Source organism: Pinus tabuliformis, chromosome 5_2 (assembly GCF_031772625.1).
Source record: "Pinus tabuliformis cultivar Carrire ecotype Pingquan chromosome 5_2, CPIR1, whole genome shotgun sequence".
NCBI lineage: Eukaryota > Viridiplantae > Streptophyta > Pinopsida > Pinales > Pinaceae > Pinus > Pinus tabuliformis.
The window spans coordinates 373773151-373845239 of NC_142306.1; the positions used below are offsets into that span (position 1 = coordinate 373773151).

General features: G+C 37.5%; 1 pseudogene; it reads left to right on the forward strand.

Moving 5' to 3' along the window:
* Positions 1–228: 228 nt before the first annotated feature.
* On the forward strand, positions 229–50983 carry LOC149159010 (uncharacterized; annotated as a pseudogene).
* The last annotated feature ends 21106 nt before the right edge of the window (positions 50984–72089 follow it).

Below are 72089 nucleotides of genomic sequence, written 5' to 3' on the forward strand. Positions count from 1 at the left end.
TCATTTACAAAAGGGTAATGTTTTGAAAAGAACAGTGATTTATTGTTGCAATGAAGATAGAGATTAAAAACAAGCCTGATTTTATTGTTTTGAAAGAGTATCAGGAGAAAGGTAAGCCCTAGTATTAATTGAATAAAAAAGATCTTTATGAATGAATGATTGTTATTTTCATTTTCAAAAATGAGGTTAATGACAGTAGAAGGGCATATCAATTGGTTTTCAGAAAACATGACCACCAGAATAGAACTGAAATTTCAGATTGAACAGTGGAAGAAGGAAACAATAGAAAAATTATATCAAGCAGAGCTTATAAGTTTTCTTCAAAGGTTTAATGGCTACAATGAGAGTATAACCAGGGAGTTTGTGAACAACTATACCCAAGATAAAACAATGGTAAGAAATTTAATCATTAGATTGGCTCTAGAATACATCTCCCAAGCTTTAGATCTTCCATTGATAGGAGAAAACTATCATAAAGGCTTACACTTCAAGGAGAAATCATGGGCTTTCTTCTTAGAGAAAAATAGGAAGGGAGTCTTTGACAGAACTAAAGGCATACCTAGGGAGTGGTTCAACGAACCATGGGGAGAGTTAGTTTTGATTATTCAAAAATTCTTCACATGTGATAGAGGACATAGTGTGGCACATTTGTATCATGTCAGGCTACTCCAACACATTAAGGGAGAAGTCAAAATAAACTTGCCATATTTCTTCTTCTGAAATCTCATCAAGATGATAGAGTTAGTGAGAAATGAGAAAAAAACAAGAGAAGCTCAAGTTTATCATGAGCGACTAATAAAAATTCTTCTAGAGCATCAAGTAAAAACTCAGGGTATAATCTAGAAAGAGATTTTAGTCCAAAACTAGTATGAAGAACAGATAATAGAAGAACAGTACAAAACAGATCACGAAACCAGGGGCATCATGAATTCACCACTTTATCCAAGAACCAGGTCTAAGAAGAAAAACAACATTGTTATGGTTGAAAATGAAACATCTTTCATATCTATTGCTAGGAGGCATAGAAGAAAGAGCCTAATAGAAACAAGCAACAAGGACCAAACAATACAGATTGTAGAAACATTTTCTATAGAGAAACATGTAGAAGACATAATTGAGAGATTGGAGAAAGATGCTTTAGAAAAAGATTCATATTTTGATAATATGGAAGTCACATCATTTGCAAAAGATACACAGGAACTAGAAAAATAGTTGCACTTGAGCAAAATCAAAGAATTGACAGGTCAGCTAGAAATAAACAAGATCCTCGAAAAGCACTTAAAGAAAGAAAATAAAACATGCAAGAAAAATAATGCCAAGTTAGTAAAGGAGAATGAAAAATTAAGTGAGGAGGTAGACAAACTAAAGAGAAAGAATGATATACTTTCCAAACAAACACTCAAGTGGCTTAAAGAGAAAAACATGTGGAAAAACAAATATGAGAAATAGAAGAACAAAGCTACTATTTACAAGGAATAACAGAGTATGGGGATAGATTATCTGTTAGAGGTAGCACAACAGAAAGCATCAGGGTTAAGCACAGGGGGAGATGTTGGCCCTTATTTTTGGTCTAGTTTTACTTAAGAAAACATACTTAATTCTTATATTTTCCATATATTTTCCATCACATCCATTTCATTTTTATGTATTTTATGCATATTCAGGTATTTAATTTTAATTTTGCAATTTCTAGAAGTTTTTATGAAAATTGAATTTCAAGTGCAATTTTTGGACATAATCAGAAATTCTCGTAATAGCTATATGGATGTCATATTTGCAAGACACCTGGGCACGAGATGGATACATTTATGGAAGGCTTGGGAACTAAGACTGAACTAAATCAAATTAAGGTCAAAGCAAGCTAAATAAGGCCCGATCAAAGCTAGTCAACCATGACCAATCACTTAGAAAATCCCTAGAGAATAGGGCAGTTTTATGATTCCATGGGATTTTCCATATTTTTAGTGATAGGGTGGATGAATTCGACTTGGATAGATGGATGTGGATAGATATACTTGTTATAGATACTTTATATCAGTTTGTTTCATCATCTTCTATTTAAGCCAAAACTTTGAAGGCTTATGCATGTAGAATTTGTATAATTTATGTGGAGACATTTGAATATTTAAAGTTCATTTGAAGAACCTGTTCTACTTTCATTTTGTTGTTCAATAGTGTGGATGATTGACTCAAGTTGCAGTAGTTTATAACCTCTTCAAGTGTGCAAAGCAAGGGTGGAGGGCTCCCACTCCAAGCTAAGTACACTTCATTATTAGACTAGCTTGATTTTCATGAATTAGTTGTTTCAGATTTGTTTACTTGTTTTTCTTCAGATTTTCTTACTTGAATTGATGTGTGATGAATTATGTTTGTTGATGAATCTTAGTTTATTTATCATTTTTATATGAAGGGACAACACAATGTTCAAGTTGAACCATCCTTTTATTGAATTAATGAATAGAAATTAGAGTTCATCTTTCTTGTTTTCAAGCAGTTTTATGCAATTCCATCTTTCTAACAATAACATAATGATGAATGAATTTGTAATGAGGAATATTAAGGATCTCCTAAGTTAGGAGCCTCTTTCATTATTTATTTATGCATCTTCAGTTGTTGTCAATTAATGGTTTTTTCATTTCTATTCATCAAGTAATATTGTAGAAGAAGGACACAAATGGATTTCTTAAGTTAAGAGCCACTTCATCTCACATATATTGTAGAAGTGAATTAGAAATTATTTGACTAGATTTATATTTGTAATATGTATTTCCTTAGTTCTTCATATTTTATCTTCTAAGCTTGACTACATTTGATATCCATACAATGTGAACATGCCTCCAAGTTTAACCAACTTGGATTGATAATGAAATACTGGTGTTAATTTGTGTTAATAAATTAGCCCAACAAGGCTCAATGCACCTTAGCTCATAAGAAGTATTATCTCCATATGCATCAACATAATAAATCAAAAGAGACTTTTTTGGAGGTTTAATATCTTGAGGAAAACTCTTCACAATATCATTAAATCTCTTACTAAATTCTTCCACTGTCCCATCCTCATTATTTTTAATATGGCTAATAGCATGGAGAAAATGTCTTTCTTTTCTTTTGTCTCCATACTTCTCATTAAAGGCATTAATGATAGACCTCAAAGAATCAAAAGTGTTAGCAAGAAACTTTGTGAACCAATCAAGAGCATCCTCATCTAAAGAGAAGACAAAAAGTCTCATCTTAACATCCTCATGGTTAGCATTATTGCACCACTTTCTCACACAAAGGTTGAAGTTCCTAAGGTGAGTTTTGGCACTAATGGCATTTCTACCTTGGAATGAAGGCAGCTTATTGATGGATTTTTCATATAGAATTCTAATAACCATTAATGTTAACAAAGTTACAAGGAGAAAACAAGTCAACGAAGGTGTCTTTCTCAACTTGACCTTGAAAAATAAAATGGATATCAGAAATAGCCTCCTACCCAAGACTAGCAAGAAGTCTACGAGAAGAGACCCCGTTTAATCTCAAGAATAAAATCTTTTCAGGATAAAGAGTGGGGCTAACCAAGCTACTTGGATTACTCCTAAGAGAAACTCTTGCAGAAAATTAATCAAGTGGAGTCTCCACTTGAAAAAGAATCTAACTCAAAAAGTCCAAATACAGAAACAAAATTTAGTCGTATTCTGGGTCAAAGAGGATGTAGTGACCTTCCCTATGACACTTACTTAAAAAAAGCATATAAATAATGAAATTAATTTGTGATACAACCATAAGTGGATAAATATTTTCAATTTACTAAACATTACCAACGAAATTCATACCACGATTACATAATACAATGCATAATGCATAAGTGTTCATAATTTACAATACATTCCACATATAATCTATTTTCACATTCCAGTAACTACAGATACAACAAAATCATGTAATACAACCTCATGAATACAACTTGTACCATTCATCTCGAAGTGGAGATTCAATCTTCATGGCCTTGCCACTACTTACACTCCTTTTCTCTCATCTGAATATAAGTGTGAATGTTGATGTGCTTTGACCAAATGTAGTAACCCATAAGTTGACCTCCTAGCCTACTCCTTGGGTACTCTTCTTCCCCGTGGAACCTCTAGAAGAAATGGGTTGTACAATAGAGGAAGTGTGCTAACTGATAAAGGTGAGCACTCATTGGCTTAAGAGTTCCCTCTCTAAAGACATCTACCTCACCAAACTCACTGTAGCTTGTAGCCACTCAGATTAACATAATCTCATCCATCCAACAATAGGGTAAACAAAAAGTCCCTCTCCCATGGTTTTCCCCTTCTATTATAGAGGGTTTCATAGGTGACACTTGGAACTTCATGCATGGTTAATTATTTTTATTAATCAAAAGTTTAATTATTCACCCACCCATGTGTCACCCTCTCCCAAAGTCTCTCCAAAATTATTTACTTAACTTTTAATTTCAAAAATAATATGCTTTCCTCGCCCCAATAAGACTCCCTAATTCTTCTCCTAGTTGTCTCTTAATCCCCATTTTCTACTCCTTAATTTATGTTCATTACTGATGCCAACTGACTTAGTTTCATATTTGTTCCCCTAACTACCTCCTAATTTAACTCAGCTTGCCTCTTAGATGGATAAGGTTATGTTGGATCTTGCCACATGGAGGTTATTTAAATTTCTCTAATTTAATTTTTTTAATATTTATGTTAATTCACCACACTCTTTTCTTAACGAAGTTTAACTATTTTAGGATTAATCTTTATAATTAACTTTATGTCGCTCTTCTCCCCTTTACCTATTAAAATATTTATGTACATTATTTACCTAATATTTTCCAACATGGGAAAGGTAGAGTTCTCAAGTTACGTAATTTTATTTCTTCTTATTCTCCCCTTACCCAAATTTTTATTCTTGATTTAATTGACTTAGCTCTAACCTCATTTACCACCTAATGTGAATGAGTAGGATTTTAATATCTTGATTATATTTAGTAGTTTTTTTGTATGCCAAGGGTGCCAAGTCAGTCCTGCCCTTCAATAAATGTCTTTTGAAGTTCCAAGGGTGCCATGTCTAACAATTTATTCTTGATGCCAAGAGCGCCAAGTTGGTCTTTCCCTTAAAGAACTTCCCTTGAAGTTCCTAAAGTCCTTAGAATAGGTAAGGAAAATGGTGACACATCTCCTCGATGTCCTCCCAAGTGGCTGAAATGAGACTATAATTGTCCCACTGTAGTTCGTTGGTCCAGTATGTGAATCAGTTCCACCATCAATGTGCCCTCGTCTGAAACCTGCAGATGAACCAAGTCAATAACATGCGAAGGATCTGGAATATAATGATACAAAATAGAAACATTGAACACATCATGCATTCATGCTAGTGATGGAGGTAAAACAATCCTATATTCCACCAACCCTTTTCTTTCTAAGATTTTAAAATGTCTCACAAACTGTGGAGACAATTTTTCTCCCCTCCAAATCTTACTGAGCTCTTTTAGGGCCTTACTCTCAAAAACACCTTATCTCACACTTCATAACTTTGATCTATCTGATAAGCATAAACATAGCTCCTTTTTCAATCTTATGCTTCTTTTAGCATCACCCTAATCACAAGCATTTGTTCTTCCATCTCTTGCACCTCTTTAGGTCCTATTAATACTCAGTCCTCTAGATAGTCCCAACTAAGAGGTGTTTTGCAAGGTCTCCCATACAAGAACTCAAATGGTGCCATAATGGAACTCTAATAACTGTCACTATAAGAAAATTATATTAGTGGTAAAAAAAATTCCCATCATTTTTGTTGGTCCATCACATACATTCGTAGCATGTCCTCAAGGATTTGATTATTCCTCTTTGTTTAACCATATATCTCAGGGTGATAAGTGGTGTTGAAGTTCAATTGGGTTCCAAATGCATCTTGGAAAATGGTCCAAAACCTTCTTGTAAGAACTTCTCCCTTATCTGATATGATCTTCCTTAGCACACCATGTAATCTCACAATCTCATCAATAAAAAGCCTAGCTATCTCTGATGCCTTATATGTAGTCTTAATTGGTATAAAATGGGCACTCTTGGTCAACGTGTAAACCACTAAAAATATGGCATCATGTCTTCTTGTTGTCATTGGTAGTCCCACAATGAAATCGATTGACATAATTTCCCATTTAGATTCTAATATCTCATGGGGTTGCAGTAACCCTATTGGAAGTTTGTATTCATCTTTTACTCGCTGACATTCTAAGCATCTCGCTAAAAAGTTTACAATCATTAGATAAATTTTATAGTCCAAAATGGGCCTCCTAAGGAATATTATAAAATATAGTGGAAATAATAAAATAATATTAGATTGCATCATCAATTTTGGAGGGAAAAAATAAAAAACTATTTTTTCAACTCATATTTTCAACTTATCTCCCTACGTTTTTACTCAAATTTCGAGTAGGAGCACTCGTTGGATGCGGAATTTAATTCCCCATCCAATAAGTACCCATGTTACATACTTTTGATGGACCTTTCTACATGAAAAATGAGAAATACATGAAATATTTGATTGCAATCACGTCTTTCGTGTGTTTCTCATTTTTCGTGTAGTCAAGTCCATCGAAAGTATGCAACATGGGTACTCCTTGGATAGGGAATTAAATTTTTCATCCAACAAGTGCTATTACTTGAAATTTTAGTAAAATGGTAGGGAGATAAGTTTAAAATACAAGTTTAAAAGGTAGTTTTTTTTATTATTTTTTTACTTTTTTACTCTAAAAATGGTGAATCATCTCCCATGGTTGACATCATCATCTTGAATCCTATTGGTTTTTATAAAGTCAATTTTGGTTGTAAATTTTGTTTTGAGGCCCATTTTAGACCTGAAAAATTCTCTAATGGTCCTTCTTCATCCCTTTCCAAAAGAAGAGTGGTTTCAGTTCTGCACCCATCTTCTAACACTCGGGTGTGCCATGTATAGTGCTCAATGTGGTTAGCTCAAGATTAATTAGCATATATCTTCATTTGGTGCCACATATATCCTCCCCTAAAATCGTAGTAGTCCATAACTATCAAGGAAGTATGCTTCATACTTCGGGATCATCATTTTTTCTTCCCTCAATCTCTTGCTAACCTCCTAGTACTAGGTGTCCTCAAATTGTAAGTCAAGCAACTTCTCCCTCAAAACAAAAATATTCGAGGTATCCTACTTAAAGAATCAACCACCCTATTTACCATTCTCTTTATGTAAGTAATATCAAAATCATATTCATTGATTAGCTCAAACCACCATATTTGTCTTGCATTTAAATGGTCTTGAGTGAATATGTGTTGTAGCCCACAATGGTCAGTCCTAAGTTCAAACTTCCTTCCTAGAAGGTAGTGTCTCCAAATTTTTAGGGCGTAAACAATTATTGCCATTTCTAGATTATGGGTTGCGTAGTTCTCTTTGTGGGTTATAAGTTTTCTTGATGCGTATGTTATTACTCTTCCTTCTTACATCAATACTGATCCAGGAGGATCTTGTCAGTCCACCATGAGCGGAATCTTCAGTGGTTCAGCATCGAAGTGATCATCAAATGATCATGGTCAATGAGGTCTTAAGCTTTATCAACTTCTCCAGTTTCGTCATTAGCATTCAGTGTCCAGTATCTTCAGCTTCAAGGGTGATGTTATGGTTGTCCGGTAATATCAATGGTTGATATGGTTTTCATGATATTCGAAGGATATGGTTTTGTACTTGGTTTTTGACATCTGTTTTGTTGTCAGTTCCGCTAGGGTATGGTTGTCAATGTCTTCATCATCGGTTCCGCTAGGGTTGGTTATCGAAAAGGATTCAAGTATTGTCATGTGATGTTACATCATATAGTGACAATTGTTGAAAAAGGGTTGTTTTAAATCTAAACATCTAAAACCTAATACACCTAACACATTGACCTTAACCTAAGTCCTAAAACCTAATACATCATGTAGTAAAATGTCATAACCCTAACCCATACCTAAAACCTAATGCAAACATTAAATCCTAAGTCTAAAGACCTCTTAGACCATAAAACATTACAAAACATATGTAACATTATAAACCATATTAAAACAAAACAATACATAAACCACAGTCCCTAACCATAGCGGGACCACAACAATGAGGCATGTGAGCAGACAAGGTATAACCGTCGAGGTCTTCAGAATCACAGAGTTAACGGAGTTAATTGTAACTCCGTCAGGAGATAAACTCAGCATGTGAACATAGTTTCGACGACCGGACAGTCAGGGGTATATCCATGCCGTTTAGTGGCAGTTGCGATTAGGCAGGAAACCACGACATGTGAGCGTTGGTTAGCCAACTGTCAACCATCGTGGCCAACGGTCAGCATAACTGTCGACATTCAAATTGCGAGCTCAATCACTTGCTCACATGATCTGTCAGCACCTTCGTGCAGTTAACTTGAATACTAGCAGATTAATTTATCCAACGTCTAAAAGTGGGTTTTCATTGCAGTTTTGGTGCTATTTTAATGCAACCACCTTGTAACCATTACCTAAGGTGTCTCTTGGTCATAAGACCAAACCAAATCAAATACATTCATTCCAATCTTGGTTTGTGAGGTTTCGAATGTACCTGCAACCTTATAAGAACATTATTTTTCTCATGTAAAAGGGATCAGAGTGGTTTTAGAGTTTTGTATGCAGATTTTGGAGGATATAGGTTGATTTTTTCAGTGTAACAAGAGCATCAAGAGTCAGAATTGGGAACCGTGACAGGCATTGGAAAGCTAATTAAGAGAGATTTCTTGTGATAGTGACCAGAAGTGCCTGCGTGCATAATCAGTCTAGTTAATTTTCCGTGTAATCGACCTCTTGAGATTCAATCCTAATAAAGTGTACGCCCATATTGAAAGGAGACCCAGAGACATAGTCCATTAGGGACGAACTTCATAATCAATATTGATGTCTGGCATCGCTGTGTTTTTTCTGCTTTTCACTTCTATTTACATATTACTTATGTTTCAATTTTGTCATCAATTCATTCCTTTTCAACCATTTCTCACGGTTAAAGCACTTTAATTTAACATTCGGTTCACTAATGGAATTAATCAATTCTACTTCAGTTTAACATATGATCATTTCAGATCAAATACGCAACCTAACCCTTCCTTGGAGGCATCAATGAAAACCAAAAATTCTTGCTCCATATCTCGTACCTTTAAAATTCACGTCATTGTTAATAATACCTTTAACCTTTGGAACACCTCTTCACATTTTTCAGTCAAAATGGACTTCTTGTTCTTTCTTTGGAGCTCGGTAATGGGCCTTATTATCTTTGAAACTCCTCTGACAAATTTATGATAATACCCTGCCATTCCCATCAAACTTCATATTTCATGAAAATTGTTGGTGTTTTCCATTCCATGATGGCCTTAATATTCGCTAGGTCCACTATGATAGTCTCCCTATAGATAATGCCCAAGATAATGTATCTTGGATTGGTAAAAGGAACACTTTGACAACTTCTCATACAATTATTTCTCTCTAAGACATTGTAGAACTAGCCTCAAGTGTTCGTCATGCTCTTATGGGGTATTTGAGTAGGCAAAAATGTCATCAATAAAGACTTGTAAAAACTTGTCTAAGTAATCCTAAAATATTCCATTCATTAAAATCATGAAAACACTTGGGGAATTTGTCATTCTAAAGGGTAACCTACAAATTCATAATGCCCAAATATTTTCTTAAAGGTTGTCTTCATGATATCATCTTCCTTGATTGTCAACTAATGATATCCTGACCTCATATCGATCTTTGAAAACATCGTTTCTCCCCTCATTTGCTAAAACATGTCATCTATCCTTTCTAGAGGATATTGATTTTTTATCGTTACCTTGTTCAACTGGCGGTAGTGAACGCACAATCACTAAGACCCATCCTTCTTCTTAACAAAAATTACAGGGGCTCCCCATGGAGATAAGTTGGGTCGTATGAATCCCAAGTCCAATTATTCGTTTAATTCGATTTGTAATTCCATTAGCTCTGAATTTGACATGTGATAGGGTGCATTTGTGATAGGATCATTTCCTAGTTTAAGGTCGATGGTGAAATCAATTTCCCTTTTAGGGGGTTTCCCAGGTAGTTCTTCAAGAAATACATCCTTAAATTCAGCAAGAATTACATGTTTATTTAGGTTTTCAGAATCACCCTTATCATTTAGAGCCACCGTCGTGAACATTTCAGATCCCTTTCATCTATATTTCATCAGTTGCATTAAGGATATGAACCTTAGGGACAACCCCTCGGTTCTTTCCCCTCATGGATTTTATTTGGTTGTCATTATCTTTGAAATGCAGTATATTGTGTTTGTAGTGTAAAATTGTCTCATGTCATTCCAACCAATCCATTCCTATGACCATATCAAAGGTTCCTAAGATCGTAGAGTACAAGGATACTTTAGTCTTACATACTCCGAGATCCACCTCACAATCCCTGACCATCCTTCCTAGATTTCTTTTTATACCACATGCCGTTTCTACATGTCTAAAATCATGTTGTGAAATTGCTTCATGTTAAATATTTGATAATGTGTTCAGAGAAATGAAAGAATTAGTAGCTCCTAGATCTATTAAAATGACAAAAATCATACCATCAATATTACCTCGTGTTTCCAACACAATGGACTAGTGTTCTACCTGATAATTGTTCACCGCTGCATGGATGCGATGAGCTTTCCCCAGATCCCCCACCGTAGCTACCTTTTGAGTTGAGTTGGTATTGCCTGTATTTTGAGGGAAATCCCTCACATAGTGTGGAACTCCACAAGTTCAACACCCCCTCTTAGGAGCTTGGCTCCTACTATCAACGGGACCGAGAGTTGCCCTGAAACTCTACTCATAAGAGCCAACCTCTTATGATTGGTGTTGAAGTGGTGTGGCTTGGCATTGTTACATAGGAAAATGTTGTTGTGGTTGACAAGTTTGCTGAGGTACCCTCTGAGTTTGTTGAGTTGGACACATATATGGTGTTCTTTGATTCCGTATTAACAACTTTTGATGATTGAGCAGTGGCCCCCTTCGAAAATTTTGGTGTTTCATATTGTTTCCATTGGACACTCTTGATCCTACATGCTTTATTGTCCTACTAGGTTTGATGTTCATGATCTCCTCCTCTGTGCTGATCTCCCACTACACTGCCTCATGCAAGGTGCGAGGCATTAAGATCCTAATCTTGGCCTAGACGTTAAAATTTAACCCATACAAAAAATTGTTCAATCCGAGCTTCTTTGTGTTTAAGTGAGGGGCATAGTGAAGTAGTTCCATGAAAAGAGCCTCAAAATCTAGCACTAAGTGACTCCCCTACTTTAGTGAATTGAATTCATTCAATTGTCTTTCAAGGAACTCCTCTGATAGGTAGCATTCTCTAAACTTTTATTCAAATAATTCCCAAGTTACTTTTGAGATAAACATCCCCAACTGGGGTAATAATGTCTTCCACAAAAGTAGTATGTCTTCCTTTAGATAAAATATACCCATCTTGGCCTTTAGGTTTGAGGTGTAATCTCTCAGGGTAAAGCACATACCCATGTTTTCTAACCATGCCTCTGCAGTTTAACCATCTGTGGACCCCCAAAACTTTGGAAATTTTACCTTTTACAAATCTCAACGTGTTAGAGTCGGTCTAGTAGCCCTCCACCAGAGATCAAAGCTCTTCGCATTTCATGATTAGGTGTCCCATCAGTGTGATCATGTTGCATTCCGTTAGGCATGCCATAATCTTGGTGGAAGGAGTTTATGTCGTTATTCCCCTCTTGTTTGGCACTGATGGTTCAGGTTTGTTCAAATAAATAAAGTCCTCAAAGGGTCATTCATTTTGCTTTAAGTTTTAAGGTCTTAGTTCTAGGGTTGAGTCTAATTTTGTCTTGAGAGGTCATCAAGGACCAACAGGCCAGAGGGATGTCCTTCATTAAACATTTCTTATCATTGTACAACTAAAATTTTGCCTTGTTCTCAAAAAACTCTGTTTTTGAAAACAAGGTCATTATCTCATTTTTGTAAAAATTCTCAAAATTTCAAATTCTTCAAATGTCGAGGTGCAGCCTTGGTCTCCTTTTCCAAAGCATCCCAGAAGCTATCCCTGCAAAAATTTTCAGAAGAAATCATCATTTCAACCAATTTTTCAAAGAAATGAAATTAAAGGTCAGAGCCAATTAAAAGCAAAAAGTGTCAACATTCAAAACATTACAAAGTGGGTTTTGGGCAAGTAAAAATTAAAAGGAAGCCTATAAAAGCATGCCATTCCTCATTGGTAACTCATTTGCCTCTCAACACTTCAAGAGAATACTTGTCAAGTCGATTTCAAGGTTCATTGGGCGAATTGGGCAGTTGCAGCAGCGCGCTACGCATCAGAGGAGGCGCGCTACGCGTTGGGGGCGCACTACGCATCAACGCGCATTTTCCAGTTCAATTTAACTCAGGCGCTACGCGTTGGAGGCGCGCTACGCATCAGGCTGGGCGCGCTACGCGTTGGGTTTCTTGCCCAGGAAATCGCCAGCAAGCCACCAAACCTGCTTCTCTCTCCAAATCTTTTCAGGTAGGCCTCTAATCCATGGTGGTTTCTGTTTGGCTAAGATGAATGAGCAATGAACATGCAAAAATGCCATGCTAATATGGAGTAAAACCCTACCTTGCTGTATCAAATTTAAAAAATGTAAGTGTGCTAGGGTTTCATTGAAATTTGTTGCCCAAGGTTACCCATTTTCCATTCCTCTTTCCCCATATTTTCCTCACCATTTTCCTTGACATTTTTCCATGCAAATCATATAATTTCCCTATTAAAAATCATTAAAATCCCTAAACCCTACTAATTCCTAAAACCCTATGTAAATTTCCTAAACCCCACTTCCCATTAAAATCCCACAAATTATGATTGTATATGTTCCATGTTCCTTTCCTAAAATTTCCTTTCACATTTGTTTTCCCTAATCCCCTCAATGTTCCCTTTTCCCTAACATTTCCCATGTGTGTTTGTCCCCTTGGTAACAGCATCTAAACAAGTCAAAACAGCAGTTCATTGGGTGCACAGTTAGCATTATTTTTCAGTCACTAGCCTTCAAAACCATGTCAGAAATCGAAACAGATTATGAGCAAAGTGATGATCGTGAATCAACACCAGAGGTAGAGGTGCCAAGGAGGCATCACAGGGGTGGTAAAGGTGGTCAACATGTCAGGGAGGAGCCCACCTCTTTGGCTTATCTACAAGCTTGTCCACTTGCAGTGTCATGTTTCCGATATCAATCATGCTATGAATATTGTGAGAGAATCTCCCAAATTCAACACCACAAGGAATTGGCCCTCTTGTTTGTCCTACATTTGCACAATGGGCATGTGAATCTTGCAGGAGTGGACTTCACATTATCACCTGAGATTGTTGCTCAAGCAACAGGGATACCCAATATTGGAGAAGAGTGGAACAAGCGCCAACAGTTGGACAGATTTCATTATGAGCCATATATCAAACCTGTATATATGAGGCACCTAACTGGTGTTTTTCCCTTTAGATTCTTAAGATACGAGTATGCACCTTTGATGAGGATCATCATTCACTATTTCACTTGTGAGGGCATATTTTCACGTTTGTATTCGTACCATATCCGTTTGTTGATGCATTTCACACGGGTACGAATGATGAACATTCCATTCTTCATGTGCCGAAATATAGAGAGGATGGTGCCCTTGGTGCAAAGAAAGATCCCAGCACAGCAACACAAGAGCATTTATCATTATGCACTGATCAAGATTGTGGTCATGCATCAGTTGGCACAACAGGGTATTCCATGGGAGGATTTCATTTCTCGTGACTTGTTCACAGTGCCACAGCCACCTCCTGAGGTTGTCCGTGATGAGGGAGGGCCTTCACAACAGTTTGACATTCCAGATCCCGAGCATGTCAGCTCCCCTCCATTTGTCACATATCAGAGAGGCCACAGGGCCTTATTTGCATCTGCACGGCGAGTATTATCTCCACATCAGGTGGAAGGGGTCTCGCCTTCTTCATCAGCACAGCGAGTGTTATATCCACCTCAGGTGGAAGGGGCCTCGCTTTCGACAGCAGCACAGGTACTAGAGAGAGGCAAGCAGCCCAAGATTGATGAGGGGCCATCAGGTGTTCCAGGCATAGATGTTGTTGACCTTGATATCATTTCTCCGAGCCTAGAGTCAGAGGAGATCATCCAGCAACTAAGGGCTGAAAATGACTTGTTGCAGCAAAATTTGGAGATGGAAAATTGGACAATTACTTATTTAGAGCAGCACAACAAGCAATTAGAGGATGAACACTCTCTTGATGAGTTGTGGAGGATCCGAGAAGATCGGAACTTGGCTCGCAAGAGACCCGGTGATTTGACACCTAAGGAGCAAAGCTCTATGCTCATTCAGGTGAACACACATCTAGAGAGGTTGATAGCAAAGGAAAACAGGGACAAAGACATGCTCCGACACATGAAGAATCACTATTGGGCTCGAATGCATGTGTGTAAAGCAAGAATGAAGGTGCTCAAAGGACGGTTGGCCAAGGCACTAAAACAGAAGAAACGGTCCGATCCCTTTCATATTTTGGCTGAAGCTACCTTGAAGGAGCATGGTGCTCAATGATGCACTTCCATCTCAAATTTCAGGAAATTTTGAGCAATTTTGGTCAATTTTGACTTTTTTGTGCCACACACAGGTTTTTGCTCTCAACGCGTAGCGCACCGCGCGCTACCCTGAAGATGGGCAAGTCCATTCCTCAAAAACTCAGCATTTTTGGATTTTTCATGACAAATTACACTTGCTCAGCAATTGCCAAGACATTTCATCAGATTTTGAGCCCTCAGAAGGTCAAAAAACATGCAAACAATGACTTTTTGCCACTTTTTGGACACACAGGGAGCAGTCTTGGGAGATTGCAATTTTGGAGGGGCAAATGACCACCAAATTGAGAAATTCCACTTGGGCTGGAAAGTAGACATCCAGAAATTTCCAACAAACCTACTTTGGCCTCATTTGGATGCCTAGAAGTGCCTCAAAATATGGCTCAAAGGCGCGCTACGCGTTGAGAATTGGGGCGCTACGCATCAGGGAAATTTGCCAGATTTTCACCTACAGCTCAGCAAAACGCAGATTTGACTAGTTTTGACATTTTGGAGTGATTTTTCATCCTCCTTGATGTAATTGATGTAATTTTATGATGTCATGGAACTTATTTATCTCTTCTAGAATATTCATTCATAAAAAGTCAAAAATTTAATGAATGAATTGGTTTCCTAGCTTATAGAGGCAAGTTGTTTTGACTGCCTAGATTTTAGTGCTCAATTTAGAATTGGTTGAAACAGCTCCTAGGATGATGAGCTCGACCCCTAGAGGCAAGGGAATGTGTTAGCTTGCCTATATTATGTATTTTCTTAGTCATTTTCATGGTTGGACTCTTGAGGGATAAGCTTCTATTGTATTACATTTTGTATCTCTGCAATTTTGGCAAAGGAAAGACCAGGGTTTTGCAGCACTATTTGGGATTCTTGTGGTTATTTGTGTTGATGGTGTGCTTCTCTCATGTACTCATAAGTGTGTTATGTGTATCATTTTCCCACTTTTCTTTTCTACACATTAAGTAAATGAAGTGTTAAGGTAGAATTCATAATTTATATGCTCTGCCTTTAAGTTTGCTTAATATCTATGTTTTCCTCTGTCTAAAGAGAACTCTCGAAAGTTTCTTGCTCTCTTTAGCTCCTCACCGGTCATTCCTATCCATTCATTTAAATCAAAGGCATCAAGACAATCTCCTACCTTGCCCCAAAAAGACCTCTGCAAAAGCTGTGTCCCATCCCCGCACCAAAATTTCTCTTCCCCTGTTTTCCACCAAAACCCTAAAAATCTGAAATCAAACCTTCTAAATCAGTTTACTAGCCTAAAATCAGTGTTCTTTATTGGTCATCTCCGCCCTTTGAAGACCTTTTGCCGAGATAGACCCGGAGAGAGCCCTCTCCTGCCCCGTAGGGCTAGCTACGAGGCTAAGTAGTTTGATGTTGCCTTGGATTTTGTCTTTTTCAGCCTGAGGCCAAATTCAAGCGTTAACATATTGGCGACCATACTGGGGAGAACACACTTGTTTGTCGATTGATGTGTTGGTTTCATAAGTCTTAGACGGAGCCTGAAGTTATGCCAGGTAGCCTTCGAAACGCTTTTGCTTTGCATAAGCGGAAGTAGATAAACGCCGATTCCGTCAATCTCCGTGAGCTTGTGAATACGGCCACTTCGATTGCATTTTACCCCAGTTCATTTGTAAACTCTGAACTTTTGGATGATTAGTTAAGAGTTTTCACAGGATGATTGGTTATTATTTGTTCCTCGATATCCAAACTGGCTTCAGATTCTAATCACATATTCAAATCTCATTCATGTCCAGTTGTTTTTGAGTATCTTGAAGACATTGATTTTGACGAGAGTTTTGAGTTGTCCCTGTTCAAAACCAAATCTGAAAGTGCACTTGATTCTCTAGTTCCCAACCCTGATTTTGCTGCTGCTCTTGAGATCGAGAGACATAATAAATTGGTTGAAAATTTCATCCTAAGACATCTTCAGACAGATATCCAAGTCACTAATCTTGCTGATTTCCTCGAAACTATATCTAGCAATATTGGATCTACTATCACGGCTTCAGCTCCGCACGAACAAACCAATCCTCCTTTTATTTCTATATCCCCTATAGTCACACATCCGGAATCAACAGTCAATTCTCCTTCCTTGTCACCTTCCGCTTCTCCTCTACCTACACCTCCCTATACCCCTCATACTACAGCTACACCTACTCCACCTGCTACTCCTATACCCAATCTACCTAAAGCAATGGTTGTCCGGTTTGCTCCACTTGCTCTTCCTCAAAATCTGCATGATATGCCAGCTGATTATCAGAGTAAAATTTCCATGTTTGATGGCACTCCTCAGGGTGTTTCCGCTCAGCAGCATATAGACAAGATGACAACTTTCTTTGATCTATATGAGATAGATGAAGAGGATGTAACTATGCGTTTGTTTGTACAAACATTCGATGGAGAAGTAAGAAAATGGTTCAGAGGTTTGATAGCTAGAAGCATACCCACATTGGAAGAACTTCAGAAGCAGTTTCTAGATCGATGGGAAATCAGAAAGGATCCACTTCAGATCAATGCTGAGTACAAAAATCTCAAACGTAATCTTGGTGAGTCGGTCCAAGATTACATTATCAGATTTAACACAGTTTACAATGCTATTCCAGATGATTTAAGGCCATCTAGAAAATCAGCACTTCTCAAATTCCCGGATGGCTTTGATCCGGAGATGGCTTATTCATTGCGAGATAGAGATCTGCCTACCTTGGAGGATATGCAGAAAATCGTTGTTAGTGTTGAAGTGAATTTGAATGATAAGAGAGCAAGGATGAAAGCCGAAAAGCGAGTGACAATCAAAGAAGAAGCTTCTACATTAGATCAGCTCCTTCGCAAGGTAGCTACGTTGCTTGAAAATACTCATCTCAGCAAGCCGGAACCGCAGATCCATAATCCTAATTTCCGAGTTCCACAGCAGCCACAATACAGAATCAAGCAGCGTGAAACAAGGGCACAAGAAACAGCAGTTCAGCAGCAAGTAAAACCTCCGCTTCAGCAGAATTTTGTTAGCCAAGAGTCCGAGGATGAAGGTGATACTATAGGAGAGGAAAATCACTTTTTCACTCCTGATGATCTGCCTACCTATATTACAGAAGAAGAATTTGTGAGAAATTCCATCATACATCAAGATGAGAATTATATCTTATCAAATGAGACAGTACTTGAGGAAGAATCGGAGGAATACCAAAGAGGATATCTCAATGCTTTGTCCGCTCAGCAGAGACAATTAAGAAACCGAGCTGTTCCCATAAATCCCATTTAGAAAAGGAAAGATACTTCAGCAAAAAATGATTCAGCTTCCCCACAGACAAAAGGAAAAGACATAATCGATCCCTCAGCAAGTCAATCATCTTCAGCGGATAAGATAAATCAACCAACAAGCATAATGAAGGATAAAGTCGAAAGAAGAGAAGTTCTGGCCAAAGAAGGTGAAAAAGTTTCAGCATTTAGTTTGGAGAATGAAATTTCAAAGCTGAAAGTGTCTATTCCATTGACTGAAATCATGAAGAACACCACCTACCGAGGTCAAATTTCCAAAATTCTGAATATCGATCCAATGCTTGACACGGTAAATGTAGAAGATGACCAGCCGGAATTAATTTTTGGGCCTGCTTTGAATGGTGAGTCTCCTGAAAATGATGTTCCTCCTTTCTATATCAGTTTGAGGTTGCACGAGTATATTTTACATAATGCTATGTTTGACTCGGGCGCTTCGCACAATTTGATGCCGAAAGCAATCATGGAAAGGTTGGGATTGGATATCACAAGAAAATATCATGATTTGTATTCATTTGATTCCAGCCGGGTAAAGTGTATCGGATTGATCAAAGACTTGGTGGTAAGCCTAGATCAAATTCCAGCTAAAAATGTTTTGATGGATGTGGTTGTGGCGGATATTCCTCCGCGGTTTGGTATGTTGCTTTCAAGATCTTGGGGAGCTAAGTTGAAAGGTACACTTCAGCTAGATTTTTCCTATGCTACAATTCCAGTCTTTGGTCAAATGAGAAAGTTGTATCGGGATCAAAAGATGAAATACATGATAACTAGCAAAGAAAAGCCAATAAATCATCCTGTAAATTATGTACATACAGATTTGGAGTCATTTCTTTTGTTTGCTGATAATTTTAATGAGGTAGATAGTCAGTTAGTTCAGGCAGAAGATATACCAGAGATTACTGAAAATTTTAGAGAAATTCTACAAAAGGAAAGAGAAGAAAAGTCAGCTGTCATGAGGCAAACAGATGAAGCTAAGGGGCAGCAAACAGAAAAAACAGAGGCAACACAGTTTCAGCAGTTGGAGGAAGATGAAGATGGTCTTTGGACCATGGATTTCGATGGCACTGTGGGCAGCGATGGTGCTGGTATCGGTGTGTGGATTCGAAGTCCCTTTTCTGCCCAAGACAAAGTTCCAAGCAAGGTGAGAGTATGTTCTTATAAACTAGCATTCGATTGTTCAAATAATGAGGCGGAATATGAGGCTCTCATTGCTGGCCTTAAAATTCTTCGAAAGCTGAAAGCAAAGAAGATTGCAGTCTATGGCGACTCCAAGTTGGTAATAAAGCAAGTGAAAGGTGAGTTTCAGGCCAAGCATCCTCGTATGAGAGCATATCGGAATGCTGTCCTAGATATTTTGAAACTGTTTTCTGAACATACTTTGACATGTGTGCCCCGCATACAAAATGGTGTTGCTGATGCATTGGCTAAGGCAGCAAGTAACTTAAAAATTCCCATGAATTTCAGTAACAAATTTGAGATTTATGTGAAGCACCGTCCTACAGTTCCGGATAATCAAAGATGTTGGCAAGTCTTCCAGGATGATGAAGAAATTAAAGATTTTCTTCAAGTTGAAGGTGAGTTTAAAGACATCTCCATAGATACAGAAGTGAATCAAATGGATGTGCTGCAACTTAAGGATAATTTTATTCCTAAAGGATTGATTCCTTTGGAAGAGTTGTTTGATCAAGATGATGTGGCCCGCAAGCCGACATTAAGACCAATCGAAGAAGGTGTTGAGGAGGTAAACATTGGAGCATCTGAGAATCCTAAGATGGTGAAATTGTCTAAGTCATTGTCACCAAAGGTAAAGAAGGAGTATGTCAGATTGTTGTCTTCGTTTTCTAATGTCTTTGCATGGGACTATTCAGATCTGAAAACATATGATGCTAATATCATTCAGCATACTATTCCTATAAAGCCAAATCAAAAGCATTTCCGCCAAAAGTTGAGGAGAATCAATCCTAAATTGCTGCCATTGATAGAAAAAGAAGTGAATAGGTTGTACAAGTATGGAATCATAGTACCTATCAGATTTTCCGATTGGATATCAAATTTGGTGCCCGTAAGAAAGAAGACCGGTGAGATCCGTTTATGCATTGACTTCAGAAATTTGAATAATGTGTCTTCAAAGGACAATTATCCGTTGCCCAAAATGGATCATATATTGCAGCGAGTAGTTGGAGCATCAAGGATGTCGCTACTCGATGGCTATTCCGGGTACAATCAGATTTTGGTGCATGAGGATGATCGTGATAAAACTGCATTCACTACTCCATGGGGTACATTTCATTATGCAAAAATGCCATTTGGTTTGAAAAATGCAGGTGCCACTTTTCAGCGTGCGATGGACATGGCCTTTGCCAATGAGAAAGATGTCTTTTTAGTTGTTTACCTTGATGATTTGACTGTATTTTCAAAATCCGATGAAGAACATTTATATCACTTGCAAATTGTTTTTCAAAAGTGCAGAAAATATGGTATTTCGCTGAATCCAAAGAAAAGTCTTTTCGCCATGAGTGAAGGCAAGCTCTTGGGTCACATTATTTCCAAAGATGGCATCCGTATAGATCCTGCACATGTGGAAGCTATTCAGCAACTTGAGCAGCCCCGGAACAAAAAAGAAATACAGTCCTTTAATGGTAAGTTGAATTTTCTGCGTCGCTTCATTCCTAATCTTGCCGAGCATCTTAGAGAAATTACAAACATGCTGAAAAAGGACAGCCAGCTAAAGTGGACTGAAGAGGCAGTAAAATCTTTCAATTTGGTAAAGTTGGTTTTATCTTCAGCCCCTAATCTAATCAGTCCAGATTACACACAAGATTTTATTTTGTTTTCATTTGCTTCTGAGCACACATTGGTAGCTGTACTAATGCAAAAGAGAGATGGAGTTGAGAAGCCTATTGCTTTTTTCAACCGTATTATCAGAGATGGAGCATTAAAGTATAACATCATTGAAAAACAAGCACTTGCACTTGTGAAGGCCTTGAAGGATTTCCGTGTGTATGTATTGCATTCCCACATTATAGCTTATGTTCCTAATGCGACAGTAAAGGATGTGTTGGTACAGACAGAACCGGAAGGAAGGCGGGGAAAGTGGATTGCTGCATTATTAGAGTATGATGTGGAGATTAAACCTACTAAGTTGATCAAAGGGCAAGGTCTTGCCAAGTTGATGGCTGAAACAAATCTACATGTCCTAGACATCAATTTGATGGCTGCCATGTCCGATGAAGATGGGGAGAATTCAGCACAACAGGTATCTGACATCTTTATTTCTTCTCCTTGGTATGCTGATATTGTATATGTACTTCAAAATTTGTCTTCACCTCCCGGGATGCCTCTAAATAAAAGTAGGACATTGAAGTTGAAAGCAGCCAAGTTTTTCATCCTTAAATCTGCATTATATTGGAAAGACCCCGGTGGAATATTGCTGAATTGTTTGGTTGAGGAGGAAGCCAACATAGTGGTGGAAGATTTTCATAAAGGTGACTGTGGGGGTCATTTGTTTTGGAAGACTACAGCAAATAAGATCCTAAGAGCAGGTTTTTACTGGCCTTCATTGTTTTCAGATGTATATAAAGCTGTTAAGAGTTGCCATGAGTGCCAAATTTTTCAAGGAAAACATAAATTACAGCCATTGCCTCTCAAACCAATTGAAGTCAGCGCACCATTTCAGCAGTGGGGCTTGGATTTTATCGGTGAGATTCATTCGGCATCGTCAGGACAGCATAGATGGATATTGACAGCCACAGATTACTTCACAAAATGGATTGAAGCCATTCCCACTCGGCAGGCCACATATGCGGTAATTATTTCTTTCCTTGAAAATAATATACTGTCACGTTTTGGTTGTCCAAGTAAGTTAATTACAGATAATGCAACAACATTTAAATCAAAGAGAATGGTTGATTTTTGCTACAAGTATAATATTAGCTTGGGGCATTCTACTGCCTACCATCCACAAGAAAATGGGCTGGCAGAATCTTCAAATAAGTCCTTGGTAAATATCATTAAAAAGTTGCTGGAAATCAATAAGAAGAGCTGGCATAAAAAGTTAGTGAATGCACTGTGGGCTGATAGGGTAAGTCATAAAAAGTCAATTGGCATGTCTCCTTTTGATCTGGTGTACGAGGTAGATGCAGTGTTTCCTACTTCGCTTGCTATTCCGATGGTCAAATTGCTTCAAGAAATTGATAGTGAGGAAGATCCCATGCAGAGGCGGATTAATCAAATGATTCATTTACAGCAGACACGGGAGGAGGTTCTTCACAATACTCTCAAGTTGCAAGAGCACATAAAAAAGATTTATGATAGGAAAGCAAAATCAGATGACTTTCAAATAGATGATGTGGTTTTGAAGTGGGATGCTCGGAATGAAGACAAAGGGAAGCACGGCAAATTTGATAATTTATGGAAGGGTCCCTATAAGATCGCAGCATATCGTGGCCAAAATGCTTTTCTTCTCAAGGAAATGAACGGAGATGATTATCCCGGAGGGTCGATCAATGGTCGACTGCTGAAGAGGTACCATGTCTGAGCATTTTTGTTCTTCTCACCATCATTGTATATACCATTTTACTTCTGTTTTATCGCATGTGTGTGCTGATCTTTCATCCTCAGTCTGGGGCCCGTGGTGAAGGCTATAATTCTGAAGATGAAGATTAGTTGGTGTGAGGTTTGTCATGTTGTTTTTATCAGTCCATTTTCTGTCTAAAGTTGAGTTAGTTTGGGTCAAAGTTGTGTCCAATTTGTAGTCAAATGTCCAGTCAATAAAGCTGTCCAAGCTTAGGTCAAATATGTAAATAATGACTCCATCGCCCAATGGTTGAAAGCACTGGTCTGCTCTCCCAGAGGTCTGCGGTTCTTGGCACCTCCAAGGAGCTACCATCCCCATTGGAGCCAATGTTAGAGTCGGTCTAGTAGCCCTCCACCAGAGATCAAAGCTCTTTGCATTTCATGATTAGGTGTCCCATCAGTGTGATCATGTTGCATTCCGTTAGGCATGCCATAATCTTGGTGGAAGGAGTTTATGTCGTTATTCCCCTCTTGTTTGGCACTGCTGGTTCAGGTTTGTTCAAATAAATAAAGTCCTCAAAGGGTCATTCATTTTGCTTTAAGTTTTAAGGTCTTAGGTCTAGGGTTGAGTCTAATTTTGTCTTGAGAGGTCATCAAGGACCAGCAGGCCAGAGGGATGTCCTTCATTAAACATTTCTTATCATTGTACAGCTAAATTTTTGCCTTGTTCTCAAAAAACTCTGTTTTTGAAAACAAGGTCATTATCTCATTTTTGTAAAAATTCTCAAAATTTCAAATTCTTAAAATGTTGAAGTGCAGCCTTGGTCTCCTTTGCCAAAGCATCCCAGAAGCTATCCCTGCAAAAATTTTCAGAAGAAATCATCATTTCAACCAATTTTTCAAAGAAATGAAATTAAAGGTCAGAGCCAATTAAAAGCAAAAAGTGTCAACATTCAAAAAATTACAAAGTGAGTTTTGGGCAAGTAAAAATTAAAAGGAAGCCTATAAAAGCATGCCATTCCTCATTGGTAACTCATTTGCCTCTCAACACTTCAAGAGAATACTTGTCAAGTCGATTTCAAGGTTCATTGGGCGAATTGGGCAGTTGCAGTAGCGCACTACGCATCAGAGGAGGCGCGCTACGCATTGGGGGCGCGCTACGCATCAGTGCGCATTTTCCAGTTCAATTTAACTCAGGCGCTATGTGTTGGAGGCGCTCTACGCATCAGGCTAGGTGCGCTACGCGTTGGGTTTCTTGCTCAGGAAATCGCCAGCAAGCCACCAAACCTGCTTCTCTCTCCAAATCTTTTCAGGTAGGCCTCTAATCCATGGTGGTTTTGGTTTGGCTAAGATGAATGAGCAATGAACATGCAAAAATGCCATGCTAATATGGAGTAAAACCCTACCTTGCTGTATCAAATTTAAAAAATGTAAGTGTGCTAGGGTTTCATTGAAATTTGCTGCCCAAGGTTACCCATTTTCCATTCCTCTTTCCCCATATTTTCCTCACCATTTTCCTGGACATTTTTCCATGCAAATCATATAATTTCCCTATTAAAAATCATTAAAATCCCTAAACCTTACTAATTCCTAAAATCCTATGTAAATTTCCTAAACCCCACTTCCCATTAAAATCCCACAAATTATGATTGTATATGTTCCATGTTCCTTTCCTAAAATTTCCTTTCACATTTGTTTTCCCTAATCCCCTCAATGTTCCCTTTTCCCTAACATTTCCCATGTGTGTTTGTCCCCTTGGTAACAACATCTAAACAAGTCAAAACAGCAGTTCATTGGGTGCACAGTCAGCATTATTTTTCAGTCACTAGCCTCCAAAACCATGTCAGAAACCGAAACAGATTATGAGCAAAGTGATGACCGTGAATCAACACCAGAGGTAGAGGTGCCAAGGAGGCATCACAGGGGTGGTAAAGGTGGTCAGCATGTCAGGGAGGAGCCCACCTCTTTGGCTTATCTACAAGCTTGTCCACTTGCAGTGTCATGTTTCCAATCTCAATCATGCTATGAATATTGTGAGAGAATCTCCCAAATTCAACACCACAAGGAATTGGCCTGTTTGTTTGTCCTACATTTGCACAATGGGCATGTGAATCTTGCAGGAGTGGACTTCACATTGTCACCCGAGATTGTTGCTCAAGCAACAGGGATACCCAATATTGGAGAAGAGTGGAACAAGCGCCAACAGTTGGAGAGATTTCATTATGAGCCATATATCAAACCTGTATATATGAGGCACCTAACTGGTGTTTTTCCCTTCAGATTCTTAAGAGACGAGTATGCACCTTTGATGAGGATCATCATTCGCTATTTCACTTGTGAGGGAAGATTTTCACGTTTGTATTCGTACCATATCCATTTGTTGATGCATTTCACACGGGTACGAATGATGAACATTCCATTCTTCATGTGCCGGAATATAGAGAGGATGGTGCCCTTGGTGCAAAGAAAGAGCCCAACACAGCAACACAAGAGCATTTATCATTATGCACTGATCAAGATTGTGGTCATGCATCAATTGGCACAACAGGGTATTCCATGGGAGGATTTCATTTCTCGTGACTTGTTCACAGTGCCACAACCACCTCCTGAGGTTGTCTGTGATGAGGGAGGGCCTTCACATCAGTTTGACATTCCAGAGCCCGAGCATGTCAGCTCCCCTCCATTTGTCACATATCAGAGAGGCCACAGGGCCTTATTTGCATCTGCACGGCAAGTATTATCTCCACATCAGGTGGAAGGGGTCTCGCCTTCTTCATCAGCACAGCGAGTGTTATCTCCACCTCAGGTGGAAGGGGCCTCGCTTTCGACAGCAGCACAGGTAGTAGAGAGAGGCAAGCAACCCAAGATTGATGAGGGTCCATCAGGTGTTCCAGGCATTGATGTTGTTGACCTTGATATCATTTCTCCTAGCCTAGAGTCAGAGGAGATCATCCAGCAACTAAGGGCTGAAAATAAATTGTTGCAGCAAAAGTTGGAGATGGCAAATTGGACAATTACTTATTTAGAGCAGCGCAACAAGCAATTAGAGGATGAACACTCTCTTGATGAGTTGCGGAGGATCCGAGAATACCGGAACTTGGCTCGCAAGATACTCGGTGATTTGACACCTAAGGAGCAAAGCTCTATGCTCATTCAGGTGAACACACATCTAGAGAGGTTGATAGCAAAGGCAAACAGGGACAAAGACATGCTCCGACACATGAAGAATCACTATTGGGCTGGAATGCATGTGTGTAAAGCAAGAATGAAGGTGCTCAAAGGACGGTTGGCCAAGGCACTAAAACGGAAGAAACGGTCCGATCCCCTTCATATTTTGGCTGAAGCTACCTTGGAGGAGCATGGTGCTCAATGATGCACTTCCAGCTCAAATTTCAGGAAATTTTGAGCAATTTTGGTCAATTTTGACTTTTTTGTGCCACACACAGGTTTTTGCTCTCAACGCGTAGCGCGCCGCGCGCTACCCTGAAGATGGGCAAGTCCATTCCTCAAAAACTCAGCATTTTTGGATTTTTCATAACAAATTACACTTGCTCAGCAATTTCCAAGACATTTCATCAGATTTTGAGCCCTCAGAAGGTCAAAAAACATGCAAAAAATGACTTTCTGCCACTTTTTGGACACACAGGGAGCAGTCTTGGGAGATTGCAATTTTGGAGCAGCAAATGACCACCCAATTGAGAAATTCCACTTGGGCTGGAAAGTAGACATCCAGACCTTTCCAACAAGCCTACTTTTGCCTCATTTGGATGCCGGGAAGTGCCTCAAAAGATGGCTCAAAAGCGCGCTACGCGTTGAGAATTGGGGCGCTACGCATCAGGGAAATTTGCCAGATTTTCACCTACAGCTCAGCAAAACGCAGATTTGACTAGTTTTGACTTTTTGGAGTGATTTTTCATCCTCGATGTAATTGATGTAATTTTATGATGTCATGGAACTTATTTATCTCTTCTAGAAGATTCATTCATAAAAAGTCAAAAATTTAATGAATGAATTGGTTTCCTAGCTTATAGAGGCAAGTTGTTTTGACTGCCTAGATTTTAGTGCTCAGTTTAGAATTGGTTGAAACAGCTCCTAGGATGATGAGCTCGACCCCTAGAGGCAAGGGAATGTGTTAGCTTGCCTATATTATGTATTTTCTTAGTCATTTTCATGGTTGGACTCTTGAGGGATAAGCTTCTATTGTATTACACTTTGTATCTCTGCAATTTTGGCAAAGGAAAGACCAGGGTTTTGCAGCACTATTTGGGATTCTTGTGGTTATTTGTGTTGATGGTGTGCTTCTCTCATGTACTCGTAAGTGTGTTATGTGTATCATTTTCCCACTTTTCTTTTCTGCACATTAAGTAAATGAAGTGTTAAGGTAGAATTCATAATTTATATGCTCTGCCTTTAAGTTTGCTTAATATCTATGTTTTCCTCTGTCTAAAGAGAACTCTCGAAAGTTTATTGCTCTCTTTAGCTCCTCACCGGTCATTCCTATCCATTCATTTAAATCAAAGGCATCAAGACAATCTCCTACCTTGCCCCAAAAAGACCTCTGCAAAAGCTGTGTCCCATCCCCGCACCAAAATTGCTCTTCCCCTGTTTTCCACCAAAACCCTAAAAATCTGAAATCAAACCTTCTCAATCAGTTTACTAGCCTAAAATCAGTGTTCTTTATTGGTCATCTCCGCCCTTTGAAGACCTTTTTCCAAGATAGACCCGGAGAGAGCCCTCTCCTGCCCCGTAGGGCTAGCTACGAGGCTAAGTGGTTTGATGTTGCCTTGGATTTTGTCTTTTTCAGCATGAGGCCAAATTCAAGCGCTAACACAACGTACATAATTTCTTGCGGTGTTTTGGGGTGCTTCATTTTGTATGACAAGTCTTGCATGCGCCCATTCCAAATAGTTCATTAATGCCTCAGACATATGCTTGAATGACCTCCTTAAGTTTAATACTTCTCTGGTAGGAATATGATCTTGTGTTGCAATGTATTCCCCATCATCGGGTGACATGACAGGAGTTGGTTGCTTTGGTGGCACTATGTTTTGTGCTCTAGTAGCCCTACTCTTCCTGACTCCTCTTCTAGTCATGGCACCCTTTTGGAATTAGCATCAAGTTTCCTTCATTTAATAGGAAAGAGACAATAGCTTTAATTTTTACAAAAACACAAGCAAGAACCTAAAATCCTATCTAAACTGGGAAACATTGCTCTCCACCATACATTAATTCCAACATGCAATCAGACACACCTACTTATAACTATACTAAATTTATGAAGAATTGATGAGAAATCATCATGGGGTGTTGTACCCCAAATTTTCATTTATTCAAGGGCTTATAACGTGAAATGAGAAAAATCAATTGTCATATCTTAACTTACTTCCTAAAAAAACAAATATTCCTTTAAAAGAAACATATACTCCTAACATTCACTTTTATATAGGTAAGTGTTAGAGTTCCAATAAATATTGAAACTTGTAAGCTTACGTAGCGATCTTATTAGTTGCGTTGTCAGTCTTATCCTTATCTATGGAATCATCAGTTGTATCTTATAGCTATCGTTAGAAGCCTCTATTGTTCCTATAAATTAGGCTCATGTATAGCTCATTTTCTCAAGCAATGAAGTATGTTTCTCTTCATTCTTCATCTTGTGATCTCTTGGTAGAAGGATTGTTTAGCTTTGCAATTTGATCCTTGGGTATTTTAATACTCTTTCATGGTATCAGAGCTATACTGCGAGCTCCCTTCTCATCTTTTTTGAGATCTATTTTAAAGTTTTTAAGATCTAGTTTTGGATCTAGATCTATTGGGGTTTGAAGTTTGTTGTTCAGTCCTTGAAGCTGCTAGAGAAGAGTGTGGAAGTTGTTGAGGCTTTGTTCAACGAATTTATGAATTTACTGTAAGTTCTCAAAGGCTCCATTCATATTTGACAGAATTTTCCATAATTAATTTGCCCATTTTTTAATTTTTCCCGTGATCCTTTTAAAAAGAGAAAGGGTATTTAGAAACGGAGAAAGGAATTTATGAATGTGTTGTTTTGGTTTTCAAAAAAGGAGAAAGTTTTCCCACAAGTTTTAAAGGATGAAGAAAGCGTATGGGTATTTTTTTTTTAAAGGTTTAAATTTCTTTGGGCTTCATTAAAATTATTTTTTGGATTTTGTTGGGAAAAGAATACTTGGGAAAGAATTATTGACTTGGGTAAAAAGGAGAATCTGGGAAAATATTATTGCCATTTCTTGGCATTTTTTTTACTGGCATAAAAAAAAGTTTGGGCAATTTTTTTGGCATTCTGCAATAGTTGTACATTTTGAGTTTTTATATTATGGTAGAGTTAAGGACAATAAAGTTAGTTACTCCATACAATTATCATACCTGGAAAAGAAAAATGCAACAATTGTTGCAATCTAAGGGGTTGTGGAAAACATTAAGTGAAAATCAACTGAATTTTACAAAAGAAATTGAAAATTTTGCCTACAAGAACAAACTGGTTGAAGTAATGGGGCTGATTGGGTTGCATGTTTCAGAAAACCTATTATTTCATCTTGAAGAATGTGAGCCTCCCAAAGAAATTTGGGAAAAACTAGCTTCTGTTTTTGGAGGTATCAATGAGTTCCATGCATTAGAATCAGAAACTAAATTACTAGCCCTAGTACCTTATGAGCATGCCCTAGTACTTGTCAGATATGGACATTAGGCAGAATGAACCTAAAAAACAATACAAGACTTGAGGACAATTATTTAGATAAGAAAGGGGGAAGTTGCAAAAGAAACTCAGTTGAGTAGTTGAAAGTTTGAGCAGCTGAATTGAAGAAGGAACTGGAATTGTATCGCAGAAGGGACCTGAAAAATTATTAGAAACATTGTGTAGAAGGGGCCTGAAATGTTAAAAAAAAACATGTATCATATTACAAATACTGCATAAAAATATACATGACAGTAGGGACCTGAATCATCAAGTACCAATTGCAGAAGGGACCTGAACGACATTAATATTCAATGATCCCGAATCAATGATGAATGCAAGAACATGAAGCAGAAATAAAGGCTACATTTCAATCTATCCTAGACGATCCATCAAAGATATATGACCAGAAGACATCATCAAATACTATCAGGGAGTAAAGTACAGTGAGTAAAAAGTTTTGCTCTTGAAATTTCAAATTTTTTAAATTTTTTTTAGAGATTTTTAAGATTAAGTTAGTACCTTACATACATATTTTACCTACATATTCATTTCACTAAGCTCATTATTCTATTCATCATACTATCCTATTTATATATTCATACCAATTATTGTACATTTAATTCCATAAGCATACTCCAAATATTCATTTCATATTCTATATTCATATTCCATATTGCATTTACATATTCCATATTCATTTCATATTTCATAACCCTAAGTATTTTTCTTTTGAAAAGCAAATGGATTAAAAGCAAGGGTCCAATAGTTGAAACCCTAGAACCTACAAAACCATACACAAGATTAGTACCATGAAATTAATTTTAAATATGACCTAAACATGGTCATTTTAAAATTAACATACATATATTGAAATATGCACATTATGAAATAATACAAAGTGAAGGAAATCGAAATACTTTATTTCAACATGTTATAATTAAAGCGCATAGAAATGATGCTATTAAGTGAAAAGGTTATCATAATGCAAATCATGTGATGACTATGTAATGCAAACAAACATTATGAAATGTTTCGGGGGAATAAGGCATGGGAAATGGATATGAAGAGGAGGTATGATGACAATTGACGGGGATAAGGCCATGCAATAAAAAATATAAGCCATGCAATAAAACTATAATGAAATTCAAAGCGGCGATCAAATCACAATGCACCATAATGAAATGAATAACAATACGAGCCAGTGGAAATGAAATGTATGGTAGGCAGACTATACGGTGAAATGAGTAATACAGTAGTCAAAGGTAAAGTAATAAAAGCCGAGACGTGGAGGTAAGTACTATGGGTAGCTATGCAAGATGGCCACGAAGAAATGAAGGACAACCATGAAGGGAAGCAGTCAGAGGACGCATCATGTAGGAACGATCAACCAAATTTGAAAATATAGCAGTGAACGTTTCAACAAAAACAACACAGTGAGTTTTGCATTCAACCCGAGCTCATACAATACACCTCCGCCATTTTTACACACAGAACGCTGTAAAAATCAATTTCTCTCCACCATCATAGCCATTTGTGGGCTCAGGGAGAACGATGAAGTGTTGCATAAGATATTAGCACGCAGTCGAGAGCCTGAGGTGAATGGTTTGATAGAGAAAACGCGAAAACAGAGGAAATCAAATTGAGAGAGGAAAGGCAAGAGATATAGTAGTGGGAAATCAGAGCGATAAGAAGAAAAAGCGGAATAGATTGAGGGATAAGCCGAGAAAACTAGCAAAGAAAATGGAGTTAACTAAAGAAGATCTCATGAGTAAGAAGGTAAGACCAAAACTTGATTTCTCTCAATAAATGAAATAGATATTTTATGAGGAAATCTCGGGATTTATAAATGAAACACAAGTTTGACTCTGTTAACGCTTGAAATTTCACCTCAGGCTGAGAAAGGTAAACCTCAAGGCAACATCAAACCATTTAGCCTCGTAGCTAGCCCTACGGGGCAGGAGAAGGCTCTCTCCGGTCTATCTCGTAAAATCTTCAATAGATGAGATGACCAATAAGGTAACACTGATATTAGGCTAGTAAACTGATCAAAAAGTTTTATTTGGGGTTTTTTGGGTTTTTGGTGGCAAATTGAGGGGATGGCAATTTTGGGTGCGGGGATTGGACACAGTTTCTGCAGGGGGTTCCTTGGGGCGAGGTAGGAGACAGCGTTGATGCCTTTAACTGAAGTGAATGGTCAGGAATGAAAGATGAGGAGCTAAAGAGAGCAAACAATCACTTTGAATTCTCTTTAGACAGAAGAAAACATTGAAATTAAACAAACTTAAAAGCAGAGCATGGCAAGCATGAATTCTTACTTTAACACTTCATTTGTTTAATGTGCAGAAGTAAAAGAAAGAAAATGAATCACATAACAAGCTTACAAGAACATTGGGAAACACACCATCAACACATGAGTCCACAAGAATCCCAAAGAGGACTGCAAAACCCTGGTCTTCCTTAGCCAAAAATTGCAGAGATACAGTGAATAATACAATGATAGCTTCTCCCTCAAGAGTCCAACCATGAAAATGAGCAAGAAAGTACATAATATAGATGATCTAACCTCTTTCCCTGCCTCCATGGGTCGAGCTCACTATCCTAGGAGCTGTTTCAACCACTTCTAAACTAAGCACTACAAACTAGGCAGTCAAAACAACTTGCCTCTATAAGCTAGGAAACCAATTCATTCATTTAATATTTACCCTTTTCATGAATGAATCTTCTAGAAGTGTTACATAAGAGTAAAAGTGTCTTAAAAGTACAATAATTACATCAAAGAGAATCATAATTCACCCCAAAAAGTCAAACTGGGTCAAACTGCGTTTTTCTGAGCTGTACAGTGCATTTTGGAAAAATCTGCCTGACGGGTCGCGCGCCCCTGCCTGACGGGTCGCGCGCCTTTGGAGCCACTTTTGGGGCACTTTCAGGTGTCCAAATTGGGCAAGAGTAGGCTTGTTGGAAAGGTCTGTGAGTCTACTTTCCAACCCAACTAGAATTTTTGAATTTGGAGTTCATTTGCCCTGTCAAAAATCAAATCTCCCAAGACTGCTTTCTGCAATTCAAAAAAGTGGCAGAAAGTCATTTTTTGCTAGTTTTTTTGACTTTCTGGAGGCCCAAAACTTCACCAAATCTCAAGTCCATCCATGAGCATGTGTAAATTTGCATGAAAAATCTGGAAATGCTGAGTTTTTTTCAAATGGAGTTGCCATGATGAAGGGTCGCGCGGGGGGTGAGACCCGTTAATGGAGAAAACCTGTGTTTGGCATAAAAAATTCACAAATGACAACATTTTCTCCAAATTTCTTGAAATTTGGGCTGGGAGTCCCCAATCAAGTACCATGCTCAGTCAAAGGGGCTTTGGCCAAAATTTGGAGTATATCGGGCGTTTTCCTTCGTTTTTGTGCTTTGGCCAACCGTCCTTGGAGCACCTTCGTTCTCGCCGGTATTTTTGACATTTATTTAAAACCATGACACCTGTGCAAAAAGTGAAGGAGGTTTTTCTTCCTTCGCATGTTGTGGACAAAAACCTCTCTCAGTTTTCCAAAATTCATCTTTTATTGCTCTGGAACATCATTTGAGTGCGACTTGTCCCGATGTGTGAAACAAGGAATTTTGTCGAAATGGAGCGAAATGAAGGGAATAGGGGGCTTCTAAATTCTTGGGGAAATTTTTGGAAGTAGGGAGAGATGTTAGGAAGCAGGGGAAAGTGGAATCTCAGAGATTGAGTGAGGGGAAGGGGTCCAAAAGGGCAAAACACAGGCCCAACCTAGAAAATTGCCAAGTTGTAGCTAGAAACTAGGGTTTGTGCAAAAATGAGGAATTTGGCGGATCTAAGGGATGGGAAGTGTTTGATAAGATACTTTAAGGATAGGGGAAGGTGTATGAACATCAGGAAACAAGTTTTGTCGGTGATTTGACCATCCAAGAGAAATTGCCTTCAAAACCCTAGGAGAGGGAAATGACCTTGCCTAGGCACAACTGAAGCATGAATAAGGTGTAACATGACCCAATGGAACCTAATATGATGATAGAAACCCTCTGAATGATGATAGGCTCAGCTGAATGATGAAATGGACTGACATTTGGACAACTTTGAAAAGTGTGAAAGCAAACCCTAGACCTAATGCCTAGTGACCAAATTTTGCTTGAAGACTCACTGAAATGACAAAATTTGACCTTGACACTTCAAAATCACTTTGTAAGAGCATATTTGATCACTGGAGGAAGGCTGGAAAGACTGAAACTAACAGACTCCAAGATATAAGAAGCGCTCCAACCACCGTTTACTATTTGTTAAACGTTGTCTTTGCCATCAGTCAAGAATTAAAGTTTTTGGAATGAAGTTTAACAGTGGCAAACATTATGAAATGCAAGTTGATTGAGCCATGACATAGAGAGAATCATGACATTCTGGTGCAAACAGGTAAATCAACTCGGATCCTCCACATTTACTCATGAAATCGCCGAGATTGATTGATGAAACAAAATGATAGTTAAAGTTCGATTACATAAGTAAATTCTATCGCCAAGTTGAGTAATGAAACAGAGTGTTATGTTGTAGTTTTGGTTACATAAACACATGTTTTCACCAAGGATTGAGTGATGAAAAAGATTGTTTAGTTGTAGTTTTGATTACATAAACACATGTTTTCACCGAGAATTGAGTGATGAAACATAGTGTTTAGTTGTAGTTTTGATTACATAAACACATGTTTCCACCAAGGATTGGTTGATGAGACAGAATGTTAAGTTGAATTCTAGTTGCATAAACACATGTTTTCGCCAAATTGTTTAACGAAACAGAGTGTTAAACTTGTAGTTTGTTGTGATTTTGTTGAATACACAATGAATTATTTATGGTATGATTGCACAAACAATGGGTTGATTTCACAAACAGTGGCCTTAATTGTACAAACAGTGAATGAGAGAATGGATTCAATTTGACATATAAATGAGTTTGATAACCATAGGAAAGTTATTAGAAAAATGAAAATCGAAAGGAGAAAGCTATGGTATGATTTTTTTTTTATATAATTTTTTTTTTAAAATCCAAACAGGGTTTCGATTTTCCATTTCTTTTCTTATAAACAGAGAATACAATGAATGATATGCACTTCATTTATATGGATAGAGCAGAGTTTTGGTTAAAGAAGAACATAACCAAGAATGGTTTTTTTTTGTATCAGAGTATAAGCATGATGTTAGTTTTTGTTTTTCATTTACAAAAGGGTAATGTTTTGAAAATAATAGTGATTTATTGTTGTAGTGAAGACAAAGATTAAAAACAAGCCTGACTTTATTATTTCCAAAGAGTATTAGGAGAAAGGTAATCCCTGCTATGAATGAATGATTGTTATTTTCATTTTAAAAAATGAGGTTAATGACAATAGAAGGGTATATCAATTGGTTTTCAGAAAACATGACCACCAAAATAGAACCAAAATTTCAGATTGAACAGTGGAAGAAGGAAACAATAGAAAAATTATATCAAGCAGGGCTTATAAGTTTTCTTCAAAGGTTTAATGGTCACAGTGAGAGTATAACCAGGGAGTTTGTGAACACCTATACCTAGGATAAAATAATGGTAGAAAACTTAATCATTCCATTGACTCCAGAATACATCTCCCAAGCATTAAATCTTCCATTGACTGGAGAAAACTATGATAAAGGCCTACACTTCAAGGAAAAAGCATGGACTTTCTTCTTAGAGAAAAACAGGAAGGGAGCCTTGACAGAACTAAGACCATACTTAGGGAGTGGTTCAATGAACCATGGGGAGAGCTAGTTTTGATTATTCAAAAATTCTTCACATGTGATAGAGGTCATAGTGTGGCACGCTTGTATCATGTCAGGATGCTCCAACACATTAAGGGAGAATTCAAAATAAAATTTCCATATTTCTTCTCTCGAAATCTCATCAAGATGATAGAGTCAGTGAGAACTGAGAAAAAACCAAGAGAATCTCAAGTTTATCATGAGGGACTAATAAAAATTCTTGTAGAGCATCAAGTAAAAACTCAGGGTATAATTTGGAAAGAGTTTTTAGTCCAAAACTAGTATGAAGAACAGATAATAGAAGAAAAATACAAAATAGATCAGGAAACCAGGGGCATCACGAATTCACCACTTTATCCAAGAACCAGGTCTAAGAAGTAAAACAACACTGTTATGGTTGAAAACGAAACATCTTTCATATCCACTCCTAGGAGACATAGGAGAAAGAGACCAATAGAAACAAGCAACAAGGACCAAGAAGTACAGATTGTAGAAACATTTTCTATAGAGAAATAGGTAGAAGACATAATTGAGAGATTAGAGAAAGAAGCTTTAGAAAAAGACTCATATTTTGATAATGTGGAAGCCACATCATTTGCAAAAGATATACATGAACTAGAAAAAGAGTTGCACTTGAGCAAAATCAAAGAATTGACAGATCAACTAGAAATAAACAAGATCCTGGAAAAGCACTTGAAGAAAGAAAATAAAACATGCAAGAAAAATAATGTAAAGTTAGTAAGGGAGAATGAAAAATTAAGTGAGGAGGTAAGCAAACTAAAGAGAAATAATGATATACTTTGCAAACAGGCACTCAAGTGGCTTAAAGAGAAAAACATGTGGAAAAACAAATATGAGAAACAGAAGGTCAAAGCTACTGTTTACAAGGAAGAACACAGTATGGAGATAGATTATCTATTAGAGGCAGCACAACAGGAAGCATCAGGGTCAAGCATAGGATCCACAACAAAGGTCAGGAGATCCAAGAGGAAGAAGCAAGCATGAGGACATGCTTGTGAATTAGCAAGGGGGAGATGTTAGCCCTCATTTTTGGTCTAGTTTTGCTTAAGAAAACATACTTAATTCTTATATTTTCCATCCAGATTCCATCACATCCACCTCATTTTGATATATTTTATGCATATTCAGGTATTTAATTTTAATTTTGCAATTTCTAAAAGTTTTTATGAAAATTGAATTTCAAGTGCAATTTTTGGACAGAATCAAAAATTCCTGCAATAGCTATATGGATGTCATATTTGTAGGACACCAGGGCACGAGTTGGATACATTTATGGAAAACTTAGGAACTATGACTGTTGGTTCGGTCAAAGCAAGCTAAATCAAGCCCGGTCAAAGCTAGTCAACCATGACCAGTCACTCAGAAAATCCCTAGAAAATAGGGTAGTTTTATAATTTCATAGGATTTTCCATATTTTTAGTGATAGGTTGGATGAATTCGACTTGGATAGTGTATATGGATAGATATAGTTGTTAGAGATACTTTAGATCAGTTTGTTTCATGATCTTCTATTTAAGCCAAAACTTTGAAGGCTTATGCATGTAGAATTTGTATACTTTATGTGGAGACATTTGAATATTTGAAGTTAATTTTAAGAACCTATTCTACTTCCATTTTGTTGTTCAATGGTGTGGATGATTGACTGAAGTTGCAGTAGTTGATAACCTCTTACAGTGTGCAAGGAAAGGGTGGAGGGCCCCCACTTCAAGCTAAGTACACTTCATTATTAGACTAGCTTGATTTTCATGAACTACTTGTTTCAGATTTGTTTACTTGTTTTGCTTTAGATTTTCTTACTTGAATTTATGTGTGATTATTTATGTTTGTTGATGAATCTTAGTTTATTTATCATTTTGATATGAAGGGACAATACAGTGTTCAAGTTGAACCCTCCTTCTATTGAATTAATGGATAAAAATTAGAGTTCATCTTTCTTGTTTTCAAGCAATTTTATGCAATTCCAGCTTTCTAGCAATAGCATAATGATGAATGAATTTGTGATGAGGAATATCAAAGATCTCCTAAGTTAGGAGCCTCTTTCATTGTTTATTTATGCATCTTAAGCTGTTGTCAATTACTGGTTTTTTATTTCTATTCATAAAGTAATATTGTAGAAGAAAGACAGAAATGGATCTCTTAAGTTAAGAGCCACTTCATCTTACATATATTGCAGAAGTGAATTAGAAATTATTTGATTAGATTTATATTTGTAATATGAACTTCCTTAGTTCTTCATATTTTATCTTCTAAGCTTGACTACATCTGATATCCATACATTGCGGACATGCCTCCAAGTTTTATAAACCTGGATTGATAATGAAATATTTGTGTTAATTTGTGTTAATAAATTATCCCAACAAGGCTCAATGCACCTTAGCTCATAAGAAGTATCATCTCCATATGCATCAACATAATAAATCAAAAGAGACTTTTTTGGAGGCTTAATATCTTGAGGAAAACTCTTCACAATATCATTAAATCTCTTACTAAATTCTTCCACTGTCCCATTCTCATTCTTTTTAATATGGCTAATAGCATGGAGAAAATTCCTTTCTTCTCTGTTGTCTCCATACTTCTCGTTAAAGGCATTAATGATAGACCTCAAAGAATTAAAAGTGTTAGTAAGAAACTTTGTGAACCAATCAAGAGCGTCCTCATCTAAAGAGAGGAAAAAAAGTCTCATCTTAACATCCTCATGGTTAGCATTATTACACCACTTTGTCACACGAAGGATGAAGTTCCTAACGTGAGTTTTGGCACTAATGGCATTTCTACCTTGGAATGAAGGAAACTTATCGATGGATTTATCCATATAGAATTCTAATAACCATTAATGTTAGCACAGTTACAAGGAGAAAACAAGTCATCCATGATCTCTTTCTCAACTTGACCTTGAAAAAGAAAATGGATATTAGAAATAGCCTCCTACCCAAGACTAGCAAGAAGTCTATGAGAAGTGACCCTGTTTAATCTCAATCATAAAAGCTTTTCAGGATAAAGAGTGGGGCTAACCAAGCTACTTGGATTACTCCTAGTAGAAACTCCTGCAGAAAATTAATCAAGTGGAGTCGCCACTTGAAAAATAATCTAACTCGAAAAGTCCAAATACAGAAACAAAATTTAGTCGTATTCTGGGCCAAAGAGGATGTAGTGATCTTCCCTATGACACTAACTTTAAAAAAACTATAAATAATGAAATTAATTTGTGATACAACCATAAGCAAATAAATATTTTCAATTTACTAAACATTACCAATGAAATCCATACCACGATCACATAATACAATGCATAATGCATAAGTGTTCATAATTTACAATACATTCCACATATAATATATTTTCACATTCTGGTAACTACATATACAACAAAATCATGTAATACAACCTCATGAATACAACTTGTACCATTCATCATGAAGTGGAGATTCGATCTTCATGGCCTTGCCACTACTTACACTCCTTTGCTCTCATCTGACTATAAGTGTGAATGTTGATGTGCTTTGACCAAATGTAGTAACCCATAAGTTGACCTCTTAGCCTACTCCTTGGGTACTCTTCTTGCTCGTGGAACCCCAAGAAGAAATGGATTGTACAATAGAGGAAGTGTGCTAATTGATAAAGGTGAGCACTCCTTGGCTTAAGAGTCTCCTCTCTAAAGAACTCTACCTCACCAAACTCACTGTAGCTTGTAGCCACTCAGATTGACATAATCTCATCCATCCAACAATAGGGTAAACAAAAAGTCCCTCTCCCATGCTTTTCCCCTTCTATTATAGAGGGTTTCATAGGTGACACTTGGAAATTCATGCATAGCTAATTATTTTTATTAATCAAAATTTTGATTATTCACCCACCCATGTGTCACCCTCTCACAAAGTCTCTCCAAAATTATTTACTTAAATTTTAATTCAAAAATAATATTTTTTCCTCGCCCCAATAAGACTCCCTAACTCTTCTCCTAGCTGTCTCTTAATCCCCATTTTCTACTCCTTAATTTATGTTCATTATTGACGCCAATTGACTTAGTTTCATATTTGTTCCCCTAACTACCTTCTAATTTAACTCAGCTTGCCTCTTAGATGGATACGCTTATGTTGGATCTTGCCACATGGAGGTTGTTTAAATTTCTCTAATTTAATTTTTTTAATATTTATTTTAATTCACCACCCTCTTTTCTTAACGAAGTTTAACTATTTTAGGATTAATCTTTATAATTAACTTTATGTCGCTCTTCTCCCCTTTACCTATTAAATTATTTATGTACATTATCTACCTAATATTTTCCAACATGGGTAAGGTAGAGTTCTCAAGTTACGATAATTTCATTTCTTCCTATTTTCCCCTTACCCAAATTTTTGTTGGAAATAATACTGAGAGGGGGGGAGGGGGGGGGGTGAATCAGTATTATCAAACTCTTTTCAATTTATACAAATATTTGCAGTTTTGACTAAAGAAACTTGTATATACCTTCCAGAATTATAATTTAATATATTCTTCAGATGTGGATTATTAATCTGAGTGTGAGAACCATATAACAGTAAGCAAGAACAAGAAAAATAGAGCAACCAATCACACCAAAGAACACAAGATATAAGGTGGAAACCCAATGTGGGTGAAAACCACCTGCTGCAATATGTCTCTATCTTCTTTCAATTAGAAACTTCTTTTTACAATGCTTCTGTACTGGTGCAGTCTTATACCAGCACGCAGGCTTCAACTTGCAGAAGGCTACAACCTTCTCTTTTCTCTCAAGGACCACGTTTCATGAATTTTCAGACTGGATCCATGAATATCAATCAAACATCAAATAGATCTGCAATTAATCAACTTCCTTGTGCAACTACGGAATCAACAACTTCTCAGAACATAGTACTAGTAACTAGACACCAATTCAAAACCCAAAACACAGCAGTAACAAAAAGAAGCAGTTAAAACAGATTTCAAGAAAAGTCCGCAACTTCACCAATATAAACCTGCGCACATCCACGGCTTCTTTGTGTCTAATCTGCGGGTCTTCGTGCCCACACTATGTCAGTCCTGCGAGCTTCGCACCTACGGTGCGTAAAACCTATGAACCTCTGCACCTTTTCCTTGATAGACCTGCGAATCTCCGCACTTTCTCCTTGTCTTCCATGCGGTTCTCTGCACCTGCACTGTGTCACACCTACGGTCCTGCGGGTATAGATAGTTTTTCAGACTTCAAGTATACCCCAGACTATCAGATTTACAGATCTGATCATGCGCCAAGGGGATCTCGACCCATCAGTAGATCCGCCTTATAATTCTCAGGTTTCTCCTTGATTTAGATCCAGCTATCACTCACCAACCGATCACCAGAATTTCAGATCTTGCTCTCCTTAAGATATTCAACACATAAGTGTCTAGCCAATTGATCTCCTTTCCCTTTTATAGACAAGGCCTTACTTAAACCATGGTCCAAAACCATATAGATCCAATACTAGGGACCCAAAACCTGGGTTCAATATTTTAGATGCAATAACACGGACCAAAACCATAGGATCAAAAACGTCAGATTAAATACCATGGATCAACCATAAAATTTCCCACGTGTGCGCGTTGCTCTGCATGAAAGTGTGTGAACTTGACGCCCGCAACTTTTGTTCGGATAACCTGCTGGTATGTCCGCACCTCCTATTCGGAGCACCTGCTGGTTCGCGGCTTTTGTTAGGCGCACCTGCGAGTTTCTCATTTTCTATTATTTTGAGAGCCTGAACTGTGATTTGTCACCAGAGTGAGTTGCCATCAAGGACAACACTTGTGCCATAGCGTCAAACCTGAGTCATAATGCCAACATTTTTATCCTTGATTTAATTTCCTTGGTTCTAACCTCATTTACCACCTAATGTGAATTAGTAGGATTTTCATATCTTGATTATATTTAGTAGTTTTTTTGTATGCCAAGGGTGCCAAGTCAGTCATGCCCTTCAATAAATTTCTTTTGAAGTTTCAAGGGTGCCATGTCTAACAATTTATTCTTGATGCCAAGAGTGCCAAGTTGGTCTTGCCCTTAAGGAACTTCCCTTGAAGTTCCAAGGGTGCCATGTTTCTTTCCCTTCAAGCATCCTGTGACTGTGAGGGGAAAATATAGGTGCAATGACAAAGACCGCTATCATCACTCATGTTTCCCTCTATAGTGAGATTAATGGTGTTGGGGATCAAGGAATCCACCTTGATGTGCCAGCCACAGTAAAATCCTCATGAGTAACCCAATTTGGCACTTGCCCCCATGACATCATGATCTCCAAGGCGAAGGTGTTTCTACCCTGCTAGCCCAAGTATTGGTGGGAGTGATAGTGGGTGAAATCAGGGACTTTATCCACCCCTCCCATGCAGTTCCATCTATTTGTACAACTCCATCACCCTTGTGTGAGTAATTTGGCCAAAAAACTAACCCGTTCTTGCAACCACTAACATGTTATTAGAATTTGTAGTAAGATTCAAACTAAACTTTAAAATTTCAAAGAAAAAATATTCAATTCCATCAAACCAAATGTCATCGACTCATCACATGCGAGTGCATATGGTGGTTTCCTATGATACTCGATAATCATCAGTAAAAATGTTTCACAGTGTTATTCATTGACATAATAACATATGTTAAATCATCAATATGACATATTCATCAACATCGTTGATCATCATGATCCATAAATAATGTAAGTAGCTAATATAATGAACACATCCATGACAACTATCATCATCATAAGTTAGTTAATTAGTTCTTAGTTTACTCTCAATTTAGTTAATACAAGCAATTACATTTAATCACAAAATAAATAAATATAATAATATTAACTAATTAATTAATTAACTTATTATATTTCCCTTTCCCTATCTCTTGGTCCCGTCCTATTACCTAGTCTAATGTAGTCGTTTCCTGGTCAAATGTAGCCGTTGGATGATTTGATCTCTCTATTTATCCTCCAACCATGATTTGGTTCTTCAACTTGTCCTAACTATGAACCACACTTGTTGGTTTGAAATGCATCGACAAATGAATTATGGTGTGATTTTCGCCAAAAAATCTTCTCAAAAGATTTATATGGATCACATAAGCCTAAATTCAACAACTATAATCATCATAACATCAGTGGAAAACATATCCATCAAAGCTATCATCATCATAACATTAGTAGAAATCATACATATCCATCAAAGCTATATTCATCATAACACCGACTAGGAAATAAACATATCCATCACATCCACTAATAGTAGAGTCAAGTGTCCAGATCCTCAACCTGAGGTGCTCAAAGAATAATGTGTCGCCTTAAATATAAATCAATGTTAATGGCATATCAAGGTTAGTCAACTAAAGCGGGGCACTACATACACCCCGTCTTAATAATAGACTTCGTCCTGAACTCCTTAGAATAGGTAAGGAAAATGGTGACGCATCTCCTCGATGTCCTCCCAAGTGGCTGAAATTGGACTATAATTGTCCCACTATAGTTCGTTGGTCCAATATGTGAATCGGTTCGACCATCACTATGCCCTCATTTGAAACTTGCAAATGAACCAAGTCAATAACATGCGAAGGATCAGGAATATAATGATACAAAATAGAAACATGGAACACATCATGCATTCATGCTAGTGATGGAGGTAAAACTATCTTATATTCCACCAACCCTTTGCTTTCTAAGCTTTTAAAAGGTCTCACAAATTGTGGAGACAATTTTGCTCCCTTTCCAAATCTTATTGAGCTCTTTTAGGGCCTTACTCTCAAAAACACCCTATCTCCCACTTCATAACTTTGATCTATCTGATGAGCATAAACATAGCTCCTTTGTCAATCTTATGCTTCTTTTAGCCTCCCCCTAATCACAGGCATTTGTTCTTCCATCTCTTGCACCACTTCTGGTCCTATTGATACTCGGTCCTCTAGACAGTCCCAACTAAGAGGTGTTCTACAAGGTATCCCATACAAGAACTCAAATGGTGCCATGATGGAAATCTAATAACTGCCATTGTAAGAAAATTATACTAGTGGTAAAAAAAAAATCCCATCATTTTTGTTGGTCCATCACATACATTCATAGCATGTCCTCGCGGATTTGATTATTCCCCTTTGTTTAACCATCTATCTCAAGGTGATAAGTGGTTTTGAAGTTCAATTGGGTTCCCAATGCATCTTGGAAACTCATCCAAAACCTTCTTGTAAGTACTTCTCCCCTATCTGATATGATCTTCCTTAGCACTCCAAGTAATCTCACAATCTCATCAATAAAAACCCTGGCTATCTCTGATGCCTTATATGTAGTCTTAATTGGTATAAAATGGGAACTCTTGGTCAACATGTATACCACTACAAATATGGTATCGTGTCTTCTTGTGGTCATTGGTAGTCCCACAATGAAATCCATTGACATAACTTCCCATTTAGATTCTAATACCTCATGGGGTTGCAGTAACCCTATTGGAAGTTGTATTCATCTTTTACTCGCTGACATTCTAAGCATCTCGCTACAAAGTTTACAATCATTAGAGAAATTTTATAGTCTAAAATGGGCCTCCTAAGGAATGTTATAAAATATAGTGGAAATAATAAAATAATATTAGACTGCATCATCAAATTTTAGAGGGAAAAAAGAAAAAAACTAATTTTTCAACTCATATTTTCAACTTATCTCCCTACATTTTTACTCAAATTTCAAGTAGGAGCACTTGTTGGATGCGGAATTTAATTCCCCATCCAAGGAGTACCCATGTTTCATACTTTCGATGGACCTTTCTGAATGAAAAATGATAAATACATGAAATATGTGATTGCAATCACATCTTTCATGTGTTTCTAATTTTTCGTGTAGCAAAGTCCATCGCAAGTATGCAACATGGGTACTCCTTGGATAGGGAATTAAATTTTGCATCCAACAAGTGCTGCCACTTAAAATTTTAGTAAAATGGTAGGGAGATAAATTGAAAATACAAGTTTAAAAGGTAGTTTTTTTATTATTTTTTAATCCTTTTACTTTTTTACTCTAAAAATGGTGAATCATCTCCCATGGTTGACATCATCATCTTGAATCCTATTGGTTTTTATAAAGTTAATTTTGGTTGTAAATTTTTTTCTAAGACCCATTTTAGACCTGAAAAATTCTCTAATGGTCCTTCTTCATCCCTTTCCAAAAGAAGAGTGGTTTCATGTCTGCACCCATCTTCTAACATTCGGGTGTGCCATGTATATTGCTCGATGTGCTTAGCTCAAGATTAATTAATGTATATCTTCATTTGGTGGCACATATATTGTCCCCTAAAATTGTAGTAGTCCATCACTATCAAGGAAGTATCCTTCATACTTTGGGATCATCATTTTTTCTTCCCTCAAACTCTTGCTAACCTCCTAGTACTAGGTGTCCTCAAATTGTAAGTCAAGCAACTTCTCCCTCAAGTTCATCTTTAAGGTAATCACCAAAAATATCCGAGGTATCCTACTTAAAGCATCAACCACCCTATTTACCATTCTCTTTATGTAAGTAATATCAAAATCATATTCATTGATTATCTCAAACCACCAGCTTTGTCTTGCTTTTAAGTGGTCTTGAGTGAATATGTGTTGTAGCCCACAATGGTCAGTCCTAAGTTCAAACTTCCTTCCTAGAAGGTAGTGTCTCCAAATTTTTAGGGCGTAAACAATTGTTTCCATTTCTATATTATGGGTTGCGTAGTTCTCTTTTTGGGTTATAAGTTCTCTTGATGCATATGTTATTACTCTTCCTTCTTACATCAATACTGATCCAGGAGAATCTTGTCAGTCCACCATGAGCGGAGTCTTCTGTGGTTCGACATCGAAGTGATCGTCAAATGATCATGGTCGATGAGGTCTTGATCTTTATCAACTTCGCCAATTTCGTCGTCAGCATTCAGTGTCTGATATCTTTAGCTTCGATAGTGATGTTATGGTTGTCTGGTAATGTCAATGGTTGATATGGTTTTCATTATATTCGAAGGATATGGGTTTGTACCTGGTTGTCGACATGTGTTTTGTCATCATTTCTGCCAGGGTTTGGTTTTCGACGTCTTCATTGTTAGTTCCGCCAGGGTTGGTTATCGAAAAGGATTTAGGTATCGTCATGTGGTGTTATGTCACATAGTGAAAATTGTTGAAAATGGGTTGTTTTAAATCTAAACATCTAAAACCTAATACACCTAACACATTGACCTTAACCTAAGTCATAAAACCTAATACATCATGTATTAAAATATCATAACCCTAACCCATACCTAAAACCTAATGCAAACATTAAATCCTAAGTCTAAAGACCTCTCGAACCATAAAAAATTACAAAACATATGTAACATTATAAACCATATTAAAACAAAACAACACATAAACCGAAGTCCCTAACCGCAGGAGTTAACCGCATCGGGACCACAACAACAAGGCATGTGAGTAGACAAAGTATAACCATCGGGTCTTCAGAACCACAAAGTTAACGTAGCTAACCGTAACCGCGTTGGGAGATAAACTCAACATGTGAACACAGTTCCAATGACTAGACAGTTAGGGGTATATCTGCGTCGTTTGGTGGCAGTTGCGGTCAGGTAGGAAACCGCGACATGTGAGCGCCGAGTTAGCCAACTGTCAACCGCCATGGCCAACAGTGATCAAAACTGTCGACATTCAAACTGTGAGCTCAGTCACCTCCTCACATGAGCTGTTAGCACCTTCACGCAGTTAACCTAACTGCCAGTGGATTAATTTATCTAAAGTCTAAAAGTGGGTTTTCATTGCAGTTTTGGTGCTATTTTAATGCAACCATTTTGTAACCATTACCTAAGGTGTCTCTAGGTCATAAGACCAAACCAAATCAAATACATTCATGCCAATCTTGGCTTGTGATGCTTTGAATTACCTGCAGCCTTATAAGAACATTATTTTTCTCATGTAAAATGGATCAGAGTGGTTTTAGAGGTTTGTATGCAGATTCTGGAGGATATAGGCTGATTTTTTTTAAGTGTAACGGGAGCATCGGGAGTCAGAATTGGGAACCGTGATAGGCATTGGAAAGCTAATTCAAAGAGATTTCTTGTGACAATGACCAAAATTTCCGTATGTGCACAATCAGCCTAGTTAATTTTCCGTGTAATTGACCACCTCAGATTCAATCCTCATAAAGCGGATGCCCATCTTGAAAGCGGACCCAAAGACGTAGTCCATCAGGGACAAATTCCGTAATCAATATTGTTGTCTGGTATCTTTATGTTTTTGATGATTTTCAATTCTGTTTACATCTTACTTATGTTTCAATTCTATCGTCAATTCATTCCTTTTCGATTAGTTCTCACGGTTAAATCACTTTAAGTTAACATTCGATTCACTGATGGAATTAATCAATTCTACTTCAGTTTAACATATGATCATTTCAGATCAAATACACAACCTAACCCTTCCTTGGAGGCATCAATGAAAACCAAAAATTCTTGTTCCATATCTTGTACCTTCAAAATTTGCATCATTGTTAATAATACCTTTAAGCTTTGGAATACCTCTTCACATTTTTCAGTCCAAATGGAATTCTTGTTCTTTCTTTGGAGCTTCGTAATGGGCCTTGTTATCTTTGAAAATCCTTCGACAAATTTATGATAAGACCCTGCCATTCCCATCATACTTCATATTTCATGAAAATTTTTAGTGTTTTCCATTCCATGATGGCCTTGATCTTCACTAGGTCCACTATGATAGTCTCCCTATTGATATTTCCCAAGATAATGTATCTTGGATTGGTAAAAGGAACACTTTGACAACTTCCCATACAATTAGTTCTCTCTAAGATATTTTAGAACTAGCCTCAAGTGTTTGTGATGCTCTTATGGTATTTGAGTAGATAAAAATGTCATCGATAAAGACTTGTAAAAACTTGTCTAAGTAATCCTGAAATATTCCATTCATTAAACTCGTGAAAACACCTAAGGAATTTGTCAATCCAAAGGGTAAACCTACAAATTCATAATACCCAAATCTTTTCTTAAAGGTAGTCTTCAGGATATCATCTTCCTTGATTCCCAACTGATGATATCCTAACCTCATATCGATCTTTGAAAACATAATTTCTCCCCTCATTTGATAAAACAAGTCATCTATCCTTTGTAGAGGATAATGATTTTTTATCGTTACCATCAATGCACAATCGCTAAGACCCATCCTTCTTCTTAACAAAAATTATAGGGGCTCCCCATGGAGATAAGTTGGGTCGTATGAATCCCAAGTCCAATTATTCATTTAATTGGATTTGTAATCCCATTAGCTTTGGATTTGACATATGAAAGGGTGCATTTGCGATAGGCTCATTTCCTGGTTTAAGGTCGATGGTGAAATCAATTTCCATTTTAGGTGGTTTCCTAGGTAGTTCTTCAGGAAATACATCCTTAAATTTAGCAATAATTACATGTTTATTTAGGTTTTTAGAATCACCCTTATCATTTAGAGCCACCATCATGAACATTTGAGATCCCTTTCATATATATTTCATCATCTGCATTAAGGAGATGAACCTTAGGTACACCCCTCAGTTCTTCCCCTCATGGATTTTCTTTGGTTGTCATCGTCTGTGAAGTGCAATATATTGTCTTTGTAGTGTAGAATTGCCTCATGTCATTCCAACCAGTCCATTCCTATGACCATATCAAAGACTCCTAAGATCGTAGAGTACAAATATACTTTAGTCTTACATACTCTAAGATCCACCTCACAATCCCTTACCATCCTTCCTAGATTTATTTTCATACCACATGCCATTTCTACATTTCTAAAATCATGTTGCGCAATTGCTTCATGTTAAATATTTGATAATGCGGTTAGAGAAATAAAATAATTAGTAGCTCCTAGATCTACTAAAATGAAAAATCTCATACCATCAATATTACCTCGTGTTTCCAACACAATGGACTGGTGTTCGACCTGATAATTGTTCACCACTGCATGGATGTGATGAGCTTTCCCCAGATCCCCCACCGTAGCTGCCATTTGAGTTTAGTTGGTATTACCTGTATTTTGAGGCAAATCCCTCTCATACTGTGGAACCCCACAAGTTCAACACCCCCTCTTAGGAGCTTGGCTCCTACTGTTAGCTGAACTGCGAGTTAGCCTGGAACTCTGCTCATAAGAGCTAGTCTCTTGGGATTGGTGTTGAGGTGGTGTGGCTTGGCATTGTCACATAGTACAATGTTGTTGTGGTTGACAAGTCTGCTGAGGTACCCTGTGAGGTTGTTGAGTTGGACACTTATATGGTGTTCTTTGATTCCCTATTAACAGTGTTTGATGATTGAGCAGCGGCCCCCTTCAAAAAAATTTGTGTTCCATATTGTTTCCACTGGACATTCTTGATCCTACATGCTTTATTGTCCTACTAGGTCTGATGTTCATGATCTCCTCCTCTGTGATGATCTCCCACTACACTGCGTCATGCAAGGTGTGAGGCATTAAGATCCTAACCTTGGTCTGGATGTTAAGGTTTAACCCATACAAAAATTTGTTCAATCTGGGCTTCTTTGTGTTTAAGTGAGGGGCATAGTGAAGTAGTTCCATGAAAAGAGCCTCAGAATCTAGCACTAAGTGACTCCCCTACTTTAGTGCATTGAATTTATTCAATTGTCTTTTAAGGAACTCCTCTGACATGTAGCATTCTCTAAAATTTTATTCAAATAATTCCCAAGTTACTTTTGAGATAAACATCCCCAACTGGGGTAATAATGTCTTCCACAAAAGTAGTATGTTTCTCTTTAGATAAAATATACCCATCTTGGCCTTCAGGTTTGAGGTGTAATATCTCAGGGTAAAGCACATACCCATGTTTTCTAACCATGCCTCTGCAGTTTGACCATCTGTGGACCCCAAAAAATCTGGAAATTTTAACTTTTACAAATCTCAACGTACATAATTTCTTGCGGTGTTTTGGGGTGCTTCATTTTGCATGACAAGTCTTACATGTGCCCATTCCAAATAGTTCATTAATGCCTCATACATATGCTTGAATGACCTCCTTAAGTTTAATACTTCTCTGGTAGGAATATGATCTTGTATTGCGATGTATTCCCCATCATCGGGTGGCATGACAAAAGTTGGTTGCTTTGGTGGCGCTATGTTGTGTCCTCTAGTAGCCCTACTCTTCCCGACTCCTCTTCTAGTCATGGCACCCTTTTGGAATCAGCATCTAGTTTCCTTCATTTAATAGGAAAGAGACAATAGCTTTATTTTTTACAAAAACACAAGTAAGAACCTAACATCCTATCTAAACTAGGAAACATTGCTCTCCACCATACATTAATTCCAACATGCAATCACACACAACTACTGATAACTATACTAAATTTATCAAGGAATTGATGAGAAATCATCAAGGGGTGTTGTACCCCAATTTTTCATTTATTCAAGAGCTTATAATGTGAAATGAGAAAAATCAATTGTCATATCTTAACTTACTTCCTAAAAAAACAAATATTCCTTTAAAAGAAACATATACTCTTAACATTAACTTTTATATAGGTAAGTGTTAGAGTTCCAATAAATATTTAAACTTGTAAGCTTACGTAGCGATCTTATTAGTTGTGTTGTCAGTTTTATCCTTGTCTATGGAATCATCAGTCGTATCTTATAGCTATAGTTAGAAGCTTCTATTGTTCCTATAAATTAGGCTCATGTATAGCTCATTTTCTCAAGCAATGAAGCGTGTTTCTCTTCATTCTTCATCTTGTTATCTCTTGGTAGAAGGATTGTTTATCTTTTCAATCTAAACCTTGGGTATTTTAATACTCTTTCATGGTATCAAATCTATACCGCGAGCTCCCTTATCATCTTTTCTGAGATCTATTTTAAGGTTTTTAAGATCTAGTTTTGGATCTAGATCTATTAGGGTTTGAAATTTATTGTTCATTCCTTGAAGTTGCTAGAAAAGAGTGTGGAAGTTGTTGAGGCTTTGTTCAACGAATCTACGAATTTACTGTAAGTTCTCAAAGGCTCCATTCATATTTGACAGAATTTTCCATAATTAATTTGCCCATTTTTTATTTTTCCCCTGATCTTTTTAAAAAAGAGAAAGGTCATTTAGAAACGAAGAAAAGAATTTATGAATGTGTTGTTTTAGCTTTCAAAAAAGGAGAAAGTTTTCCCACAAATTTTAAAGGAGGAGGAAAGCGTATGGGTAAAAGTTAAAAAAAAAAAGGTTTAAATTGCTCTGGGCTTCATTAAAATTATTCTTTGGATTTTGTTGGAAAAGAACACTTGGGAAAAAATTATTGACTTGGGAAAATATTATTTCCATTTCTTGGCATTTTTTTTTATTGGCGTAAAATGAAGTTTGGGCAAATTTTTTGGCATTTTGCAGTAGTTGTAAATTTTGAATTTTTATATTATGGTAGAGTTAAGGACAATAAAGTTAGTTACTACAGACAATTATCATACCTGGAAAGGAAAAATGCAACAATTGTTGCAATCAAACATTAAGTGAAAATCAACTGAATTTTACAAAACAAGTTGAAAACTTTGCCTACAAGAACAAACTGGTTGAAGCAATGGCGTTGATTGGGTTTCATGTTTCATAAAACCTATTATTTCATCTTGAAGAATGTGAGACTCCCAAAGAAAGTTGGGAAAAACTAGCTTCTGTATTTGGAGGTATCAATGAGTTCCATGCATTAGAATTGGAAACTAAATTATCAGCCCTAGTACCTGATGAGCATGCCTCTATTGAAGAGTATATGGCTCAATTAAGGTCTTTTTTGTCTCAATTAAAAGCATGTGGCAAGGAGAAAAAAGATGTTGAATGTATTTTCTTGATTTTGTCAAAATTAAAGGGTCCTTTTCAGGTTTTTGCATCTACCTTCTATGCATCAAGGGATGCCCTTGGTGACAAATTTTAAATGCCTAGCTTTGAGATATTTTGTGATTGTCTCCTAAGAGAACAATCTAAGCTCAAGCGACTAGATTTTCTATCTAGTTCTTCAAATCAAGCTTTGGTGGCTCATAACTCTAAAGGTAAGCACAAAGCTCGATTTCAACCAAAGAAAAAAATTTCACAAGCCCATGAGTCTCCCTCTAAGCCTAAGTAGAATACTAAGTCTTCTCCTCTAGTTTCTAAGAACGAAGAATCCTCCTCAAAGAAAAACAAAAAATAGGAAAAGAGACCAAAACATATGAAATTTCCACTTTTTGTTGAAAACTGGGACATAATTAAGCAAGATGTTGGATAAACTTGAATGCCTTAGAAGAGGCCATGAAGAAGCAAAATATTTCAGTAGGCAAGGGACATGCTCTATCAACCCAAGTTGTACATAAATGTATAGAAAATTGGATACTTGATTTAGGAGCTTCACACCATATGAATCCTTGTCAAGAATTCCTTCCCTCTACATCTCATAGCAACATTTCACAAGTTTCAGTTGGTGAATCTACACAACTTGAAGTCTTGGGATCAAGCACTGTACAAATGACACATGGGTGCATTAACAATGTGCTCCTAGTCCCTAAAATTTCTGCAAATTTATTGTCCATTTATCAGATCTGTCATTCTGGTAATGGGAAAATTGTAGAGTTTTCTCCAAATGAAGTAGTCATTAGAGAGCTACATGATCCTGCAGTTGTTGTTTCTATTGGAAAAGCTGATCATGCTTCTATATTATATAATTTTGTTTGCTTCGAGCCTTCCTCTACTTCTTCTTTTATAGCTCATGCTGATTCATTGAGTAAGCTTTGGCATGAAATATTTGGTCATCTCAATTATAGATATTTGCAGTAGATGTACACTCAAAATTTGGTTTCAGGTCTTCCTAAGGTTTCATGTATTGATGGAGTGTGTGTAGGTTGTGCCCTTGGCAAACAACACCAAGATCCCTTTCCTAAAGGAAAATCCTCAAGGGAAAAAGCACCTCTTGAGTTGGTGCATAGTGATCTAATGACATTTTCAACTCCTTCTTTTTCAGGGGCCAAATATGCATTAACTTTTATTGATGATTTTTCACGGTACTCTTGGGTGTATTTTCTCAAGTACAAAAGCGAAGTCTTTGCAACCTTCAAGAAATTTAAAGCTCTTGTTGAGAAACAATCTTCATGCTCCATTAAAAATCTACACACATATATAATATTGGGGGGTGGGGGATATGTCAGCAAGGCATTTCAATTTTTTTGCAAAGAACGTGGCATTCTTCATCAACATTTTGTTCCCTATGCCCCTCAGCAAAATGGTTTAGATAAATGAAAGAATAGAACACTTAAGGAGATGGATAATTTCCTGATTCATTCCAAGAACTTGGCACTTACTTTTTGGGTTGAAGTAGTTAATTGTGCTAATTGCATTCAAAATAGGATGCCTCATAAGGCATTTCAAAATATGACTCCAAAGGAAGCTTGGACACAAGAGAAGCCTGATGTATATTCTTTCAGGGTATTTGGTAGTCCTGCATGGGCATTAATTCTAGATGAAAAACACAAAGCCATGGAAAAGAAAAGTCAACAATCAATATTTGTTGGTTACTGTGAGGACATGAAAGATTATTGACTCTTTGATCATAACTCTAAGGAAGTTTTGATCCAAATTTAAACAATATTGCAACAAATTACATATATAACCATAAATACAGAGATGCAGTAGAAATAACACTTCATTTCATTAATATCAAATACTGAAATATGCTTACAAACAAAATGGAAATAAAACTAGGTCAGGTGATGGTAGTGTATCTCTGAGAAGAGATGTGGTGGCTACATGCCTCTAAATTGTATTACAATGCAGCTCAAGGCCCTATTTATTATTGAACAAGGGAAAACCCTAAACAGCCAAAACCCTAACCCGAGGAGAAGGAATGCCAAGAGTTTGTGGGCCTCGTTGGGGTTAGTTGGCCAACAAATTTCTCGCAGTCGTAACTTGGTCATATTATCTCCGTTTGGTGCATACGATACCTTGTTGGAAATATCTCTCTGAATACTATAGGATTTGCAGCAATCCTTTTTTGGTCCCATTGTGAACTTCAAACAATCATCGTTTAGAGGGTCAAAACTGCTCCAGAAGTTTAGGACCCGAAAAGATGATAAAAATAGTAAATACTACAATAAACAAGGAAACTAATGAAACCAACCAAAGAACTAGGTGGAATATGTAAGTGGCCGCAAATATTCACCTAGATCATTCCTCTCTCCTAGGTGAACCACTTGCCCTAGTGAAGTTGTTGGCCTGCTTTTACAACTCGAAATAGATGGATCCTTTGTTGGAAAGTGGTTCTTGATCTGCATGTCCATGATCTGATCAGTTTTGGCCTGTTCCATGCAGTTTGGGTTTAAATTTGTTGGCATGAGTTGTTCTGCAATGTCGGATGTGCCCAACAATGGTGGAAAGTATGGCCGAAGGCGGCTGACATGGAACATTGGGTGTAGACCAAGGAAGGGTGGAATGTTGAGCTCAAAGGCATTGTCCCCTACAACCTTGGTGATATTGTATGGCCCATATCAGAGTGGGTGAAGCTTGCAGTGGGGTCTAGCGTGGCGCTCCTTTTGAAAATGTAGCCAAACTTGTTTTCCCACCTAGAACTTGTGTGGCACATGATGCTGATCATAGTGCTGCTCGTATTTAGCATTGGCTCTGTCAAATATATCATGGACCTACTGGTGGATGTGTTGAAGGCACTCAATGAAGTTGTTAGTCTTGCTGGCTTCAAACTAGATGTGAGTTGAATTTGCCTGAGTGGCTGCAAATGGTATGCCCACATCAATGGGGCATAATGGATGAAATCCTAGCCCTACCTGAAAGGGGTTGTGACCTATTGAGGTGTGGAGGGCTCAGTTGTAGCTGTGCTAGATATAGGGGAGGATTTCATCCCATGTGCATGGATTCTTCGAGGTGTACGTGCGTAAAATTTGCATGGTCATCCTATTGACAACCTATGTTTTGCCATTAGTTTGAGTGTGTAAAGTTGTGGACTTACTAATTTTGGTATCCAACATCGACCAAAGACTTGACCAAAATGAACTTAGGAATCTTCTATTCCAATCTGAGACAATAGACTGTGGGATCCCAAAGTTTATCCACACTCACTCAAAGAAGAGCTTAGCAATGGCCTCTGCTGTGATACTCTTCTTACAGGTTGCCATAATGGTCATCTTAGAGAATCTGTCGACGACCACAAAAACATAGTCGTTATCGTGCTTAGTAGAAGGAAGGCCTGACATGTAATCCATGGATATGGATTCCCAAGGTCGACTAGGAGTAGGAAGAGGTGTATATAGGCCGTGATTCTTGAGGGTTGGTTTGGCAATGGTTCCGGCAATGCAGGATCAAATGTACTTCCCAATATCCCGACGAAGGTTCAGACAAGAAAACTAGTTCTGCAATATTGCCACTATTTTCTCTACTCCAAAATGTCTAGCGACCTGACTATAGTGCACCTCCTAAATCATCTTCGCATGCTCACTTGAAGGAACACAGATATGTCCCAGGTGGTATAACAGTGCATCCTAGAGGTGAAAATTTGGAACTAGCTTACCTTCTAGGAGTACCTAGTATGTGTTGACAAATTCTAGATCGCTCTTGTAAATATGAGGCCACCCCGAAGTCTCATGCCCATAAGAGTCGAGCACAGTGATTAGCGCCATGAATGGTGGTTGGCTAAGGTAGTCTACAAAATTATTGGTGCAACCCTTCTTGTACTTAATATTCAAATGGAAATGTTGCAGGTATGTGGACCATTTCTGATGGCGATTGTTCTGCAACTTCCCTTGTGTCTGTATGAACTACAGGGGTCGGTGGTTTGTGTGGATGACCATTTCCTTGCCCATAATGTAATGATTCCATTGATGGTAGGCCTACATAATGGAATACATTTCTTTGTAATAGGTGGGATACTTTCAGATTGTGTCTGAAAGTTTCTCACTGTGGTAAGCCATTAGATGCCCATGTTGAGTAAGAACTACACCAATAACATAGTTGGAGCCATTTGTCTCAATCTCAAATGGTTGTTGCAGGTCTGGTAATGTGAGCATCGATGCAGAGCAAAGGTGATGCTTCATCTCGGGAAAAGCTTTATTTTGGGTTTTAGACGATTTTTATTTTTCTTTCTCTCCGCCCTTGGTGACTTGACTTAAAGGCCAAGTGATATGAGATAACCCCAACACGAACCTGTAATAGAAATTGGAAAGACCCAGAAAGATGCAGAGCTCTGTTAGAGTGGTTGGGGCTGGCCAATCCCGAATGACTTGTATTTTGGCTGGGTCCACATGCACAAACTTCTCATAAATGATGTACCCCAGATATTGGACCTGGGTCATGCCAAAAGTGAACTTCTCCAAATTGGCACACAAATTGTGTTGTCATAAGGTTTGGAGGACCTCTCAAATATGGTGGAGGTTCTCTTCCCAACTTTGGCTGAAGATCAAGATTTCATCTAAATACACCACCATGAATGCATTGGTGAAGGGTTGCAAAATGTCGTCCATCAATCTCATGAAGGTTGTGTGGGAATTCATCAACCTGAAAGGCATGACCGACAATTCCAAAAGGCCCTCCTTGGATTTGAAGGCATTCTTCCACACATCGAAGGGTCCGTTAGGCATCTGGTGATAACCAAAATTCAAATCAATATTGCTGAAATCTTTGGCCCCCTTGAGATGGTCTAGAAGGTCATCAATCTGTGAGATTGGGTACCTATTCCATACAGTGATCTTGTTTAGTGCCTGATAGTCAATACAGAGTCTCTAGGTCCCATCCTTCTTCTGTACCAATACAATTGGGATCCCACAGGGTGATGAGGTTGGACTGATGTGCCCTTTATGCAATAAATCCTGAATCCACCTCTTGATCTAATCATTCTATAGAACAAAGCATCGATAGATTGGTCCATTGGATAGCGGTGTGCCCGAGGTCAGATCGATGGAGTGCTTGACCTGAAAATGCAGCGAAAGCCCCGTAGGTGAGGAGAAAATGTCCATGTACTCCTCCACGATCTTGCCCATCTGTTGCTGTTGTGCAAAGGAATCCTATCTAGAAGTCATGACTGCAATATTCTTCTTTCCCTGAGGGTGAATCATAAGGAAAACAAATTTCCTGGTCTGTGAAATGATCTTACTGCATTCCTTTGCAGTGATCAAAGAGATGGTGGTAGGCAGGGCTACCTCTAATATCCTCTACAACTTATTGCCCAAATTAATAATCACAGAGCAAGGTCTAGACTCATATACAACATGTCGCTTCCACAAGTATGGTTTCCCTAATAATACATCACAAAATTCAAGAGGGGTGACATCACAGAATACCTGATCCGTGAAGGGCTTGATGTTTTAGGGAAGATGACATTGCTGGCTGATGTGAAGATCTTGTCTTTGGTGAAGCCACCTAATGGTGTACAAATGCATATGTGTTGTAGTCAGCAGGCCCGACCACTTCATGAAATATGTTGAAATGAGGTGCTTTTGGTTCCAACTCTCGACAATGAACTACAATGAAGAACCCTTCACCCACATTTGTGAGTGTAAGAGGTATTCCCCCTCCTCTGGATCTTCAGGCTCATTCTTTTGGATATTAGTGGTGGTCATGGTGGCACTGGGCTCTACATCAATGGTATGCTTCTCCTTTTCATTCCCCTTGTTGGGTTCTAACTCAGAGTCGAAACATGCATCTGATTCAGAAGCCTTCATCTCGTCCACAAGTGACTGCTTGGCCCGACGCTAACTCATGTCGTGAGTGGAGCTCTTATGGAACTCACACCATTTTCTCATGTCCTTTTCTTTGCCTTCGAGGTGTTGTTATTTGCTTGCGGCTTCGACTAGTTGTCCTGGGTTGCCCCACCTTAGCTTTGTTCTTTTCTCTGTAGTTTGGGGGCGCCTTTCCCTTACTTCGGATTCACAGATCCAAAGTATCTCTTCTTTTGTTTAAACTTCTGTTCAATCTTGACAGTGTATCGGTGCATCATGTTGAGCGAGGAGATGTCCAAGAACTCCATCTCGTCCTAGATGTACCTATGTAGGCAGACGCAGTACTTGAGTACCAAATGTCACTCAGAATCCTTGATACCCAACTTCGTGTGAAGGGTATGGAAAACATTGGTAAACTCTGGCACGTCTTGTTCCCTTCCCTGCTGCAATGTGGTCCACTTTATGTATTTATCCTCATAGCTCCCCACAGGGTAGTACTGCTCCTTGATGGCGTCTTGGAATGGATTCCAATTGGGTGCGGCTAAAAATAGAGAAGGTGTACTTTAGTCCTTCATCTCACATCAAGTTTCCCACTAGTCCTTGATATAGGGGGTGGCTTTGAGAAATGAAAAAGTAATTTTTTCCTAGCTAGAAAAATCATGAACTTAAAAATATCCTTCTAGCAAATTTAACCATTTATCTACAACGTCCGCATGTACCTTACCTTCAAATATGGGGATGTCGAAGTTAACTTGTACCTTAAAGGGTGTGGTGCTTCCAGGGTAGCTTCTAGAAGAATATGCGTCGCCCTTAGGTAGCCGCTGAAGGATCTGAGCAAAGTTTTCCATCATCATGTTCCTCTGTCGCTCAAAGGCTTCTTCAAGAAAGAGTTTGAAATGATCTCCTGCCCCCTTGTATTTATTCTCTTCTGCCATAACATGTGTCGCCCTTAGGTAGCCGCTCGTTGGGGACATGTAAAGAAAAACAGAGAAAGAGCAGACCAATTTGATACCACTAATCCAAAAGGAATGCACCACATTACAAATATAACCATAAATACAGAGATGCGGCAGAATAAAACTTCATTTCATTAAAATCAAATACTGAAATATGCTTACAAACAGAATGGAAATAAAACTAGCTCAGGCGATGGTAGCTTATCTCTGAGAAGAGATGTGGAAACTACATGCCTCAGGACTGTCTTACAATGAGGCTCAAGGGCCTATTAATTATTGAACAATAAGGGAAAACCCTAAACAACCAAAACCCTAACTCGAGGAAATGGATTGCCAAGATTTTGTGGGCCCAGTTGGGGTTAGTTGGGCAGCAAACTTCCTGGGGTCGTAACTTGGTCATATTATCTCCATTTGGCATGTACGATAACTTATTGGAAAGATCTCTCTGAGTACTACAAGATTCACAACAAGCTCTTTATAAACTTGTTGCAGACCTCAAAAAAACATTGTTTAGGGGGTCAAAACTGCTCCAGAAGTTCAGGGCTCAAAAAATTTCTAAAAATAGTAAATACTGCAATAAACAAGGAAGGAGATGAAACCAACTAGAGAACTAGGTGGAATAGGTGGGTGGCCACCAATATCCACCTGGATCAAGCTTTATTCCGAAGTGATGTTAATTTTGATGAAAATATCAATCCAGGATCATCTTCTTCCCCTACTACCTCATCTTCAATTGTTGATTATGGTTCTAATCATTGTGATGCTTTTATAGATTTGGCAGAAGAAGAAAACTCTACTGAAGTTCCTCAACCAAAATAAAATCTTACATTAGTACCAACAAAACCCGTATAGTTGCAGCCTATTTTGGATAATTTTTTAAGGGGGAGTCTTCGTAACAGAAAGCATCCTGATAGATTTGGATATGATGCAACTGATTTCAGTTATCTAGCCTCAAATCAACCACAGTCTAAAGGAATCTCTCTTTTGAGTCATGCCATTTCATAGGATCCACAACAATTTTCTGATGCTGTTGGAAAACCTAAATACGAAATCGCCATGATAGAAGAGTATTCTTCTTTGATGAAGAATCATACTTGGGATATTGTTCCTCTTCCAAAGGGACGTAAGTTGGTCTGTTGCAAGTGGGTCTACAGAACCAAATATGTTGCAGATGGATTTGTAGACAAACATAAGGCACGTCTTGTGGCTAAGGGATTTTCATAGGTTGAAGGAATTGACTATTCTGAGACTTTCACTCATGTTGCCAAGATGGATTCTATTCATCTTATGCTTTCTCTTGCAGCCTCCCAAGGCTGGTCAATTTACCAAATGGATGTTAAGAGTGTTTTTCTGCATGGTGATATACATGAGGAGATTTACATGGAGAAACCTCCTAGTTTTGTGTAGGATCCTTCACTTGTTTGCAAGCTTAGGCGATCTTTATATGGTCTCAAAAAAGCTCCTAGAGCTTGGTATGCGACTAGATCTTGGTCCTCCTTCCTTTATCTCTTCATTTTCTTTCCTTCTTTCTTTCTTATGAAAGGTTGTACATGGGTACCTAAAAGGGCCTAGTTGTCAGAACCCATTCTTTGTGTTTTTTTTCTTTATTTTCCTCCCTACATTTCACTTGGGGGGGGTGTTAGAGTTCCAATAAATTTTGAAACTTATAAGCTTACATAGTGATCTTATCAGTTGTGTTGTTAGTCTTATCCTTATCTATTGAGTCATTAGTGTTATCCATATCTATTGAGTCATCAATCTTATCTTCTAGCTATCGTTAGAAGCCTCTATTGTTCGTATAAATTAAGCTTGTGTATAGCTCATTTCTCAAGCAATGAAATATTGTAATCTTTTGATAAAAAAATTGTTTAACTTTACAATCTAATCCTTGAGTATTTTAATACTCTTTCAATAAGAATAACCTTCTATTATTTAAATATTTTATTAACATTTAATATAAATATTTTATTAACATTTTAATAAATTTTAATGCAATTAAAAGATTAAGTAAGGCTCTACTTTACAAAAGCTTAGCTTGCATAGGTCTATGTTGAGATAAAAATAACATTTTAAGGCAAGTAACCTTTCCTTGACATTTAAAAAGTAAAAAGTATATATAGAATTATTAACCTTACAATAATTAACTAATTTCGTATTTTTACCAAATTCACGAGTTACCTCACATAATTTACAAGGGAATTTTCCTTTTTAACAAACTCACTTCAGGTTTCCTTAACTTTATTTGCCTGCCTGTTCTAAATGTACAAAATTGATTTGTAATCTAAAAACAATCCATTTCTTCTTAATCATTTTGTTTTTTCAATTTGCTTTTATCTCTTAGAAAACAAGTTTTGAACTGCCCTTCTCCCTCAGCAAAACAATTGAAAACTAAAGCCATATATATAAATTCAATACCTCTATATATATAGATATATATTTATATATATATTTCAAAACATTGAATACAACTTTTACTTTATTCGGTAACCTAAATTTTATTATTTAATATAAAATCTATTTTTTTTTTTTAATTTATAAACAACGGGAAAGTAAACGATGAAGTCAAATACACCATCAAGTCATTTAGGAACAAGGGGCAGGGTCAGGGAATTAACAATTATAAATATTTTCCTATTTATTACCCTAACTGACGGGGCAGGGTCAGTCAGGGTAATTCGACAAGCCACACTTTTCTATTTTATTAATTTCAAAGACAATAAATGAGCACCATTTCACGACACCAAGAGGACTCAATTATTTAAACTAATTCCTAAAACTCGACGATATTTAGTCATAGAGAAACTAATTCTCTGAATATAACAGATAACCAGCACTCATCACATCCAAAAATCTCCCTAGCAAAGTTACTCCCATGGTCAGGCTAAAGGTCGATGACCTAAAAGGTGCAGAAATAAAAACCCCTAGTTAAGATGTCATGTTGGTTGGTATACCACATAGAATTAAAAATCGATAAATTGATAAATTTAAGGTAAGAAAAAGGACAAATTTAAAAGTCATTTATAAAAAGGAGTTAATGTGAAATTTATAGATGGGAAAAAACTATTAACTTTTTCCTACTCATTTTTATGTATATCTATGGTTACGAAAATACATTGATAATAAAAAAACATTTTAATTTGGATGTATATGTTATGTAAAATAATTATGTAGATATTATGTATCATTTTTTAAAATTTATGTAAATATCATGAAAAAATTATGTTTTATGGTTAAAGCGTTTATTTGGTCCTATATATTCTATTTAGCATTTAAAAATACAATTTAAATAATGAAAAATAACATTGTATTTTGGACTCTAAATAAGTTTGCACCTAAAGAAATTTGATCCCTCTCGGCTCATGTTAGATCCATATTTAAGATGCATCTATGCTTGTTGTATTTAATATACATATAAATATTCGCAGTATTAGCCATTCAAACTTCTTTCAAAACCAATCCCTACTTTTTAAATAATTTATTAAATACTTCTCTATGAGTAATATCAAAATTATTTTAATGACATTTTATTGACATACTACTCTGTAGTCTCATGTATCTAATGTGTTTTGTTGAGTGGTCATGAAACAGTAGCACTGACGTTTTTGTGGCGGGGATGGATCTCCAAGAGCGAATAACAAACGTGGATGTTCATGCAGATCAAACGTACCACACACACACACACACATATAGATATTAAATTTCCATTCCAGATTGTGCCAAGGAGATATATATTCGAGCTCTAACATCAAAATCTACTAATACTATTGGTGTTGGACCGGCTTCAAGGATCAAGCTATCAAAACCAACTGCAAGTATTTAGTATAGGTGGTATGTATAGAAGGAGAAACTAGAGGAAAGGATTAAGCTAGGCATACTCGTGGATTATACATCTCATCTCAACTAGAAGAAAGTGTTGGCCTATAGAAAGGATAGGTGTAATTAATTGGATATCCTCCTTGCTTCATTCTCTTTGTTGGGCTCGGGACTATAAGTTGGAAACAAAAATGAGAGGGGCTTTGAGAAGGACAACGATTATTTCAAGTTTAACTAAAGATAGATTGGTTTAATTTTTTGAGCTATGGTACAATGTGGCTAGAGGAGAAGAAATAGAAAGGAATTATTTCCCACCGAATTGAAATACATACTAGGTCTTAGAGGATGAACCTATGCTCTGATACCAAGTGTAGTGACTTGCCTTATGACGCTAACTTTTTTTGGTTTAACTATAAATAATGTAATTAAGTTGAAATACAACCATAAGAGAATACATATTTTCAATTTACTGAACATTACTAACTACATCCATACCAAGATCACATAATACAATGCATAATGCATAAGCATTCATAATTTACAATGCATTCCACATATAATCTATTTTCACATTATGGTAAATGTAAATACAACAAAATCATGTAATAGAAACTCTTAAATACAACTTGTACTGTTCACCCTGAAGTGGAGATTCGATCTTGGCCTTGCCTCTACCTGCACTCCTTTGTTGTCGTCTGCCTCCAAGTGTGAATGTTGACGTGCTCTGACCGAATGTATTGATCCATTGGTTGACCTCACAGTCTACTCCTTGGGTACTCATCTTCCCCACAAACCCCCAAGCCTCAATGGGGTTGTACAATAGAGGAAGTGTGCTAGCTGATGGAGGTGAGCACTCCTTGGCTCAAGAGTCCCCTCTCTAAAGACCTCCACCTCACCAAACTCACTATAGCTCATACCCACTCACAATGACATAATCTCATCCATATAACGATAGGGTAAGCAAAAAGTCCCTCTCCCATGGTTTGTACCTTCTGTTATAGATGGCTTCATAGGTGACACTTGGCACTTCATGCATAATTAATTATTTTTATTAATCAAAAGTTTGATTATTCACCCACCCATGTGTCACCCTCTCACCAAGGCTCTCCATAATTATTTACTTCAATTTTAATTCAAAAATAATGTTTTTTTCTCACCCCAATAAGACTCCCTATTTCTTCTCCTAGTTGTCTCTTGATCCCCCTTTTCTACTCCTTAATTTGTGTTCATTACTGAAGTCAACTGATAAGTTTCATATTTGGTCCCTTAACTACCTCCTAATTTAGTTCAATTTGCCTCTTAGATGGATATGCTTATGTTGGCTCTTGCCACATGGAGGTTCTCTAAATTTCTCTAATTTTAATTTTTTAATCTTTATTTTAATTCACCACCCTCTTTTTTTAATCAAGTTTAACTATTTTAGAATTATCTTTATAATTAACTCTACATTCCCCCTTTTACCTATTAAAATACATATATACATTATCTCCCTAATATTTCCAACATGGAAAAGGTAGAGTTCTCAAGGTACACTATTTTATTTTTTTTCTATTCTCCCTTTACCCCAAGTTTTATTCTTGATTTAATTGCCTTGATTCTAACCTCATTTACCACCTGATGTCAATTATAGGATTTTCATATCTCGATTATATTTAGAAGTTTCTTTTTTATGCCAAGGGTTCCATGTCAGTCATGCCCTTCAAGAGCTACCTTTTGAAGTTCCAAGGGTACAATGCCTAACATTTTCTTCTTGATGCCAAGGTTTCCTAGTTGGTCACGGCCTTCAAGAACTTCCCTTGAAGTTCCAAGGGTTCTATGTTGCTTTCCCTTCAAGCATTCAGTGACTACGAGGGGAAAATCTAGGTGCAATGATAGAGATCGCTATTATCTCTTGTGATTCCCTATCTAGTGAGACTAATGGTGTTGGGGATCAAGGAATCCACCTTGATGCATGCCCCCTAGTAAAACACTCATGAGCAACCTAATTTAGGACCTACCCCCTTGACATTGTGATCTTCAAGGTGAAGGTGTTCCAACCTTTCTAGCCCAAGTCACGATGGGAGTGCTAGCGGGTGAAATCAGGAACACTGTCCCACCCTTCCCATGTAGTTCCATCTATTTGTACAACCTCATCACCCATGCCTGAGTCATTCGACAAAGCAACTAACCTATGCCTGCAACCACTAATATGTCATTAGAATTTTTAGGAAGATTCAAAATTAACTTTAAAATTCCAAAGACAAAATATTCAATTCCATCAAATTAGATGTCATCGACTCATCCGAGTGCATCTAGTGGTTTCTTGTCATACTTGATAATCATTAGTAACAATGTTTCATAGTGTTAGTCTTAACATAATAGCATATTTTAAATCATCAACATGACATAGTATCCACATCATTGATCAACATGAACCAAAACTAATGTAAGTAGCCAACATATTGAACACATCCATCATAACTATCATCATCATAACATCAGTGGAAAACATACATATCCATCAAAGTTATCATCATCATAACATCAATAGAAATCATACATATCCATTAAAGTTATTGTCATCATAACTTCAGTAAAAAACATACATCTCCATCAAAGTTATCATCATCATAAGAAAACATACGCTATCATAACATCAGTAGAAAACATACATATTCATCAAAGTTATCGTCATCATAACACCAACTGGGAAATAAAATCATCCATCACATCTACTAATAGTAGAGTCAAGTGTATGGACCCTAAACCTGAGGTCCTCAAAGAATATTGTGTGAGACATAGGGCTAAATCAATGTCAAGGTCAATCAACTAGAGAAGGGCAATACATAGGACCTATCCCCAAAAAATGTCTCCCATAGATTTGCACACCCAAGAATGTGGGAAAGATCCTCAACCCCACATGGTGTGTTCTTTGTGGAAACACTCAGAGAAGGGGTTGTCACCTATTCCCAACTCTCTTTGTTTACGCTCTCTCTTAGTTAAGCCAAGGGAGGTGGTCCCTAAGGAATATTTGTAAGGAAAGATTGTCAAATCTAACAAGTCCTAGGAGATAGTTAGTAAACCAATTAGGAATCCACCATTAAAATAACTTGAAATGAAATTGATTAGAAAGTACAAATAGCTATGAGCATATAAACATCAATAATGTAGATAGGTCAACTAGATTCAACAAGATAGATCCTACAAGGGAAAATATTTGTGAGTGGACCAATGCCTTTAAATGTAACTTGCAAGAAATATATGCTCAAAATGAAATCATAATACTTGCAATAAAAATTAACTTTCAAGTTACAACAAGTTGTAAGAAGGGGAAAGTTGCAAAACAAGTGTTAGTGAAATTTTTAGATACAACTTTGGAATGTGAGAAACTAAATGGAAAGAAAAGCTTGCAAATGGAAAAAAAAAATGTATTTGAAATTGAAATTGGTCAATTATGATATATTTACATCAAAAGAAATTTAATATGAGCATATAAATGAAATGGACAAGTACAACAACATAAAATGAAATACTTGCAAGTAAGTGTATATGCTCACAATTCAACTTGTATGTATTTGAGAGAGAGCTCGAGTTATAACCACTTACATACAAGGTGAACCAAAGATGTAGGTGAGTGTGTGAACTAAAGTTGACTTGGTAAAAATTATTAATGTCTATTCTAAGGTGTTACTTCCCCTCAATTTATTTAACTTGGTAAGGACTCTAGATGGTTGCAAAAAGGACAAGTGAGGAAGCTCAAGCTTCATTAACAATACCCACCTAGTTCTTCAAGACGAATTGCATTCCTTCATTCCTACAAGGGACTTAGCCACACAAGAGAACTATGAGGTCATGAGTTTTACCTTTCCTCCAAACTAAAATCTTGGGAAATTGAATGATAGTTGAGGAAGTTTTCTCTTATGCAACTAGCTCACAATATAGAAGAAAAGATAGATCAACGACTTAAACATTAGCCTCTTCTAGGAGGGGAACCTCCTTTATATTACATAAATGAAAAATTCTGGGATGATACAAATGAAAATACCTCCTTTCTACATATAGGAGTCTAAGGGGTCACAATATAATTAGAGCCTACATAACAATAATAATGTAAGGGCAAAACAATAACAATAGTGGGATTCTATGGGGCACAATAATAACAATATGGGGACTACATGGGCACACTAATAACAATAAGGGGGCTACAATAAAAATAAAAATAAGGGGCTACACTAGTAGTATAGGGACCTAACATTCCCCTCTCCTTCAAAAAAATTTTGTCCTCAATGCTTGAGTAGTTGTGGATGCTTCTACATAAAATTCTCATCCTCCCATGTGGAATCTTTAGTGGGTAAGTTCTTCCACTTGATGATATACCATGAAATTGTTCAATTTCGCAACTATCAGGTTCTTGTTTCTGTGACTGCTTCAGGTTCCAATATGATTTTTCCTTCCTCATCAAGTTCTGGCAATATTGTTTGAACTAGGAGCTTGTCACCTATAGACTTTTTTAAGCATGAAACATGGAAAACTAGGTGCAGTAGGGAAGATGCAAGAAGCTCCAATTTGTATGTCATAGTACCAATATTTTGCAACACCTTGTAAGGACCATGGTATTTTGGTGATAATTTATTATCCTTTTGAGCTTGCTTGAGGGACATTTGTTTGTATGGTTGTAGCCTTAAAAATACCCAATCGCCTACATCAAAACTTTTTTTGCTGTGATGTTGATCTTCCTGTTGTTTCATTTGATTTTGAGCTAAATTGAGGTTATCCTTTAATAGTTGGAGAAATTGTTGTTGATGCTCTACGTGATCTTCCATTGCTTGAACCTTAGAATTTTGTCTTAAATGTGATGTGATGGATGATGGATGATATCCACAAAGTTCCATAAATGGGGTCATTTTTGTTGTAGAATGGAAGGAAGTGTTATACCACCATTCAACCAGAGGTAACCACTTGACCCATTGTGTTTTTTTATCAGATACAAAGCAATGAATTTTTTCACTGTCTTAGTTTTCCCATCAGATTGAGGATGATAAGATGAGCTATGAGCTAATTGAGTACCCAGAAAAGAAAATAATTCCGTCCAAATTCCAGTGAAAATAGGATCTCTGTCGCTTACAATAATATTTGGGTTTCCATGTAGCTTTTGAATTGTTTCCATAAATGCAGTAGCAAATGTACTAGCTTTAAATGGATGAGATAATGCATAGAAATGTGCATACTTGGTAAGTCTATCAACTACCACCATGATGACACTCTTTCCTTCGGACTTGGTTAAACTTGTGATAAAATCAATTGAAACCTCCTCCCAAAATTGACTTGCAATTGATAAATGTTGTAATAGACTCGAGGTATTAATTGTCTCAACTTTATCTTCTTGGTAAACTAAACATTTTTCCACAAACTTTTGAATATCAGATTTAAGGCCCTCCCATAAAAATTCTGACCCTGTGGTAAGTTTATAAAAATATTGAGTGCCCTCCTAAGGGAGAGGTGTGCAATTATAAAATAATCTTTTGTTTGAGTTGGGAATTATTACAAAGATATAAGTGACCTTTGTACCATAATGAATCATTTTTCCAGCTAAATGTATCAGGTGTACTGGGATCTTGTTGAAACTTTTGAATGAGCGTCCACAGTTCATCATTTTTCCATTCATCTCTTGCTTTGATTATCCAATCTGGTTGGATAATAGAAATGGCACAAAGAAATCCTTCCACATCCTCATTCTTTCTTGAGAGTGCATCTGCAACAACATTTTTCTTCCCTTTTTTGTAAATGATTTCAAAGTCATAACCCAACATCTTTGTGACCCATTTTTGTTTCTCTTATGAAGATAATATTTGTTCCAAAAAATATTTAAGACTATCATGATCTATTTTTACCTTGAAGTGTCTTCCCATTAGGTAAGGTCGCCATTTCTTTAGTGCATGTAGTATTGCCAACATTTCCTTCTCATAAATAGGTTTGTTTAAATACTTTCCTTTGATTGGACGAATTTCAAAAGCAATGGGTCTTCCTTCTTGCATTAAAACAACACCAATTCCATTTCCTGAGGCATCAAAAACCATAATAAAGGTTTTTGTGAAGTCTGGAATAGCTAAGACCGATATTTGACACATTTCCTCTTTAAGATGTTCAAAGTCTTTAGTTACTTCTAGAGTCCAAGAAAATGCACTTTTCTATAGTAATGTTGTTAGAGGTGCTTCTATTCTCCCATAATTCTTAACAAAATTGCGATAATACCTTGTTAACCCGAGAAATCCTCGAAGATGCTTTATGGTTGTGGGGATTTTCCATTCCTTAATGGCTTTAATTTTGTTAGGGTCTATCTTAACACCCTCATGAGATACAATATGACCCAGATATTCCACTTTTTGTACTCCAAAGAAACATTTGGAGGTTTTTACATATAATTGTTTCTCCTCCAATAGTTTGAGCATCTTGTCAACATGTTAAACATGATCCTTCCAAGACTTGAGGTAGATTAGTATATCATAAAAAGATATTAACACAAATTTTCTAAGAAGGGTTTGAAAATGGAATTCATTCAACCTTGAAATGTAGAAGGTGCACTGGTAAGGCCAAAAGGCATGACCAAAATTTCATAATGACCCTCATGAGTTCTAAATGTTGTTTTTAGAATGTATTCAGTCTTCATTCTAATTTCATGATATTTTGAATGAAGATCCAACCTGGTGAAGTAATTGCTCCATGTAATTTATCCAAAAATTCATCAATGACAAGAATGGGAAATTTATATTTAATAGTGAGATTGTTGAGCACCTTATAATATGGACATGTTGATGGTGCTGGAATGTCTTCATGGTGTATCATAGCTTCAATTCCGCATGGCGAAGTGCGCGGAGTCTTCGATGGTCCTTGGTTTGCTTGATGAAGCTTTAACATGTTGTCCCTTACTTTCATGTTGGAAGGCTTGATAGGCTTATCTGTTCGTGAAGGTGCATGTTTGTTGCATTTGTCCGCTTCACATGCTTTGTTCGTTCATTCGTTGGTGAACCTGTCCTTCTGCATGTGCTCCCTTCGTTCATCCCATTTGCCGTCTTTGCATGTTTGTTGGGGCACCTGTACCTGCAGTCACTCATGACAAGATGACATCAAATCCAAAACCTCCTAGTTTACCATGATACATGATCATTTCGGATGCAGGTGAACAGGAGAGGAAACAAGGTTGCGAAGCGGGATAATGGCTCCGAGCATTGCTGATGAAAACTATGCAAGAGTCACTTAGTGATGGAGATGGGTGATCTAATTCGACAGTGACTGTCTGCAAGGTCTGGCTCAGCTAGGAGGAAAAATTGTGAAAATTTTGGGAGGGACAGTTCGGGCTGCTGGAAGGCAAGGCAGGCATGCTCTGCATGTTTTTCAGAATGAATGGATAGCGGGGTTAGATAGCCAGTTTTGCGCAATTTTCTAGAGGAATAGGTCGGGCTACATGAAGGGTCAGCAGGTAGGGATTGTGCAGTTTTTTTGGGGTACTTCCCGGGAGACTGGCAGCCAAAACTGCGTAATTCCCAGAGGGAACTGCGAGTTGGCTACTGGAGTCACTTGTAGAAAAAAATGTGCAATTCTTGGAGGGAATTGGCAGTCTGTTGCTAAGGGTTGCTGGAAAGGAAAACTGCAATGAGGCCGGGAGGCCGGCCTGCTAATCATCTTTGTGCAATTTCAAGGCTGAGCTGAGTGATGGGCAGCCAAAGGCCTGCTCATGAACACTGCATAATTTCTGAGATGAATAGTTGGTCGACTGTCGAAATGACTGACTAGGAAAATTGTGCAATTTTCTGAGGAAGACAGGGACGGGCAATGGGGTCTATCCAGCTTATCTGCGCAATATCCTCAATCAGTTGAGTAGGTGAGCTCAGTGGCCTCTGCGCAATTTTTGAGGGGACTTAGTCCCGGGATGATGGTGGAGTCCGACTGTCCGGGTGGCCAGCATGAGAGTTGATTGAATTGCTTGCAGGAAATGCAACTAAAAAAGACTAGCTTGGTGTTTCTTCGTTGTTCTAGTTGACAGTCGATTGAGTCGATGACAGGGTGATGGTTTGGTTGTTAGAGGGGAGTCTGGTTGTCAGAACTTCAACAAAAATGGCTAAGTGTGTGAACAATAGAAAGATGCATAGGTGATCATATGAACACAACCTCGCATCACTTGACGAAGAAATGACCAAACCATCCAAAGACACATGTTCAACATGACTGACCGACGGTGTAAGTGACAAGCGCAACACTCGTGATTGATCGTTCATTGATTGAGATGACGTTTGCGCGACAGTGAATGTGACTCCATGTGTGAGTGCGATAGATGATTTCATAGCGAACACAACAAGCACATATGAAGCGAAGACTTTGAGAATAACTAGAACATGGTCGCAAGCATGACTTAGACATCAACACGTAGAGACTTGAATGCAATTAACAAGCAAGGTGGATGTAAATACTCACACGAGCTCACGGAGTGAACCCAAGTGTGTTTAGTCATCAAGTGAAACTCTTCAAGGGAGGCTCTAAAACTGGTGCAAGCCAAAATTTTGGAGGGTGTTTGTAGCCGCTACAACAGGACACATGTGTCATGATCCATCCTTATTATGCGCCAATACTGTTGGAGCAGAGAAATAAATTTGACTAGGTTGAATTATACCAACCTCTAGAATTTCTGCAACCATATGCTCAATTTCACTCTTTTGGGCATAGGGATATCTATAAGGCCTAATGTTTGGAGGAACACTTCCTGGAATCAAATGAATAGAATGATCATGATCACGAATAAGTGGGAGGCCTTTGGGAATCTCAAATACCTTGGAATGATTTTCCAAAACTTTTTGGAGATCTGGAGAAATAAATGATTTCGATGTTTGAATCTCTAGTGAGCATAATTGTGAATTACGCCCCCGTTTTTCTTTCTTTAGAATATTTTTCATGACATTAGAACTAATTATCTTTCCCGGTTTACCCACCATACCCCTTAATTCAACTTCCTTTCCTTCCCAAAAAAAATTCAAGAAGAGTACTTAAAAATTAAAAGCTATCGGACCCAAAGATTGTAACCATTGGACTCCTAGTACAACATCAGCACCACCCATTGGAATGGAAAGAATTGGACTATTCAATACATATTCCCCCATGGTTAGCTTGATATTATGGCATTTTCTAGAGAAATTTATAGTTCTTACATTTGCAACCATCACTTGACATTCTAGTGCTGGATATAGGAAGAAATTCAATTCATTAGCTATCTTACAATGAATAAAATTATTGGTACTACCCAAATCAATCAACACTATTACCTTTTTCTTCTTGATATGTCATTTTGTCTTGAGAATTTGAGGAGTGGTAATTCCTGCCAATGAATTAATTTCTTCTTTCTCTAGGGTTGTTTCTTGGTGGATATCATCTTATTTTGATGTTTCTTGTTCCTTTTCTTCCTCCTCCTCACAATCTATGTAAAATAATTTCTTCTCAGCACACTTATGACCTTTAGTGTATTTTCTATCACAACTATAACAAAACTCTTTTTCTCTTTTTTCTTCCAATTGTTGTGGTGTCAACCTTGTAGGTTGAGGAAGGCTAGGAGTAGCAACACTTCCATATTTATAGTTGTGAGTGGTAGAATTCCTTGTTTCCATAATTTTACTTTCAACTTTTCTTTCCCCCTTGAATGCCTTCTCTAATGAATCGGGTTCCCAAAGGCTAACCTCATGTTGGATGTTATTCTTTAAAGTCCCTATGGATAAATCAATCTTATGTTCCTCTGGAATATCATTTACCCTTATATTCAATTTTTGGAAGTCCTCAATGTCCTCCACCATTGAATCCTTTTGTTTGATATTTATCAATTCGCTAAAGTGGGTGTTTCTCTTTGTATCCTCGTAATGTGTTATCATTTCCTCCGTAAAAATTATCCAAGTGACAAATAGTTTACGAGAACAATGTAACACCCTCCTCCCACATCTACCAAAGCAAGCAACCAGCCGGGGTAAATGTTGGGTTGTGTTATATTCTTTCCAAAACTAGCCTACGTAGTTAACCGGGGGGTTAGAGGGGGGGCGGAGCCCCCCCTTTGTTGCTCCGATTGCGCAGCAGGGGGGTCACAGGGGGTTTGAGGGGGTGGGTAGCCCCCCTCTATGGTGTCTGGGGCAGTGCCCTGAGGAATTTTTTTGGACCCTATATTAGGTTGGGCAGACCTACCTATGGTTTTGTGCATGGTTTTCGCACATGGTTTTGGACGCGATGGTTTTCGGTCCATGGTTTTGGACACGATGGCTTTTGGTCCATGGTATTGGATGCTTTGGCATGTATAAATATGTATTGTAACATTAAAAGGAACATAATGAAAAATAAATCTGGTAGTCCTAGTTTTGGGATCCATGGGAAAATCTTCGTGTATATGTGTTTTATGTGTTATGCTCTCGCATTGTTTATTTTCTGTGTTTTAGAATTTGTATGCAGGTAATTTTTGTACATGGTTAAAACCTACATTTGGAATCAGAGCTATTTTAGCTTCAAGGGGATGCCTTTGTTGCTGAGGGGTTTCGCTCGAGCCTGTGGTAGACCCTGTTTAGTGGGAGATCTGTGAGATCGATTCTAGTGGTGAAAGAAGATGATGAGCAGTGGAAAGATAGAGATCGAGAAATTTAATGGTCAGAGTTTTGGTTTGTGGAAACTCAAGATGGAGGATCTGTTGGTGGATAAAGATCAGTTGATCGCGGTAGATCTGGGTACTCAACCAACAAGAATGTCCGATGAAGAATGGAATAAGTTGGATTAG